The sequence below is a fragment of the Salvelinus namaycush genome, chromosome 23 (assembly GCF_016432855.1).
Source record: "Salvelinus namaycush isolate Seneca chromosome 23, SaNama_1.0, whole genome shotgun sequence".
NCBI classification, from domain to species: Eukaryota; Metazoa; Chordata; class Actinopteri; order Salmoniformes; family Salmonidae; genus Salvelinus; species Salvelinus namaycush.
This window is the reverse complement of record NC_052329.1, coordinates 25,710,150-25,782,238: the sequence shown is the minus strand read 5'-3', so window position 1 is coordinate 25,782,238 and position 72,089 is coordinate 25,710,150. Positions and strand designations below refer to the sequence as shown.

At 44.4% G+C, this 72,089-nt stretch overlaps 1 protein-coding gene across 1 annotated transcript; it reads right to left on the bottom strand.

Annotated features, from left to right (window-relative positions):
• Positions 1–40,948: 40,948 nt before the first annotated feature.
• LOC120018892 (T-box transcription factor TBX4-like) lies at positions 40,949–64,472 on the bottom strand. Its single transcript, XM_038962113.1, has 8 exons — positions 64,332–64,472; positions 63,874–63,968; positions 50,198–50,317; positions 46,274–46,421; positions 43,198–43,350; positions 42,853–42,941; positions 41,878–42,116; positions 40,949–41,628 (listed from the first exon to the last, which is right to left on the bottom strand). The coding sequence occupies exons 1-8, from the start codon at positions 64,470–64,472 to the stop codon at positions 40,949–40,951; spliced, it is 1,665 nt and encodes a 554-aa protein (XP_038818041.1).
• Between the last annotated feature and the right edge of the window lie 7,617 nt (positions 64,473–72,089).

Here is a 72,089-nt window from a genome sequence, read left to right as displayed (position 1 = left end):
AGCCGCCTCTCTCTCTCATGACCTGTGTCAGGGTCCATTCTATCATGGTCTGGCCTCCATTAGGTCTCTCTCTCCATCACTCTCTTCCCTCTGGTCTCTCATATCCGGCCTTGCCGCCCCAGCATGATCTCATGGAGGAGGATGAGAAGATGGAGGAGAGGATGAGAACATCACTACTCAGGTCAGTCCGAGCCAGTAGAGATGGAGGGAATAAAAGAGAGCAAAGGCCCCATTTGAAAGCGTCATTATTATTGTTTAGCGCCCTCCCTTTTTCTTCTCGTCATGCACTTTCACGTCTGTTTCTCCGCCTGTCTGGCTTTTGACGCAAATGTGTGAGAATAAGGACCTCCGTTCTCTTTGCGTTAATAGCTTCTCTCTCCACTCAATTTGACCTCGGCACACATATTAGATTACACTGTTATGCCTTTTTGATGCGGGAAGTGTCAGAATGGGTTTGACGCAAGGCAAGCGGACACTGCTGAAAACAAACTGAACTTGACATGGATGCCGCTCTGGGAATCTCCAACTATATTTAGGTGGGAGTTAAATCCACAATCGAAAGTTTTTGTTTACACTTATAGGCTTAAGTGACTATTGTACAACAGGAAATATCCCAGATTGTGCCTTTTTAAGGGTCCCGGATCCCAAGAGTTGACCATGCTGTCGACAGACAGGAATTCCTGGTGTTCCCAAATCCTGGAAGAGGAGAAGGACAGGGGGGGCAGGTCAGGGGGATGACCCAGATTGGCTCAGACTCGGGGCCTCTTACACACCCTGCCTCCTCTGTGTCAATGTTTGCCTTAGCGCTGTAAAACTGGAGAGGCGAAGGAAGAGACGAAGGGTGGCCACAAGAAAAGAAAACATGTTAGTAACTGCTGTGGAGTTGATTCATGAGCGCCAGAGGAGCTATACATCAGGTGTTGGGCCGTGGCAGAGGAGAGTAGAGAAGGGGAGGGGTAGAAGAGGAGAGAGAGGAGAGGGGAGCTCACAGAAGCTAAAGCCTGGGGATAATGAGATTGCAAACAGAATTATTGACAGAAACACAAAGACAGGTTTAGGAGTCTCTCTCTCTGCCCAGGTGTGTGAATGGAACATGGGTTTGCAAACACACACACACAAACAGGGAGATGGAGATATAACATGGTGTTAACCCCCTCCTGTGTAGAAAATGATACATCAATTCAGCATCCTCCCTACATACAGTACCTTGTACACACACTCACTGGTCAACTGGACTGCCCTTTCTTTATTATCAGTCCTTTATGGCCAAGAGATTTACATATCATCTACACTCCTCATTAGATGACCCACCCTCACCCAGAGTAGTAGAGACTGCTTCCTTCATTAGTATGCATGCAGATTGCATCATCATCCTTGTATTTTCTCTTGGCTTTCAGCCGTGACCCAGTTTTAGGGCACCAGACCCCATGCACCCCTGTTGTGCCCTTAACAATTATGTCTCCAATTAGTGACCATGTGTGTGTGTGTGTGTGTGTGTGTGTGTGTGTGTGTGTGTGTGTGTGTGTGTGTGTGTGTGTGTGTGTGTGTGTGTGTGTGTGTGTGTGTGTGTGTGTGTGTGTGTGTGGACCCTTTGCATGACACTGATTACTGAGCAGTCGTCTAATTGCCCTCCTCCGTTATGCACCAGACAGTATGGGGCGCTCTTGCCTCACATTCTTATTGGCCTCATCTCCTTATTCCCTCCCACCAGAGGCCTGTCTCCAATTCAGTCAGCATCTTACAGTCAACAATGGCTGTCAGTTGAATTGTTTGCCTGGGTTTTAACTTTAATATGCCTTCCTCTCCTCACAACAATAAGGAGACATCTGTTTCAGAAGCTGATGTGGTCTCTAGTACCCCACGCAAATATGTCTAAATTGAGGACCTACTCTAAGCTGTGTACAGGGGCTCAACAAGACAAACCAGAGGACTGGGTTCTGCTATTCTTCTCTTTATTAAATGTTATGTTTTACCACCTCGTTCACCCTACTCCCTCCAATCTGAATGGGGATTTTGTCCCCCCTGAAGTGGTTGAACAGAGTGTTGAAACAGCCTGTTAAGCTGGCCAGGGATATGGGGGTGCTGTAAGTACACACGGCCAGAGAGGACGGGCTGTTCGACGTCTAAGGGACCACACACACCGCAACGAATGTAGATGTGCCATTCGTCTGCTGTTCGTTTCTGCATGATTCTACAGATAGCTCCTCTGAACAGAGTGCAAACCGATTCTAAGTACTCTCAGCCGGGAAACACTGTCGGTGTGTTCGTGCCTTAAAAGAGGCCCTGAAACCACAGTATTTTCCCTGGGGATAAAGTAGCATCAACTCAGGCCAGCGAGAACACAACATCCACCTCTCAATGTCTTCTATGATAGATATTGCACTGTTACACTGTTGAAAGTGTGGAATGATCTATGAGAGGCAGCCTGGCAACATTTACCATTATGGCGCCTACTTTAGCCTGTCAGGAAAAACATGTATTGAGTGATTGAGGCCAGACTAGTCTGGTTTGCTCAGGGTACCACAGGGGTGACGAGCAGCATTTAGAGTTTATTTAGAAAAGTGCTGTGTGGTGACATCGGTAGCGCTCCTCTCTCTCGTCTCCCCCTAAGTGGTGTTTGTTGGGCTTTGATTTCCATCATCTGGCCCTCGGCTCTGTTTGTTTAGGTGACAAAAGGATTCGCTAATGATTCTGAGTCACGCTAGGGCTGGGTCGTATTCTGTAGGCAAAGCCTCTTCCCGCCTGGTGTGTGAGTGTGTGTTTTGTTTGGTCTCACTCTCTTCCACAGTAGTACTGTACTTACCTTTGCAGTTTTGTTCCCCCCTGCCTCACAGGTCAGTGATGACTCTTAGATTCACTGTCCCACCACCCTCTCCCCTCCATGTGCTATCCTACTTACCTGCGACTCTGAACCTTGAGAATCGATGGCATGATGGGTGTCAACCCCTGAAGCCTGCAGGGAAAGCACAGGGATTCCTTCAAGATACACACTGTCACTTGAACAAAGGATTTCTGCACTCTCTCATCCAGTGTTCATACACTCTCACACAAACACTGTGAAGACAAACAGAGGTAGATGATGGGAAGAACCTGCAGAGCAAACAAGGGAGTGTAGCACAAAGACCTTAAAGCCTCTACAAACACCAGTCACTGTGGGTGAAGTGTTATGGAGAGCTTTGACGAACATTCTTTAAGTGTGTATGTGTGTGTGTGTGCTTGCGTGCATGTGTTTGTGTGTGTAGTGTTTGCCCTGTCAGCCTTCTTGACAGCTGTCTCAGCTCTTAACTAACTCCATTCCAGGTTCCTCTTTTAACACCCATTTGGCCTTACAATACTAATGGAAAAATAAGCATTGGAAAGGTGAGGCTGGTTGCTTTAGTCTTTTTGGAAACCCATTAATAATCGGCAGGCTTTTATATTCAGTGACGATGAGAAATTGACAGTCATTCACCACTGTCCTAATGAATTCTGTCCACCCTACTACTATTTATCTATCTATATTTGTTTCTCACTTCAGTAACATGGGCCTGATTCCATGAAACACTTTGCCAACTTGTTATATTGATATTGGCGTGAAGATTGACTCTTCATACAGAATTACTGTGGTGTAACAGAATCATGTAAATAGTTTAGTTTCCCCTCAGGTGTATTTGTCTCCAGTCAATACAAAGCTACTAAACAAGGTTCGACTGAGGAGATCCTCTGAAAAAGACTTGACTAGTTCTTTACATTTCCATAATCAACTTCAGCATTTGTCGAGTACAAGCATTTGAAAGTTCATGTTCTTTGGTAGGATTCCAGGTGCCAGTGGATGGCCTCGGAAACAAAATCCTGTCCCCAATGGCACCCTCTTCCTTATATAGTGCACTACTTTTCACCAGGGCCCATTGGGCTATGGTCAAAAGTAGGGCCGGGACGATACCAGTATTGCAATATTTTTTCCATGGTAAATAGACAAAACTCTTTGGTACTTAAAAAACCTGCTGGATGTAAAATATTGTGTGCTCTAGCTTAGAGAATAAATACATGTGACTCAATGACAACATAATGATGTTTTTTCCAACATTAGGGCTGTTTTCCTAAAGAAGTTGCCACGATACTAACGAATATGGCGATACTGGTATCGTCCCAGTCCTAGTCAAAAGTTGTGCACCATGTAGGGAATATGGTGCCATTTGGGATGCAGACACTATCCTTTGTTCTCTACTAAAAACTCTGATATGAGACGACACAAGGTTTTTTGGTTTCACCTCAAAGTGCACCACCTGTACACCTGTTACCTTCTTAGTCTCTGATCCACTCTATCTGATCTATTGGACAGTAAGCTGACATTGATAGAAAGGCCAATACCATTAGGATTCATTGTCCAATAAGTTATATGGCATTTTGTTAACATAATCGTGTTTGCAATTGACTTAAGACTTAATAAAAGGTCACAGTCAGAGTCAACATGCAATCTTTTGTTACAGAGCCTTCAGAAAGTATTCACACACCTTGATTTGTTCCACATTTTGTTGTGTTACAAGGTGGGATTAAAATGTATTTCATTGTAATTTTTTGACAACGATCTACACAAAATACTCTGTAATGTCCTAGAATTTTTTTAATTAAAAATAAAACACTAATAGATGTTGTTTACATAAGTATTCAACACCCTGAGTCAATACATGGTAGAATCACCGTTGGCAGCGATTATAGCTGAGTCTTTCTGGCTAAGTCTCTAAGAGCTTTGCACACCTAGATTGTACAATATTTGTACATTATTCCTTTTAAAAATCTTCAAGCTCTGTCAAGTTAGTTGCTAGACAACCATTTTCAAGTCTTGCCATAGATTTTTACGCCAATATAAGTCAAAGCTGTAACTAGGCCACTCAGGAACATTGAATATCATATTGGTAAGCAACTCCAGTGAATATTTGGCCTTGTGGTTTAGGTTATTGGCTTGCTGAAGGGTGAATTTGTCTCCCCGTGTTGGAAAGCAGACTGAATCATTGAAAATATGAAGAGTGGTGCTCAGTGATGTGTTGTGTTGGATTTGCCGCAAACATAACGCTTTGTATTCAGGACATTTCATTGCCAAATATTTTGTGGTTTTAATTTAGTGCCTTATTGCAAACAGGATGCATGTTTGGAATATTCTTTTCACTCTGTCATTTAGGTTGGTATTGTGGAGTAACTACAATGTTGTTGATCCATTCTCAGTTTTCTATCACAGCTATTAAACTCTGTAACTGTTTTAAAGTCACCATGGGATATTCAAAGTCAGCTTTTTAAATTTTAAACCACCTACCAATAGCTGCCCTTCTTTGCTAGGCATTAGAAAACCTCCCTGGTCTTTGTGGTTGAATCTGTGTTTGAAATTCACTGCTCGACTGAGGGACCTTACAGATAATTGTATGTGGGGGGTACAGAGATGATGTAATAAAGAAATTATGTCAAACACTATTATTGCAACTTATTATATGACTTGTTAAGCAAATGTTTTACTCTTGAATGTATTAAGGGTTGCCATAACAAAGGGGTTAAATTACATTTCAGCTTTTCATTTTTAATTAATTTGTAAAAATGTTTCTAAAAACATAATTCCAGTTTGACGTAATGGGGTATTATGTGTAGGCCGGTGACACAAAATCTCAATTTAATCAATTTTAAATTCAGGCTATAATCTCCTCCTTTGGCTAGTGGCCAGAAAAGTGGTACCAGGATCTGTCCTGGCAAATCCGGCTTGCCCATGATGGATGGCTAGGTACGACTGAGGCGTGTTTCTGGGTGTTGCATCAGATTACAGTTGAAAGAGATCAAATATTACAGTACTGTATCAGTACACAGACATTATGTACAATTCATGTTATGTGCTACTGTACTTTTGTACCCGCCCTTGGAACTGTCATTAACAGGTTAGAGAGGTGATTGCCCATCTAGTTTATACTGTACACCTGCTAAAGCAGAGCAGAATCAAAAGGTTTGCTCTGTTTAAGTCTATAGGTACACAAATGAAGAACACTTCCTTATTGTGTTGTGGTTGTGTAGTTGCGGTGCGGTGCGTGTCTCTTGGTGGTGATTATCACTTTATCACTCACACACTCTGTCCCCATTCGCTGTCTGCTTCTGATCTGTTGAGATCTGGCCACGGCTTAATGTACGCATCACAGGGCACCACAGCGTGACCAGCCTAGGGTTGAGAGAGGTGAAAGATCTGAACTGCTATTACAAACGATTTGACATTGATATCTGATTTTGTATCATGAAAAGCAAAAAGTGGTTCAGATGGAACACACACTGCTGCGGTCACCATTTAGAGGGGAGGCATTTTCTTATTATACTGTATTGTTCTGAAAGTGTTTTTTTTACAAAAGCAGTTCGTTGTGATTGTGCGTGTTTGTGTCCTGTCTGCCGTGACTGGTTTTACCCGGAGTCATCACCTCGCCCAGGCAGACAGCTATCAGTGTGATAATACAGAAGCCGAGAGGCTGGCACCTCTGGGTACCCGCACCGCATGCCCCTGTCTGACCCCTCCTCCGGCACACACACACCCAGCCCAACACCCCACCTCCCACTCAGTGGAACAGACACAATCGGTCTTGTTAATTTCCTGATTCCTAATTATATAAGTAGGTTGTTTGTGCCATCGGTAGATTTGCAGCCATTGTCTAGACTGTGTGTGTTTGTGTGAGATGAGTGTCTCTGATACAGTCCCCGACTCCATGCCGATGGCACTCTCTCAACCATCAGGGGTAAGAGTCTTGCTGAACACACACTCACACACAAGAGGATAAACGCCCTCCCAATCACATCCACTGAAAAAACACACTGCACACTCTTAGACTGCACCCAAAGCCTTTGAATAGATCCGTCTCCTTTCACAGTTACATAGTACCTTTCCTCCTCAGAACTTTTGTGGCCCTGAATTCAGATAAGGTTCTGTTAGTGTGGTAGGCATGTTAACGTTGTTGCTTAGGTTGTTGTCTCCCGTGTAATCTGGGCGGAAGCGGTGTTATTGCGGAGCGGGCGGATGTTTTCCAAAGCCAGAGAGAAGACAGAGATGCTATCCTGCCCATTACGGTAATTGTGCTCGTTTGGGGAGGAGTGGGGTCGACAGGAAGAAGGCAGCAGAAGGGGAGGTGTCATCCTTTCACATCAGAGATGGGGGGCTGTGAAGGGAGTGGAGGAGGTGTGGCGGGAGAGTTGTGGTGAGGAGTGAATCGTCTGTAAGGAGGAAGTAGAGGGGGGTGAGTTTGGTTGGGGAAGGGGTGAGTCATTTGGGTGGGGGGGTGAGAGAGGCGAGTTGTATTGGTGCGAAGGGGTTGTGAGGGGGAGAGGGCATGGAGGCGGGCTTATGTCATATGATTGAGATGATGAGCTGCGTTACCCTGGCACACCCTTCCCTTCCTGGGCCTGCCTGCCTGACGATGGTAATCGTCTGATTTGTCCAGGGCTAAACGACAGACTCTAAACAAACACTTGACATGATAAAGGGCAGGCGACTGAGGTGACTGGGACACTCAAGTGAGGGTCAGTGAGACTTTTGGAAGGGCCCGTCACATAGTGGCTTAGAGTTGAGAGACCCCACACACATACACACACACACACAAAAGGAAAGGCACAAACACACAAGTCTACTCAAACAGACACACACATCTACAAGACACACATGCACTGACCGGTACCACAAAGACTCAGATACACAAAAGGCACACACACACACACACACACGTGCAGCCAGTCAGTGACAACTATCTCCCACAGCCTGAGAGACAACACTGAGCTTTTAAAGCCCCTTAAGCAGACACGTGTCGACATGTCAGCCTGAAGCGACAACCACTGGGAACGTCATTCATTCATTCAGAGCGTCACACAGATAAGAGACCTGTTCACCTCTGTACTACTCAGAGCTTGGGCCGGTGTGAGTTTGTATGTATACCCTTTGGCTTCTAATCTACCACTCAGATCTTTGGCCTGGATGAGTTTCTATGCATTCTCTTCAGCCTCTGGTCTGCACCAATCAGAGCTTGGGTCTATGTGAGTTTGTTTGTGTTCCCTTTTACCTCTGCACCACTCCTCTCTATGGTATGACTGACTGACTGACTGACTCTGCTTCATCTGTGGCTCATCATTCAGCATGTGCCAAAGGTGGTGACTTTCATGCATCCACCCCCAGATTAACACACTCATCTTGAACTTCATCTTGAGCGTATTAATGGATCACTCCACATGTTTTTCTCACCAGAGGATAAGCTTGTAACTAGGTAGCTAATCAGATTCTACAGCAATACTGTAACTGCTGAAAGACATGCTTCCTCAATGCACTGAATAAAATCAGCATTCCCTCACATTACATTTGATTAGATTCTGATGAGAATGCTCATCACAACGACAAAGACTGTGTTTCGACCCATACATGGACTGCCGGCCAAACCCTCCCCTAACGACGCTGGGCCAATTGTGCGCCACCCCATGGGTCTCCCGGTCGCGACCGGCTGTGACAGAGCCTGGACTCAAACCCAGAATCTCTAGTGGCACAGCTAGCAGTGCGATGCAGTGCCTTAGACCACTGCTCCACTCGGGAGGCCCAGGCCTTTTTTGTGAATGTTTTTGTCTTCAATCCTAGAAGAGTCCTCTTGTTAATTGGCACCAGGTTAGTTGTTCCTACCTGGAAATGTACATTTGTTGATTCTGCTGAACTTGAATAACAGCAGCTGTAATTCCATGAGTAGTAAACCTAGGTTGCACATGTGACTTGAGCTACCTGGTAACGCTCACAAGTGGACGTGACAGATGAACCGCTTATCCCATCTGCTTACGTTTTATTTGTCTTTGTCTGACTTAAGCATGCAAAATGACAAACAAGGTTGGCGTGTGCTTCTCAGGGTTTTTTCTCTAGGCAAGTAATCACCTTGAGTCTTGCTTTTCCTTTAGCTAACCGACCAATCACCGGCAGGCCTGGCGATCCCTGATAAGCCGTATTTGTCAAACTAAACACATGATCTGGAGCGGCGCTTCGGGATGAAGCTGAAGCTTTAAGGAGCCAGTCTAGAGGCTTCAGGCAGAGACTTTAAAGACAACAAATGTTTTAGCTGGAGATTTGCAGACACTTTTCTGGAGCTAATCCCCAGATCTCCCCCTGCCTCCGGAGATGCTCCGTGAGGCCTGGACCACTTGGCCTGGTCTGGGCTTAGTGCAGTGAAGTGGCTCCAGGGGGCAACTGTCTGCCTGCCTCCCAAATGACACCTTGTTCCCTATATAGTGCACACATTTTTACCAGGTGCACTATAAAGGGAATTAGGGTGCCATTAGGGTGCCATTTGGAATGCAGACAGAGTTGTGCAGACGAACTGTAGCCCACGGGTGCTGAGCTGAGTGAGGGGAATTAGTTAAGACCCTTTCTTGGCAATGTTTTTGTGTTGGTTTGCATAACACATTCAATGATTTCCCTGTGATTAATATACACTGAGTATACAAAACATAAAGAACACCTGCTCGATCCATTACATTGACTGACCAGGTCAACACTATGATCCCTTATTGATGTAACCTGTTAAATCCTCTTCAACCAGTGTAGATGAAAGGGAGGAGACAGATTAAAGAAGGATTTTTACGCCTTGAGACAATTGAGACATGGATTGTGTATGTGTGCCATTCAGAGGGGGAATGGGCAAGACAAAATATTTAAGTGTCTTTGAACAGGCAGCATTGCTGGGTTTTTCACACTCAACAGTTTCCTGTGTGTATCAAGAATGGTCCACCACCCACAGGACATTCAGCCAACTTGACACAACTGTGGGAAGCTTTGGAGTCAACATGGGCCAGCATCCCTGTGGAACGCTTTTAACACCTTGTAGGGTCTATGCCACAACGAATTGAGGCTGTCCTGAGGAACAAGGGGGGGGGTGGGTGCAACTCAATATCAGGAAGGTGTTCCTGATGTTTGTTATACTCAGTGTATATTTCTGCACTATGAGTTTGGAATAATACTGTTGATGATGATGATGATGATGACAATGCCCTTTTAGTGTAAGAGCTGTTTGAAAAGACTGCCTGAAATTTCAGCCTGTTTTGGTCGGATGGAGTTTTGGCCTGCCTGGTGACATCACCAAGCGGTACATTAGTTAATAGACCTATAAGAAAGAGAGTTCCAAACCTCTCTGCCAATAACAGCTAGTTTTCAGTTTCCCCCTCCCCACTCAGACCACTCCTAGCAGAATTATTGCTTGAGAAATTGCTCTTTGCTAAGAAGCTATTTTTGTTTATTTTTGACCATTTCATTCGAAAACAGTCACAGTAAGGTACTTAATTGTTACCCAGAAATTATTTGATATTGAGAAGGAAAAAATGGCTGCATTGGACCTTTAAACAAGTGGACAATCAGATATTTACTGTATCTGATGCCAGGTTAACTTGAACCAGCAGGGGGGCGCTAGAGAGCGTGCTATGGAGTAGACGTGCTTTGCTAGAGCTCCGCTCAATTCTGAAACAAATTAGTATTTATCTTAACCTCTCACAACCTATAACTTCAAACAAATATGACAAAGGGGAAAGGCGCCAGAAAAGGGGGCGCTAAACAAGATAATTGGAATGAGATAGACAACGAACCAATTTCAACGTCGCCGACCCACGAGGAGCTAGCTGAAGAGGCTAGCTTCCAAGAGTTCCCCACAGATCCTACTCAAAGTGACATACTGGCTGCCATAATCGCACTAAGCAAGAAGGTGGACACAAGGTTGGCTGATATCTCAAAGAGTATTGGGACTTTGGCCGAAACTGTGAAGGCAACTAAGAGAAGGGTGCACGAGGTTGAGCAGACGACAGTCGATCACGAGGCCAGACTACAGGACATAGAGAAACAGTGCGCAACGTTCAAAAATGACAACAAAACCCTGAAGGCCCGACTGGAAATGCTCGAGTCGCATTCAAGACGCCAGAACATCCGAATATGTGGGATCCAGGAGGACACTGAGAAAGGGAAACCCACTGAATTTGTCTCGGAGCTGATACCGGCATTGCTGGGGAGTGAACACTTCAAAACGGCCATCCTGATCGACCGCGCACACAGATCACAGGCAACGAAGCCGGCCAAGGGCGGGCCACCAAGGCCATTCATTGTAAGGCTGCACTATCCCCACACCAGGGATCTCATCCTCAAGCTGGCTAGTCAAAAGTTACCCCTTAACTACAACGGAGCCAGGGTGTCTTTCTACCCAGATCTTACCTTGGAGGTGAGGAACCAACGGAAAGAGTATGATGAGGTACGCAACAAATGCAGGGCGGCCAACATCCGATATGGATTCCTCTTCCCGGCCCGGTTTAAGGTGACAGTCGAGGGATCAACACGTACGTTTGACAACGCAAAAGAGGCCGATCTGTTCTTGACAAGCAAGCTCCCCGGCTGAGGATACAGAACGGCTAAATGGCCAAATACAGGCCAGGAATGTGTTTGAATTGAATTTCCGGCCTATGTCTTTTCGATCAGAAGATCAGAAATTGGGACTTATAGGATAGGTGAGATGTTGTGGCTAATATAGCATTGTTTGGCATGTCATGTTTTGGCGCCACTCACCCCCTAACGTGAGAGTTAAGTTAAGTGTTATTTAATATTAGTTTATATGCGGAGCATCTATAGACGACGAGTTAGTTCAAGCTGTATGTCTAGACACCCTAAGGTTTGTGTGTTAGCCAAGGAGTGCTTCGTTTGGGGAAGTCACTCAGTAAAGGGATGGGAGGGGGGATGGGGTCTGTGTTTTATGTTCACGTTTATTAATACAGGTGGCATGACAAGCTCCCGTACGGCGGGACGTTTTTCTTCTGGGTTTTGTATGACAGCAGCAATTTGCTTTAAAATAAGAAATGCCACATAGTGACCGAGCACAGAGTAGACCAGGTGGAATAAAGATAGTCAGCTGGAACTGTAATGGATTAGGGCATGTCGTGAAACGAGCTAAGGTTTTTTCTCATCTTAAATCACTGGGTGCTGACATAGTGCTTCTTCAAGAAACTCATATTAAACGCTCGGCGCAGGCCAAGCTACGAGTCAGCTGGATCGGTCAGATATACCAGTCTAACTTTGATGCAAAAGCGAGAGGGGTAGCAATCCTGATAAGGAAAAACATTCCTTTTGTTTACTCAACCTCGATTTCAGATCCTAATGGTCGGTATATTATTGTTGCTGGTACACTGAATTCAAAACCAATAACCTTGGTCAATTTATATGGACCCAATTTCGATGATCCGTTATTTTTTCAAAGGGTATTTAAGGCCATACCAAATATCTCGGATACAAGTGTTATTGTTGGAGGTGACTTTAACTGTACGTTAGATCCTCTTTTAGATAAACAGCTATCAAGGGCACTTCAACAATCAAATGCCAGTGTCTGTCTAAATACATTGATGACAAACCTTAACATGGTCGATATTTGGAGACTGACGCACCCAACAGACAGGGATTATTCTTTCTTTTCATCAGTTCATAAATCATATTCCAGAATTGACTATTTCTTGTTGGACTCCAAACTAATTTCAGCAGCTGAATCGGTTACCTATCACCCCATTCTAATTACGGACCACTCTCCTCTGTCCATGGTGCTGAAACTCGACAATATGTCGACAGGTCGGCGACCGTGGCGCTTAGACGCATACCTGTTGAAAGATGAGGCTTTTTGTCAGTATTTGAAGGAGCAGATTGCCTTTTTCCTCAGAACTAACGACACGGGGGATGTTGACGACTCCACCCTTTGGGAATCTCTAAAGGCTGTGATTAGAGGTTACATTATTTCTTATACATCAGAGAGGAAGAAACGTGCCAATACTAGGCTGAGAGAAATTGAAAGAGAGTTAGGGGAACAGGAGAACGTTTTTAGGACAAATTCCTCATATACAGTCCTTGAGAAGATCACAAAGTTAAAATATGAATACAATACCATCCTTTCGAAACGGGTGGGCTCTTTACTTGCTAGAACGCAACAAAGTTATTTTGAACTGGGGGACAAACCACATAAATTATTAGCAAGACAGCTAAGGCATGTACAGGCATCTAGAGCTATTCACAAAATAAAAGACAAGAAGGGTAAAATAGTAACAGATCCGCAGGACATTAATAAATGCTTTGCGCAGTTTTACTCAGAGCTATACCAATCAAAATGCGATGCTACTGATCCACAAACTATGGAACGCTTTCTCGCTGAATGTGAACTTCCTAAACTAGACAGGGGGGCAGCTGCTGCACTCGATGCAGGGATAACCTTAGAGGAAATTAACACAGCGATAGCACAATTTCCAAACAGCAAGGCCCCGGGGCCCGATGGATATGTAATAGAATTCTATAAGAAGTACTGCGCTAGTCTATCTCCACTTATGTTGCGAATGTTTCAACAATCAAAAGAAAATGCCAAACTCCCGCAAACACTGTATGAGGCTACAATAGCCCTGATCTTGAAAAAAGATAGAGATTCCGTGGAGATGTCGTCGTATCGCCCCGTGTCGTTACTCCCCATAGAAAACAAGGTGTTGACAAAGATATATTTCCGACATCATACACCCTGACCAGACAGGTTTTATCCCGGGCCGACATATATACTACAATTTGAGACGCCTTTTCAACGTAATGTATCATGATCATAAAGTTGAGGCAGTGGTAATAGCTCTTGATGCAGAGAAGGCGTTTGATCGGATTGAGTGGAAGTATATGATGTCGGTTCTGGAGCATTTTGGGTTTGGAAAGGAATTTATTAATTGGATAAGAATTATTTATGCACACCCAATGGCCTCCGTGGTGACCAATCAGGAAATGTCGCAGTCATTCCGCCTGTTCAAGGGGTGCCGACAGGGGTGCCCTATTTCGCCTGCTCTCTTCGCTATAGCCATGGAACCCCTTGCTACTCGCATTCGGGCATGCCCCGATATAGCTTCTGTTAAAATAAAAGACACACAGCACAAAATTTCCCTATATGCAGACGATGTTCTTTTGTTTTTGTCCAAGCCTAAAACTTCTATTCCACCCTTACTTAACTTGATAAACACATTCGGCTCCTTCTCTGGCTACAAGATAAACTGGCAAAAAAGTGAGTTGATGCCAATATCACGGCCGGTGGATATGCAATTTCTGCAATCTACCCCGTTTAGAACAGTGAGGGACAAGTTCACAAGCCTTGGCATTGTAGTGACAAGAGACCTTGATCAGCTATTGAAAGCGAATTGGGACATGAAATTATATCAGCTTAAACAAAATATAGATTTTTGGAAAACTCTGCCTATTTCCTTGGTTGGTCGTATAAACGCTATTAAAATGGTTGTCCTACCCAGGTTTCTTTACCTCTTCCAATGTCTACCCAATTTCATACCACAAAGCTATTTTAAGAAACTGGATTCAATAGTAACTCCATTTTTATGGGATAACAAGGCAGCCAGAATTGCAAAGAAGCATTTATGCAAGTACAAGATAGAGGGGGGCTTTGGCCTTCCTCACTTCAAACTGTATTATTGGGCTGCTAATCTGAACATTGTGTCTTTCTGGAGGGAAAGTTTACCAGAGATGAGACAGAAGGATATGCCTTCATGGCTTTTGATTGAGCAGGCCTCCTGTCAACGTTCCTCACTCCCTGCACTTGTTAATAGCCCATCATATGTGAAAAAAGCCACTTATGACTCCAATCCAGTCATTTGTCATACGCTTAGGATCTGGAAACAGATTAGGGATTTTCTTAACATACCCACTGTTTACATAGACAGCCCGATTAGCCTGAATCATGCTTTCCACCCTGCATTGGATGATGTGGTGTTTTCACAGTGGAGGGAGAAGGGGCTCACAACAATTGGTAATCTATACATAGATGGTCAGTTAGCTTCATTTCAACAATTACAGGCAAAGTTCAACATGCCAACAACACATTTTTTCAGATACCTCCAAATCAGGAATTTCTTAAGGACACATATCCCACAGTATGGCATGAAGCCAAATAGTCCTACATTAGATAGCTTGATCCTTGTCAAACCCCATTCAAAATGGTCGGTCTCTAGACTGTATGATGTGCTACAGGCCCACATAGAGGTATCCACAGACACCATTAAAAGGGCTTGGGAACAAGAACTTGGTTCAGAAATCTCAAATGAGGACTGGATAGAAGCTCTCAGGAATATAAACCACAGTTCAGTGAATGCCAGACACAACCTTGTACAGTTTAAGGTGATTCACAGGTTACACTACTCAAAAGTAAAACTGCATAAAATATTCCCGGACACCTCACCACTGTGTGAGAGGTGCAAGCAGGAGGAGGGGACATTGACCCACTTATTCTGGACATGCCCTAAATTACATGCTTACTGGGCTCTCATTTTTGATTACTTATCTAAGGCCTTTGATAGAGTTCTAGCCCCAGACCCATTGATCGCTCTGTTTGGTACAGTTGATGGGAATAACCAGGAGGGGAAGGCTGTCTCGCTTTGTACTCTATTAGCCAAAAGGCTCATATTGCAATTTTGGAAATTGTACCTACCTTTGAAATGTGGTTACGGGATTTAGGGAATGTAATACATATGGAAAAGATTCGATACAACACCTCCAATAGAAGTCCATTGTTTTACAAAATATGGCAGCCGATACTGGATAAATGGTCTAGTCCCGCTTCATAACTGGGCTGACGATCTGCTGCTACTCTGTGCTGTACTACACTCAATATTTATTTTTGGCTTAACTACACTGCTTGTAATGACTATATGCTGTCTTCTTATACATGTACCACCTAATAGGATTTTGTTTTATTTTGTGTATGTGTGAGTTAACTTTTGTTTTGTCCTCTAAAGTGGCCATCCCATTCAACTGTACAATGAATGTCATTGTTTGTATTGCTGTCTTTTTTTACTTTATTTTTATTGGAAAATAATAAACATATTATAAAAAATAAAAAAACTTGAACCAGCAGTCTGCTTACTTTATGACCAGTTCAAGCTAGTGCATACAGCCTACTTGTGCATCCCCTTTCACCATACTCATCTTGGGGATATTTAAGCCAAGATGACCACATTTAGAACTTGATGGTGTTTGACAATGAAACACTAAAGGCAAGCTAAGTTTTTTACTATCTGTGCATGCAATTGCTGAGCACTCCTTTGCCCTCTTCCTTAGTAAGCACACACACTAATCTTGCATATGTCTGCACAGCAAATCAAAATTGGTTCTCTGAGAATTCCCAGAACATTTGTTTAGATTGGGTGTAATGTTCTCATAGCACAAAAACTGTCATCGTGGTGATGATTATAGAATGTTTGTATATAAAACATTAATGTTGCAAGAATGTACAGTCGTGGCCAAAGTTTTGAGAATGACACATTAATTTTCACAAAGTTTGCTGCTTCAGTGTCTTTAGATATTTTTGTCAGATGTTACTATGGAATACTGAAGTATAATTACAAGCATTTCATAAGAGTCAAAGGCTTTTATTGACAATTACATGAAGTTGATGCAAAGAGTCAATATTTGCGGTGTTGACCCTTCTTTTTCAAGATCTCTGCAATCCGCCCTGGCATGCTGTCAATTAACTTCTGGGCCACATCCTGACTGATGGCAGCCCATTCTTGCATAATCAATGCTTGGAGTTTGTGGGTTTTTGTTTGTCCACCCGCCTCTTGAGGATTTACCACAAGCTCTCAATGGGATTCAGCTCTGGGTCGTTTCCTGGCCATGGACCCAAAATATCGACGTTTTGTTCCCCGAGCCACTTAGTTATCACTTTTTTCCTTATGGCAAGGTGCTCCATCATGCTGGAAAAGGCATTGTTCGTCACCAAACTCTTCCTGGATGGTTGGGAGAAGTTGCTCTCGGAGGATGTGTTGGTAACATTCTTTATTCATGGCTGTGTTCTTAGGCAAAATTGTGAGTGAGCCCACTCCCTTGGCTGAGAAGAAACCCCACACATGAATGGTCTCAGGATGCTTTACTGTTGGCATGACACAGGACTGATGGTAGCGCTCACCTTGTCTTCTCCGGACAAGCTTTTTTCCGGATGCCCCAAACAATCGGAAAGGGGATTCATCAGAGAAAAGTACTTTATCCCAGTCCTCAGGAGTCCTATCCCTGTACCTTTTGCAGAATATCAGTCTGTCCCTGATGTTTTTCCTGGAGAGAAGTGGCTTCTTTGCTGCCCTTCTTGACACCAGGCCATCCTCCAAAAGTCTTCGCCTCACTGTGCGTGCAGATGCACTCACACCTGCCTGCTGCCATTCCTGAGCAAGCTCTGTACTGGTGGTGCACCGATCCCGCAGCTGAATCAACTTTAGGAGACGGTCCTGGCGCTTGCTGGACTTTCTTGGGCACCCTGAAGCCTTCTTCACAACAATTGAACCGCTCTCCTTGAAGTTCTTGATGATCCGATAAATGGTTGATTTAGGTGCAATCTTTCTGGCAGCAATATCCTTGCCTGTGAAGCCCTTTTTGTGCAAAGCAATGATGACGGCATGTGTTTCCTTGCAGGTAACCATGATTGACAGAGGAAGAACAATGATTCCAAGCACCAGCCTCCTTTTGAAGCTTCCAGTCTGTTATTCGAACTCAATCAGAATGACAGAGTGATCTCCAGCCTTGTCCTCGTCAACACTCACACCTGTGTTAACGAGAGAATCACTGACATGATGAGAGCTGGTCCTTTTGTGGCAGGGCTGAAATGCAGTTGAAATGTTTTTTGGGGATTCAGTTAATTTGCATGGCAAAGAGGGACTTTGCAATTAATTGCAATTCATCTGATCACTCTTTATAACATTCTGGAGTATATGCAAATTGCCATCATACAACTTGAGGCAGCAGACTTTGTGAAAATTAATATTTGTGTCATTCTCAAAATTTTTGGCCACGACTGTACCTAGAACACATTTAATCTGTTCTTTAAAGGTTCCCAGTGGTTGTTACAGATGTTGTGCACAACATTTTAGTGAATGTTAGGGGAATAGGGGATATTTCATTAAAGAAAAGATATATACACTATCAGTCGAAAGTTTGTACACAGCTACTCATTCAAGGGTTTATCTTTACTTTTACTATTTTCTACGTTGTAGAATATTCGGTCTTATGTAGCAAAATTTGAAATGGTGTTTTTTTTACATTAGATAAAAGTAGAGACTCAGAGCTACAAAATGGTATATCATACACTGCATTTGAGGAACAATGGGAAAGTAATTCTGCTTTGAAAGTCGATCAACTTGTAAACTCACTTTTGAGAAAATCGCCTTTGAATGTTTTGCCATCTAGTGAAGAGCTCTTCTTTGTCTACACCCATTCAGCATCGTTCACACCCTCACCCATCTCGTTTCGCTCTCGAAGCGCACACTTGACGCTCTGGCCGATGATTTGTTTACCTCTGGATAGCATGAAAGCAGCCTAACCAGCTCTGCTGGCAACAGTTTTATTACAACCATGTTCAATGTTAGCTAGCTAACGTTAGGCTCTAACTAAAACAGCACACGGCTCTGGGAAATGAATAATAACGTCAGCTAGGGAGCCAACCAGCTAGCTAACAGTACACTTTAGCTTAAGACATATAGCTAGCTAGGTAAACAATGTACCTAGCTAGGTAAACAAAGTGTATGTTCACACACACGTCACATAACCTTAGCTAACGAGCCAGCCAGCTAACGTTAGCTAGTTAAACAATGAACAGTGCTAACAATGCCACAGTGCTGGATCTAACCAACCATGTTCAATGTTAGCTAACTAGAACAGAAAACGGCTCTGGGAAACGAATGATAACATCAGATAGAGAGCCAGCCAGCTAACGTTAGCTAGCTAACAGTACACTTTAGCTTGAAATGAAACCACTTTCGGTCAAAATTAGAAAACGTGTAATATCTGAAAATGTAGCTAGCTATCGCTAGACTATCTTACTGTATACATCATTGTGCATGGACGCATCTCCCTGTCAGGAATGCCATATCACGGTTGCCCTTAGTTTGAAGATGCAATCTGGAGAAAGGGGTTTCCTCCATCTCTTTAGCTATCATATTCTAATTCCACTGATTTCAAAACTTGATCCTCCAGAAAGTGGAGAGCCACACTTATGCAGCTCCACTACACAATACATTTTTTTTTTAAAGCCGAGTTCGACAGGATTACCAACACAGACTGATGAAATTCTATGGCAGACCAATCCAAACTCCTCTCTCGACATGTCCAGCCCACTCATTATCTCAGGCAATCATGGCTAGTTGGAAGGTTGCTACATTTTTCTGTGGCTTAATCAACAAAGGCTTGTAATTGAACAATTTTATTCGTATTTACAGATGGCATACACATTTGTTATTAAGGCACATGAAAGTTCACATGTTGAAGAAGGCATTTCTGTAAAAAAAACATTTTGATTTAAAAAAAAATTACATTCAAACAGCTCTCCTGTGAAGTCGTGACTCGCGACATACGCCTAGTTTCCTGAATCGGGTCACGTACAGTTGAAGTCGGAAGTTTACATACACTTAGTTTGGAGTCATTAAAATTCGTTTTTCAACCACTCCACAAATTATTTGTTAAAACTTCTTAGAACTAGGGGGCGACATTTTCACTTTTGGATGAATTTGTGCCCAAATTAAACGGCCTCGTACTCTGTCCTAGATCATATGATATGCATATTATTATTACTATTGGATAGAAAACACTCTCAAGTTTCTAAAACTGTTTGAATTATATCTGTGAGTAAAACAGAACTCATATGGCAGGCAAACTTCCAAACAGGAAGTGAAAATTCTGAAATGGGTCGCTGTGAAAGGCATCGCCTATTCAATTGCCTTATATTTATGGATCTGTATGCACTTCATACGCCTTCCACTAGATGTCAACAGGCAGTAGAACGTGGAATGAAGCATATAGCTTCATGTGGGACCGGATGAGATGTGGAATGTGATGTCTTTGTCTGCACTGCGTTAGATAGACATGAAGAAATGCTCCGTTTGGGACGTTATTGGATATATATGAGAAGAATATCCTGAAGATTGATTCTCAACTGAGTTTGACCAGTTTATTCGACTTTTAATATCACTTTTTGAAGTTTTCGTTCATTGCGCAAATGTGTATGGACACGTGAGCTACACATGCTAGCCAAAGTTGCTAATTCGACAGAAGTAATGGACATTATAAACCAAAACAACGATTTATTGTGGAACTAGGATTCCTGGCACTGCATTCTGATGAAAGTTCAAAGGTAAGGGAATATTTATGATGTTATTTCGTATTTCTGTTGACTCCAACATGGCGGAGAATGGCTGAGCGCTGTCTCAGATTATTGCATGCTGTGCTTTTTACTAAAGTTATTTTTTAAATCTAACACAGCGGTTGCATTAAGAACCAGTGTATCTTTAATTATATGTTAAACATGTATCTTTCATCAAAGTTTATGATGAATATATTTCTGTATTTCACGTTGCTCTCTGTAATTATTCTGGCTGTTTTGGAGCCATTTCTGAACATGGCGCCAATGTAAAACCACGATTTCTGGCTATAAATATGCACATTTTCGAACAAAACATAAATGTATTGTATAATATGATGTCATAAGACTGTCATTTGATGAAGTTGTTCAAAGGTTAGTGATTAATTTTATCTCTATTTGTGGGTTTTGTGAAAGCTATCTTTGCGGTGAAAAAATGGCTGTGTTTTTTGGGATATGGTGGTGAGCTAACATAAATATATATGTTGTGTTTTCGCTGTAAAACATTTTAAAAATCGGACATGTTGGCTGGATTCACAAGATGTTTATCTTTCATTTGCTGTATTGGACTTGTGATTTCATGAAATTATATTATATGATATCCCTGTGGCGCTAGGCTAGGCTATTCTAGTCAGCGTTTCTGATGAGAATGATCCCGGATCCGGGATGGGGGGTCCGTAGAGTTAACAAACTATAGTTTTGGCAAGTCGGTTAGAGCATCTACTTTGTGCATGACACAAGTCATTTTTCCAACAATTGTTTACAGACAGATTATTTCACTGTATCACAATTCCAGTGGGTCAGAAGTTTACATACACGAAGTTGGCTGTGCCTTTAAACAGCTTGGAAAATTCCAGAAAATTATGTCATGCTTTAGAAGCTTCTGATAGGCTAATTGACATCATTTGAGTCAATTGGGGGTGTACCTGTGGATGTATTTCAAGGCCTACCTTCAAACTCAGTGCCTCTTTGCTTGACATCATGGGAAAATCAAAAGAAATCAGCCAAGACCTCAGAAAAAAATTGTAGACCTCCACAAGTCTGGTTCATCCTTGTCTGGTTCATCCAAACACCTGAAGGTACCATGTTCATCTGTAAAAACAATAGTATGCAAGTATTAACACCATGGGACCACGCAGCCATCATACCGCTCAGGAAGGCGACGCATTCTGTCTCCTAGAGATGAACGTACTTTAGTGCGAAAAGTGCAAATCAATCCCAGAACAGCAAAGGACCTTGTGAAGATGCTGGAGGAAACCGGTACAAAAGTATCTATAACCACAGTTAAACGAGTCCTATATCGACATAACCTGAAAGGCCGCTCAGCAAGGAAGAAGCCACTGCTCCAAAACCGCCAGACTACTGTTTGCAGCTGCACATGGGGACAAAGATCGTACTTTTTGGAGAAATGTCCTCTTGTCTGATGAAACAAAAATAGAACTGTTTGGCCATAATGACCATCGTTATGTTTGGAGGAAAAAGGGGGAGGCTTGCAAGCCGAAGAACACCATCCCAACCGTGAAGCACGGAGGGACTGGTGGGACTGGTGCACTTCACAAAATTGATGGCATCATGAGGATGGAAAATGATGTGGATATATTGAAGCAACATCTCAAGACATCAGTCAGGAAGTTAAAGCTTGGTTGCAAATGGGTCTTCCAAATGGACAATGACCCCAAGCATACTTCCAAAGTTGTGGCAAAATGGCTTAAGGACAACAAAGTCAAGGTATTGGAGTGGCCATCACAAAGCCCTGACCTCAATCCTAAAGAAAATGTGTGTGCAGAACTGAAAAAGCGTGTGCGAGCAAGGAGGCCTACAAACCTGACTCCCAAACCTGACACCCAATTTATTGTGGGAAGCTTGTGGAAGGCTACCCGAAACATTTGAGTTAAACCATTTCAGGGCAATGCTACCAAATACTAATTGAGTGTATGTTAACTTCTGACCCACTGGGAATGTGATGAAAGAAATAAAAGCTGAAATAGATCATTCTCTCTACTATTATTCTGACATTTCACATTCTTAAAATAAAGTGGTGATCCTAACTGACCTAAGACATGGAATTTTTATGAGGATTAAATGTCAGGAATTGTGAAAAACTGAGTTTAAATGTATTTGCCTAAGGTGTATGTAAACTTCCGACTTCAACTGTATATGGAATCATGTAAAAACCCCAAAAGTGTTAAACAAATCAAAATACATTTTATATTCTTCAAAGTGGCCACCCTTTGCCTTGATGACAGTTTTGCACACTCTTGGCATTCTCTCAAACAGCTCCACCTGGAATGCTTTTCCAACAGTCTTGAAGGGGTTCCCACATATGCTGAGCACTTGTTGGCTGCTTTTCCTTCACTCTGCGGTCCAACTCATCCCAAACCATCTCAAATGGGTTGAGGTCGGGTGATTGTGGAGGCCAGGTCATCTGATGCAGCACTCCATCACTCTCCTTATAGCCTTGGAGGTGTGTTGGAAAACAAAGGATAGTCCCACTAAGTGCAAACCTGATGGGATCGTTGCAGAATCTCTGTGCGTGTGCTCACTGCTCAATGATTGTCTATATTGTAATTGTTTTTAATAACCTGCCCAGGGACTGCGGTTGAAAATTAGCCGGCTGGCTAAAACCTGCACTTTTACTGAAACGTTGATTAATGTGCACTGTCCCTGTAAAAATAAAATAAACTCAAACACAAACTCTGTGAAGCGTTTATTTGGGCTGCAATTTCTGAGGCTGGTAACTCTAATGAACTTATCCTCTGCAGCAGAGGTAACTCTAGGTCTTCCTTTCATGTGGCGGTCCTCATAAGAGCCAGTTTTATCATATCACTTGATGGTTTTTGCGACTGCACTTGAAGAAACGTTCAAAGTTCTTGACATTTTTCCGCATTGACTGACCTTCATGTCTTTTTTTATTTTTATAAAGAAATTTAGGGGGTGGATCAGCTTTAATATTGCAGATAGATTGTTGCTTCCATCAGTTTAATTGTCTGCATCATTTCCAATCCCCCATATATTTTGGGGGTAAATATATCTATATATATATACATACATACACATACCCACATATATATATATATATATATATATATATAAACTCAGCAAAAAAAGAAACGTCCCTTTTTCAGGACCCTGTCTTTCAAAGATAATTCGTAAAAATCCAAATAACTTCGCAGATCTTCATTGTAAAGGGTTTAAACACTGTTTCCCATGCTTGTTCAATGAAACATAAACAAATAATGAACATGCACCTATGGTCGTTAAGACACTAACAGCTTACAGACGGTAGGCAATTAAGGTCACAGTTATGAAAACTTAGGACACTAAAGAGATCTTTCTACTGACTCTGAAAATCACCAAAAGAAAGATGTCCAGGGTCCCAGCTCATCTGCGTGAACGTGCATTAGGCATGCTGCAAGGAAGCATGAGGACTGCAGATGTGGCCAGGGCAATAAATTGCAACGTCCGTACTGTGAGACGCCTAAGACAGTGCGTCAGACCACGTGTAACAACACAGGATCGGTACATCCGAATATCACACCTGCGGGACAGGTACAGGATGGCAACAACAACTGCCAAAGATACACCAGGAACGCACAATCCCTCCATCAGTGCTCAGACTGTCCGCAATAGGTTGAGAGAGGCTAGACTGAGGGCTTGTAGGCCTGTTGTAAGGCAGGTCCTCACCAGACATCACCGGCAACAACGTCGCCTATGGGCACACACCCACCGTTGCTGGACCAGACAGGACTGGCAAAAAGTGCTCTTCACTGATGAGTCACGGTTTTGTCTCACCAGGGGTTTATCATCGAAGGAATGAGCGTTACACCGAGGCCTGTACTTTGAAGCGGGATTGATTTGGAGGTGGAGGGTCCGTCATGGTCTGGGGCGGTGTGTCACTGTCACGACTTCCGCCGAAGTCGGTCCCTCTCCTTGTTCGGGCGGCGTTCGGTGGTCGGTTGTTTGTCTTGTCCTCCCACACACCTGGTTTCAATTCCATAATTACATGTTGTGTATTTAACCCTCTGTTTCCCCCATGTCTGTGTCCGGAATTGTTTTTTGCAAGTGTTTGTGCACGTTATGTCTGGTGTGCTACGGGGTTTTGTCCCATTTTATATATTGTTTTTGTTCACGGTGATTATATTATTAAACTGCGCCGTTGTAACACAGTCTTTGCTCTCCTGCGCTTGACTTCTCTGCCGCCAGTACGCACTCATTACAGAATTCCGGACCAATATATGGAGTCAGCAGGAGCAGGTACCCTGGGTATAGGGGTGGAGGAGCGCGTGCTCCACCATCTTGGCAATGCTCCACCATCTTGGCACCGCCATGGACTGCGTTGTCCAGGCAATGGACCGCAACGCTGGGAGAGACAGGGAGTTCTCCCCGCGCCTCCACCAGCACAACCGGGGTCTTCACTATGCGCCCCTCCTTCTCCTGGTTCCAGTGGAATTCGTCTCTCCCTTCCCCAGGAATATGATGGGACGGCTGCGAACTGCCAGGGGTTCCTATTGCAGGTGGACTTATACCTGGAAACTGTCCACCCGGCTCCTTCGGGCCTTAAGAGGGTGTCCGCCCTCGTCTCGCGCCTCACCGGGAAAGCCCTGGAGTGGGCTGAGAGAGGGAGAGGCTGTGTTGGACCAGTTTGAGGAGTTCACCCGCCCAAGGGTAGAGCGGCGGGTGAGCGCCTCTTCCATCTGAGGCAGGGGACGAGGAGCGCCCAGGAGTTCGCCCTGGAGTTTCAGACCCTGGATGCCGGCGCGAGATGGAACGACAGGGCCCTGATCAACCATTATCGCTGCAGTCTGTGCGAGGACATCCGTCAGGAGTTGGCCTGCAGAGACACCACCCTCACATTCGACCAGCTGGTGGACCTGTCCATCCGGCTGGATAACCTGCTGGCTACCCGCGGACGTTCAGATCGGGGTCTGTTGGTTCCATCCCCCCGCACCCCCTCTCCGATACCCATGGAGCTGGGAGGGGCGGTGCGCAGGGAGACCGGAAGGGGTTCCAGCTCGTGCACCATCTGTGGCCGCAGAGGTCACACTGCCGGTCGGTGCCGGGTTGGTTCCTCTGGGTATCGAGGCAGCAGGCAGGGCGCTCTGGCTCCACCCCAGGTGAGCCGGTACCATTCTCTCCCAGAGCCCTCTGTTTGCACATATGTTTGTGTATGTCACTTTCCCTGAGTTTTCCCCTCATTCCCAGCATAAGCGCTCGTCGATTCAGGCGCGGCTGTGAATTTTGTAGATAAATTGTTCACCCATAGTTTAGGGATCCCCATTGTTCCCGTGGCTGTGCCCTTCCCCGTTCACGTCTTAGATAGTCGACCATTAGGGTCAGGGTTGATTAGGGAGGCCAGCGGGGTCACCAGGAGAGAATTAGTCTCTTCCTTATTGACTCGTGGTGCTAGGCCTACCCTGGTTAGTTTGTCGTAACCCCACCTTCTTGGCCACAGAGGGCTCTCACGGGGTGGTTACAAGAGTGCTCGGGGAGGTGTTTAGGGGTTTCTGTTGGTGCTACTACGGTGGAAAGTCCAGACCAGGTCTCCACCGTGCGCATTCCCCCTGAATATGCCGATTTGGCTCTCGCCTTCTCCAAAAACTAGGCGACTCAATTACCACCCCATCGACGGGGCGATTGTGCGATAAATCTCCTGGTAGACGCTGCACTTCCCAGGAGTCACGTGTATCCCCTCTCACAGGCGGAGACGGAGGCTATGGAAACATATGTCTCCGAATCCCTGCGTCAGGGGTACATTCGGTCCTCCACTTCACCCGTCTCCTCGAGTTTCTTTTTTGTGAAGAAGAAGGAAGGAGGTCTGCGCCCATGTATTGACTATCGGGGTCTTAACCAGATCACTGTGAGGTATAGTTACCCGCTACCGCTCATAGGTACAGCGATTGAGTCAATGCACGGGGCGCGCTTCTGCACCAAACTAGATCTCAGGAGTGCTTACAACCTGGTGCGTATCCGGGAGGGAGACGAGTGGAAGACGGCTTTCAGTACCACCTCAGGGAACTATGAGTACCTTGTCATGCCGTACGGTTTGATGAATGCGCCATCAGTCTTCCAAACCTTTGTAGATTAGATTTTCAGGGACCTGCATGGGCAGGATGTAGTGGTGTATATTGATGACATTCTGATATACTCCGCTACACGCACCGAGCATTTGTCCCTGGTGCGCAGGGTGCTTGGTCGCCTGTTGGAGCATGACCTGTACGTCAAGGCTGAGAAATGCATTCATAGTGGAGGTGGACGCGTCCGATGCTGGGATTGGAGCTGTGCTCTCTCAGCACTCGGGTACGCCTCCGAAGCAACGCCCCTGTGCTTTCTTCTCGAAGAAGCTCAGCCCGGCAGAGTGAAACTATGACGTGGGGAACCGGGAGCTGTTAGCGGTCGTCAAGGCCTTGAAGGCGTGGAGACATTGGCTTGAGGGGGCTAAACACCCTTTTCTCATCTGGACTGACCACCGCAATCTGGAGTACATCCGGGCAGCGAGGAGACTGAACCCTCGCCAGGCAAGGTGGGCCATGTTTTTCACCCGTTTTGTGTTCACCCTTTCCTACAGACCAGGCTCCCAGAAGGTGAAGGCAGACGCATTGTCCCGGCTGTATGACACAGAGGAGCGGCCCATGGATCCCACTCCCATACTCCCCGCCTCCTGCCTGGTGGTGCCGGTAGTGTGGGAGCTGGACACGGACATTGGGCAGGCGTTACGTGCAGAGCCTGCTGCCGTCCAGTGTCACGCTGGGTGTCTGTACATCCCATCTGCTGTTCATGACCGGTTGATCTATTGGGCCCACACGTCACCTTCCTCTGGTCATCCTGGAATCGGTCGGACAGTGTGCTGTTTGAGCTGGAGGTACTGGTGGCCTACCTTGGCTAAGGACGTGAGGGTTTATGTTTCCTCCTGCTCGGTGTGCGCCCAGTGTAAGGCTCCTAGGCACCTGCCCAGAGGGAAGCTACACCCTTTACCCGTTCCACAACGGCCTTGGTCACACCTGTCGGTGGATTTTCTTACCCATCTTCCCCCTTCACAGGGTAACACCGCGATCCTGATCGTTGTGGAGCGGTTTTCTAAGTCCTGTCGTCTCCTCCCTCTGCCCGGTCTCCCTACGGCCCTACAGACTGCGGAGGCCTTGTTTACGCAAGTCTTCCGGCACTACGGAGTGCCTGAGGATATAGTATCTGATCGAGGTCCCCAGTTCACGTCTAGGGTCTGGAAGGCGTTCATGGAACGTCTGGGGGCTCGATCAGCCTTACTTCAGGGTTTCACCCCGAGAGTAATGGGCAGGTGGAGAGAGTAAACCAGGATGTGGGTAGGTTTCTGTGGTCCTATTGCCAGGACCGGCCGGGGGAGTGGACGGCGTTTGTGCCCTGGTCCGAGATGGCACAGAACTCGCTTCGCCACTCCTCCACTAACCTCTCTCCCTTCCAGTGCGTATTGGGGTACCAGCCGGTTCTGGCAGCTTGGCATCAGAGTCAGACTGAGGTTCCTGCGGTGGACGACTGGTTCAGGCGCGCGGAGGAGACATGGGAAGCTGTCCGTGTTCACCTTCAGCGTGCCATGCTGTGCCAAAAGGAGAATGCAGATCGCCACCGCACCGGGTCTGGCTCTTGACCCGAAACCTGCCCCTCCGCCTGCCCTGCCGGAAGCTGGGTCCGCGGTTTGTGGGGCCATTTAAAGTCCTGAGGAGAGTGAACGAGGTTTGTTATAGGTTACAGCTTCCACCCGATTACCGTATTAACCCCTCGTTCCATGTGTCTCTCCTCAGGCCGGTGGTGGCTGGTCCGCTCCAGGAGTCTGAGGTGCGGGAGGTTCCTCCGCCCCCTCTGGACATCGAGGCAGCCCCGGCGTACTCCGTTCGCTCCATACTGGACTCGAGGCGTCGGGCGAGGGGCCTTCAGTATCTCGTGGAGTGGGAGGGGTACGGCCCGGAAGAAAGGTGCTGGGTTCCGGTCGAGGACATGTTAGACCCTTCTATGCTGCAGAAGTTCCACCGTCTTCGTCCGGATCGCCCTGCGCCTCGCCCTCCGGGTCGTCCCCGAGGCCGTGTCAAGGGGGGGGGGGGTTACTGTCACGACATCCGCCGAAGTCGGTCCCTCTCCTTGTTCGGGCGGCGTCCGGAATTGTTTTTTGTAGGTGTTTGTGCACGTTATGTCTGGTGTGCTATGGGGTTTTGTCTCATTGTATATATTGTTTTTGTTCACTGTGATTTTATTATTACACTGCGCCGTTGTAACACAGTCTTTGCTCTCCTGCGCCTGACTTCTCTGCCGCCAGTACGCACTCATTACAGTCACAGCATCATCGGACTGAGCTTGTTGTCATTGCAGGCAATCTCAACGCTGTGCTTTACAGGAAAGACATCCTCCTCCCTCATGTGGTACCCTTCCTGCAGGCTCATCCTGACATGACCTTCCAGCATGACAATGCCACCAGCCATACTGCTCGTTCTGTGCATGATTTCCTGCAAAACAGGAATGTCAGTGTTCTGCCATGGCAGCGAAGAGCCCGAATCTCAATCCCATTGAACATGTCTGGGACCTGTTGGATCGGAGGGTGAGGGCTAGGGCCATTCCCCCCAGAAATGTCCGGGAACTTGCAGGTGCCTTGGTGGAAGATTGGGGTAACATCTCACAGCAAGACCTGGCAGATCTGGTGCAGTCCATGAGGAGGAGATGCACTGCAGTACTTAATGCAGCTGGTGGCCACACCAGATACTGACTGTTACTTTTGACCCCCCTTTGTTCAGGGACACATTATTAAATTTCTGTTCGTCACATGTCTGTGGAACTGTTAAGGCTGTGTAAGGGAGGCGAAGTCAGGTGCAGGAGAGCAGAGTAGAGTAAACAGGCGCACTTTTATTTCATTCAACAATAGGCACAAAATAATTACGTAAGTGCCCAAAAACACGGAACATAAACTATAAAAGTATCGCGCGTGAACATACACCGTTAACAATGAACAATTACACACAAAGACTTGATGGGGAACAGAGGACTAAATACATGTAGATTGATTGGGGAATGAAAACCAGGTGTGTATGGAACAAGACAAAACAAATGGACATATGAAAAATGGAGCGGCTATGGCTAGAAAGCCGGTGACGTTGATCGCCGAACGCTGCCCGAACAAGGAGAGGAGCCGACTTCGGCGGAAGTCTTGACAGGAACTTGTTCAGTTTATGTCTCAGTTGTTGAATCTTATGTTCATACTCATATTTACACATGTTAAGTTTGCTGAAAATAAATGCAGTTGACAGTGAGAGGACGTTTCTTTTTTTTGTTGAGTTTATATATGTATATTTAAACATTCATACATATACACATATACTACCGTTCAAAAGGTTGGGGTCACTTAGAAATGTCCTTGTTTTTGAAAGAAAAGCACATTTTTTGTCCATTTAAAATAACATAAAATTGATCAGAAATACAGTGTAGACATTGTTAATGTTGTAAATGACTATTGTAGCTGGAAACGGCTGATTTTTTTAATGGAATATCTACATAGGCGTATAGAGGCCCATTATCAGCAACCATCACTCCTGTGTTTCAATGGCACGTTGTGTTAGCTAATCCAAGTTTATCATTTTAAATGGCTAATTGATCATTAGAAAACCCTTTTGCAATTATGTTAGCACAGCTGTAAACTGTGGTGCCTTCTTTAGACTAGTTGAGTATCAGGAGCATCAGCATTTGTGGGTTCGATTACAGGCTCAAAATGGCCAGAAACAAAGACCTTTCTTCTGAAACTCATTCTTGTTCTGAGAAATGAAGGCTATTCCATGCGAGAAATTGCCAAGAAACTGAAGATCTTGTACAATGCTGTTTACTACTCCCTTCACAGAACAGTGCAAACTGGCTCTAACCAGAATAGAAAGAGGAGTGGGAGGCCCCGGTGCACAACTGAGCAAGAGGACAAGTACATTAGAGTGTCTAGTTTGAGAAACAGACGCCTCACAAGTCCTCAACTGGCAGCTTCGTTAAATAGTACCCGCAAAACACCAGTCTCAACGTCAACAGTGAAGAGGCGACTCCGGGATGCTGGCCTTCTAGGCAGAGTTGCAAAGAAAAAGCCATATCTCAGACTGGCCAATAAAAATAAAAGATTAAGATGGACCAAAGAACACAGACACTGGACAGAGGAAGATTGTAAAAAAGTTTTGGACAGACTAATCTAAGTTTGAGGTGTTCGGATCACAAAGAAGAACATTTGTGAAAAGATGCTGGAGGAGTGCTTGACGCCATCTGTCAAGCATGGTGGAGGCAATGTGATGGTCTGGGGGTGCTTTGGTGGTGTTAAAGTGAGAGATTTGTACAGGGTAAAAAGGATCTTGAAGAAGGAAGGCTATCACTCCATTTTGCAACACCATGCCATACCCTGTGGACAGCGCTTAATTGGAGCCAATTTCCTCCTACAACAGGACAATGACCCAAAGCACAGCTCCAAACTATGCAATAACTATTTATGGAAGAAGCAGTCAGCTGGTATTCTGTCTATAATGGAGTGGCCAGCACAGTCACCAGATCTCAACCCTATTGAGCTGTTGTGGGAGCAGCTTGACCGTATGGTATGTAAGAAGTGCCCATCAAGCCAATCCAACTTGTGGGTGGTGCTTCAGGAAGCATGGGGTGAAATCTCTTCAGATTACCTCAACAAATTGACAACTAGAATGCCAAAAGGTCTGCAAGGCTGTAATTGCTGCAAAGGGAGGATTCTTTGACGAAAGCAAAGTTTGAAGGACACAATTATTATTTAAATAAAAAAATATTATTTATAACCTTGTCAACATCTTGACTATATTTCCTATTCATTTTGCAACTAATTTCATGTATGTTTTCATGGAAAACAAGGACATTTCTAAGAGACCCCAAACTTTTGAACGGTAGTGTATGTATACATACATACCTTCATGTCTTAAAATAATGATGGACTGTCGTTTCTCTTTGCTTATTTGAGCGATTCTTGCCATAATATGGACTTGGTCTTTTACCAAATAGGGCTATCTTCTGTATACCAACCCTACCTTGTCACAACACAACTGATTGGCTCAAACGCATTAAGAAGGAAAAAGAATCCACCAAATTAATTTTTAACAAGACATTCCTGTTCATTGAAATGCGTTCCAGGTGACTACCTCATGAAGCTGGTTGAGAGAATGCCAAGAGTGTGCAAAGCTGTCCTCAAGCTAAAGGGTGGCTACTATGAAGAATCTCAAATATAAAATATATTTTGATTTGTTGAACAACTTTTTTGGTTAGTACATGATTCCATATGTGTTATTTCATAGTTTTTATGTCTTCACTATTATTCTACAATGTAAAAAATAGTAAAAATAAAGAAAAACCCTTGAATGAGTAGGTGTGTCCAAACTTTTGACTGGTACTGTATATATTTTGTTATCAAAAACAATCTCTGAATGTTTTGGGGATGTTATCATCCTGATGTTAGATAAAACGGAATATTGGCTAATGTTCTGGGAAAGTTCCTAGTTTTCTGGGTAGTCAGCTGCTCTCTGGCATTGTCTATTACTGCCTACACATGGCATGTTTTTCCCAAGGACGTCCTGAACTCCAGTCTTTATCAACAGTTTTAGAGTCATTTTAAAGAGCAAAGCATGTTTCCCACCTGTGAGAATGTCAGAGGATGGAAACTACTGTGATCGTTCAGTTACGCCCCCTGACCAGTAGAGGGGATAGGCACTCCAAGTGTGGCTGTCCAGGCTGCTCGGCTCATTGTCTCACTGCGCAAGGTTGTCATTGTTTTCTTCCGCCCCATATCTAACAGCCCATCTGTATGGGATCTGATGTCACACCTCATCACAACACAGCAGCAGGAGAGGAGAGGAGTTGGCCATTTTGAACCGAACCAGCCTTCTTCTCCCTCCAGTGTCTCTCTGTCAGCTGGTGCAGTTCATTTGTCTCTGAATTAGATAAACAGAAACCTGGCAGTATTTGAGATGGATCTGTCTCCCTGCTCGCGGGTCAGCATCAACAGAGACCCACAGGGAAACCAGAGAAGTATAATCCCTTTAAAGGGGTGGTGTTGGTGGCTGTATTGTTCCACAGGCTTTGTCCCAAAGGGCACCCTATTCCCTATATAGTGCACTACTTTTGACCAGAGCCCTATCGGCCCTTTGTGCCATTTGGGACTCAGCCACAGACTACTAGGGAGTCTGTCGGGAGGAATTTCCTCATTGGCTCCCAGTGGCTTACACACATAGCGGAGCACATAATGGAAATCCTGTCACCAAACTAACTAAGGCCCCGTGTGGCTCAGTTGGTAGAGCATGGCGCTTGCAACGCCAGGGTTGTGGGTTCGATTCCCACGGGGGGCCAGTACAAAAAAAGTATGAATGTATGTACTTGTAAGTCGCTCTGGAAAAGAGCGTCTGCTAAATGACTTAAATGTAATGTAAAAAACTACATTGAACCTGAAGAGGGGAAAGGCGGATGCGAAGGAGGGGGAAAGGAGGCCGGAGGATTGTTGGAGCCCTTTTGCTTGCCTTGGCCAGCCGGACATCACATAGGCTCTGGCTAGAGGTGGCAATGGGCTTAGCTGGTGAGGGCTGGTCGACAGTAGGAGGTATGGGGGGGTGATGCGGGTGGCTGGTTGTGGATAGTGGAGAGGCAGGGCAGGGTAAGGTGGATGGCCATGCCCTTACCAGACCTCTGTCATCAGTGACGAGAGTAACCCCCATGTTTATATGCTTGTCTAGCATGGCTTAGAACATAAATGGGCTTTGTGTGTCACTGTGAAATTAAAGCAAAAATTATTGGCATACATTGAATATATGGCACCTAGTTTGCTTATCAATCATGTTACCAATAATTGCTTCTGATACATCAGATGTATGTCCTACAACCGATTTATTTAAAAATCGCACACAGAAGAAGTTAGAAGGATAATTTAGTTGCTAATGGCAGCCTGCAGTACCCTGGTCGGCCTTCAATTTGAGATACTCAGAGGGGGCAGCACTGAGCTAGCCTGCAACATCACTTCCTGGAGTAGCACAAACTGCTACTTCTCCATGAGCAGGACCGGATTAGGGAATCATATTTCGATTGGTTCTACAGACAGATTAGTCTTCTCTTTTCAGCAGTAGGCATTTGCTTTCCAAACTGTACGTTTTTCCTGCGATTGTATTTTGAAATCTGCAAAAGACAAACTGTGAGCTGCAACCAACCATAGAAATATAATCTATATATGGCAGTCCCCATTAAAGCCAGGACTAGCATCCATTGCTAGAGTACCCATGAATTTAACAGTCATATTGCCAGGATAAAGGTTACAAAACCCTTATGTGGATTATATGTCTATGGCCACAATGCAACAAGCTGTAGCCTATATTTGGCATGCTGCCCAAACTGCGGCCTACCCGACTGTAGGCATACCGGTAACTGCCAAAATAAATGAAACACTTGAGTAAACAAGGGATACAAAGTACATGTTATGGTGTAGGGGGCATTTTCCTGGCATGGTTCAGGTCTACTTGTAGAATCTATGCCAAGGCGCATTGAAGCTGTCCCTTTTTTAGACACTTTATATTTCTTTTATTTTGGCAGATTTTTTATAAACTATTGATTTTCTGTGGCTAAATGATGCTCTCGTGTGTATTTGAACATCGAGAGTGGGCCATCCTGTGGTTGGATAAAAAAGTATAATAATACATTTATTATAATACATTTGGGCCCCCTATGGGCTTGGGCCCCTGACTCACACAATTGACCAGTCACATTTATTTATTATGCAGTTTATTTAATAAATATATGAATCAGTTACCCAATCAAGACAGGGCCCCCCCCCCAGTTACCCACGAGGGCCCCCTACCTCCTCTCCTCCCCCCATCTGATGTTTAGCAGAGTGGCAGCAGGCTGTCTACACCACAGGAGGTTGCTGGCACCTTAATTAGGGAGGACGGGCTCGTGGTAATGGCTGTGTTAGATGCCATTCCGTTTGCTCTGTTCCACCCACTTTTTTTAAATGATTTTTTTCTTTAAATTTTTTTGCTGCCTCCACAGGCATGGGCCCAGGGGCTTCAGCCCCGGTAACCCCTGCATTAATCCAGCCCTGTCCATGAGACACCATCTTAACTGACAACATCCAGCCCTGTCCATGAGACACCACCTTAACTGACAACATCCAGCCCTGTCCATGAGACACCATCTTAACTGACAACATCCAGCCCTGTCCATGAGACACCATCTTATCTGACAACATCCAGCCCTGTCCATGAGACACCATCTTAACTGACAACATCCAGCCCTGTCCATGGGACACCATCTTAACTGACAACATCCAGCCCTGTCCATGGGACACCATCTTAACTGACAACATCCAGCCCTGTCCATGAGACACCATCTTAACTGACAACATCCAGCCCTGTCCATGAGACACCATCTTAACTGACAACATCCAGCCCTGTCCATGAGACACCATCTTAACTGACAACATCCAGCCCTGTCCATGAGACACCATCTTAACTGACAACATCCAGCCCTGTCCATGAGACACCATCTTATCTGACAACATCCAGCCCTGTCCATGAGACACCATCTTAACTGACAACATCCAGCCCTGTCCATGAGACACCATCTTAACTGACAACATCCAGCCCTGTCCATGGGACACCATCTTAACTGACAACATCCAGCCCTGTCCATGAGACACCATCTTTACTGACAACATCCAGCCCTGTCCATGAGACACCATCGTAACTGACAACATTTGGCTTCAGTGAGCTATTGAGTCTTCAAATAGGAATGAATGGTGTCACGTGATCGATGGCTTTGTCCATTCATATATACAGTCAATGGCTTATCCGCATAAAACATCCTATTTTTCATCTCTATTCTAGTCATCATTGTTTTGTTACTTTTAACCTCTTCTGCACCAATTAGGAACAACCTATGTGACAGTCCTGAGGGCCTCAAGTTGGGCCTACTTGTGTATGTTTTGTTATGGGAATTATTATTGTTTTGTGTGGTGATGGGGGCAAAGATCGATACAGTTGCGTATCACAATATTATTTTGGGACGATATTATATTGATATATTGCTTTGTAAAATATTTTTTAAATAGTGAGCCAACAGGATATCTGCACTTTTATTTCCTTGACTGTCCAAAACCTCGTTCTCATGTTCTCTCTTCTCTTTGCAGCAGACATATAGTGAGCACTATGTTTGGAACATCAAATCGCAATTAATTTGCAGTATCGAATCACAATACATATAGAATTGTGAGAATCTCAATACATATCGTATCGGCACCTAAGTATAGGGATAATTTCATATCGTGAGGTCCCTGGCAATTCCCACCCCTAGTTTTGTGTGTGTGTGTGTGTGTGTGTGTGTGTGTGTGTGTGTGTGTGTGTGTGTGTGTGTGTGTGTGTGTGTGTGTGTGTGTGTGTGTGTGTGTGTGTGTGTGTGTGTGTGTGTGTGAGAAAGAGAACTATAGACTCGGACACTGTCATTGGACATGTTTGTTGTATTCCTTGTGCCCACTGCTCAGGCTAAGGGACACTGTTGTTTTCGTGGCTGGAGCAAAGAGGGAGCAGGGAGAGAGGAGGAGGGAGGAGAGGGTCGGGAGACAATAAGAGAGGTGCTGATTGGCTAAGGAGAATCAGCCTTGGCAGCAATTGGAGGAGGAGAAGAATGCTGGACACGCAAACCTCTGAAAATGAATGTCTCACCCACACAGTGTATACTCGAGCATCATCACACACATATTCCAACACATACACAATACATTCACTTCGATAAACACTGGCTTTAATCAGAGCTATGCAGAGAAAGATGAGGTAATTTTCAGACCATGCATCTGCATCATCAAAGCAGTTTAGAGCCTCCCTCCACCACAACAGTCCATAATGAGATCCTGTTCTGTTCTGTTTGCTCCCTCCAATAACATGTGCATATTTCACTGAGCTGAGGTAACTATGGATTTGGATGGCAACCCGCTTCTACCACGTTATAAGTGCTATGCATTGATTGGTTTCAGGGCCAATTAGGCTGAGACGTAATGCTAAAGCAGAGGGTTTCGATCTTAAGAGTTCTTCGAAGTTCTAGAGCCTGTTTGTTCTGTGTTCCACTGCCATCCCCATTATTTTACTCACATTGCACAGCGACGACTCCGCGATCTCAACAAGGCTCGTAGAACTCTAACTTAATCTGCTGGATAAAACACTTAATCCATCCCCCCCATTTCCTCCCTAACGGCTTAATTCTGGACGCTCTCACAATATAATAATTATTTTTTTTACTGATGCTTTTATCCAAAGCCACTTATTAAAGTGGGAGCCCAGTTTTATACAGAGGGCTTTAGTGGAGCCCACCAGATGTCGGCCCTACCTTTGATCAAGGGACACCGCCACAGTTGTGTCCCACCACCAGAGAGTTGAACCCGCCGCAGCCCCCCGATAAGCACACACACATACACATACATTCACTCCCAACACACTTACACATAGCCTTCAGAAGGAAGAATTCAGAGTTCCCAGGGTTCTCTCTGCTCCCTCTGCTGCACTTCCTGTGGCAGCTGGTGGGGAAACATCTCCCAGAAACCTTTTCAGTTTGTGCAGCAGCCTGGCATTGCGTATTAGGTTGACCTCAAGATGGGTAGCTAGATTCTCTCCTTCCTCCCTCCCCTCCTCCCCTACAGCGGATCTCTGCGCATGTGGATCAAATCAGAATCGTCCACTAATTGACTATTTACAGGGCTCCAGAAAGGCCGTAATGGACTTGATATTAAATCCCCCCTCCACTATTTAAAGCGTGTTTTCAGAGTGCCTCGGCTGGGCTGAAGGAGAGAAGGAGTCAGAGAGGGCCCGGGTTTTTTTACAAGGCAGCCCAGTTAAGCCCATCGGAGTGGGTCAGAGTCATCAGAGTGGGTACCGCCCAGCCTGGGTCCGTGTTCCAAATAGCACCCTAGTCCCTATGAGGTACCCTACCCTTGACCAGGGCCCATAGGGCTCTGGTCAAAATTAGGACACTATATAGGGAATTTGTGCCATTTGGGACGCACACCCAGGCGGCTCTCAGACGGGATTATGGGATGACAGCGGTAAGGGAAAGAAAGGGCAGCGTGGACTGGAGAGAGGCAGGGGAGAGAGGCACCGGCACAGCCAGATCTCATCACCAATGAGTTCCAGATGGAACCCTAGGACCCCAGTCAGGTTCTCACAGATAGGCTGCATCCCAAATGGCTTTTGACTTTTGAAAGGTAGTGCACTATAAAGGGAATAGGGTTCCATTTTGGACGCATATGTTGATACACTGCCATACCTCCGCAGCTCTAGAGTGGGGATACTGTGCTCTGCATGGGGCTTAAACTTGGCTTTTTTATAACAGAGATAGACTGCATTTTATGTGGAAAGTTCGCATAAATGAATGACTACTGCTACATCTGTCTTTTTATGCTCTATTCAAGCTAGCTACAGCCAGAAAAAGGTCATCATAAATTGAACGATGAGAATTAACTTTAGTTTTTTCCCCAGTAGGTTCTTAATAGTGTCCTTTGGGTGTCTCCTGTTTTACAGGCAGGTTGTTCAAACCACATGATGCTTTTATTTATCTGTCCTCACCTCTCACACCACAGCATTGTTTCTGTTAGCCATCCTTGGCCTCTCATCCATCATAGGACAATCAAATCAATAGAGATTATTTTGTAGTCAAATGACTCTTGACTGAATGGTCCAATATTCCCTCTTTTTCTCTGTTGTGTTTCCTTCCTGCTCTTAGATCTGGTTGGCCCCAGCTGCGGTCCGATTCTGCTCACTCCTCCAGACCTACAGTCCAGCCCAGTAGAACCACCTGCACTCAGTTGAACATCCTCCAAAGAAACATGGAGGCCAGTCTAACTATTCAGCCTCACAACCACCATATCCGCCACACATACACAGCCATCCTAACCATACTTCCTCCTGGTGTGCACATGTGAGAATAACACATTTGTGTATATTACAATACACATTGTTTATTACTAATATCCTGTATCTCATTATTGTCATACTTGTGATTTGTATGAAGCTCTATGTCATAAATATGTCTCTTAATGAATTTGACCAGATATTTTATTTTGTATATAACTGTAAAGATTTATGGTAAAATTATGATTTGTACCCACAATAGTTAGGCTCTCTTGTGTAGACACACTGCAAGGCCCCACATCCAATAATTTCTACATCCATTTCAGAGAGGAAATTATTTATATTTCTCGTATCTTTGGTGTATGTATTGTGGGGTGTTTGTCACACCAGTAAAGGTGTATACATAACCTAAGTTGCTCATACAGTATATGGGAAAATACATGCATTGTCACTGTCATTTTAAGTGCAAATGTTATTCATGTTCAAGATACTAACAGGATCTCTGTTGAAAATATCAGCACCCCTATCAGGCAAAGAAAGGTTTAGTCACCATTATCAGTGCACCAAGTTCTCACCCACCGTTTGACATGGTGGACATTTCATCCTGTCTGAGGACCCTAGATCTCTTGCCATTGATTAGTTGGAGTGGGAAGTTCTCCTCCTAGATAGAGAGAAAGAGAACGAGGGAGAGAGATAATGAGAGAGAGAGAAGAACAAGGAAGAGAAATAGAGAGCGAACGAGGTATAGAGAGAGAAAGGAGGTGCTGACAAGAGCCAGGGCAGAACCATCACCATAACTCAGGACCCTAATGATTGCTGTGTGTGAGAGAAAGCAGAGGGCTACAGGACCCGTATGTATGTATGCCCTGGGAGATCTGACCTCCTTTACCTCTACCATTCATCTACATATTTTACTGTACAGCCACGCTGCCCTGACACACACACTGACATATGACAGACACAAATGATTTCATTTGATAGATAACTAACCCAGTCAATGTTAATGGTATGATGTCATTTAGGTGGGTGTAGTTGTTGTTTATGTTTAATGTCTTTGATAGCTTGATTGGTTTTTAATAATAATAATTTGGTGGGTGCTTATATTTGTCCAATTTCACACAAGTGTGTATTAATACGCAGGTGTGAATTGGAAATGTGATTTTTGCATATCCAACCTCTCCCTGAGAGACCCTCTGAGAGTGAGGTCATGGCCGGGGTCTGCCATTATAATCGGCAACCTTGGAGCCTTGCTCAAGGGAAATAGAAATATAATTTATATTTCTGTGGGCCCAAAGCTCTAACCTGCTAGACTACCTGCCGCCCGTAATGATTGATGTGAGCTTATGTGTCTTAGATCACCAATGACAGGTAAGTGCTAGTGGAGGATAGACATAAATTCATTTCATACTGAATCCATTACCATTATTATTACCAATATAATACATCCGCAAAGCTACTCTGTTGACCTTTTCAACTCTATCTGACCTCTTCAACTTTTCGGAGTAAACATAACGCTAAGCAACAATGGGAGGCATACAAATATTTATTTAATCAGGTGTGCAAAAAAAGAAGTTATATCGAATATCAAAAAGAAATGAAAGGATAACGTGGGTCTGCTAGGTAATAGACCACCATATTGTTCTATTATTATCCATTCCTACTTGTCAAGGTCAGACAGGCCAGGCCTTGCCGAATGTTACACGGTTGTCCCTGCTTCAGTTCAGCTCAGCTTGACTTCACAATGTGGCTCCTCGCCCGCCCCGCTCGGGCTGTTTTACATTTGAAGTCTTGTAAGGATTTTTCCAACTCAAGTCATTTGGGGCTGGGATTTGTACGGAGCTCTGTGTTCTGCACTAGCGTTGACTTAACAGCGATTCCTTAAGCTCCCATCTGGTTGGCCAGGGACCTTCTCCGAAGTCCCACTTCAACAGGCGGGAACGCTGCTTTGGAACGGACCTCGGGTTTGTAGCCAAAGTGCTAAGCGTTTACTACCCTATTGTGGTTCAAAGACATGGGCTAATGCTAACTAAGGGCCGTTAGCCTAGCGGATGTTTGGCTTCATGCTAAGTGGTGTCACGCTAGCTTACAACATGGGTAGCAGAGGCTTATGGCTGAAGGTGAGATCTAGACCTACAAACACTTGAGTTCTGCTCAAATGGACTGCATGGGTGGGCTTGTTGTGTAGTTCACCTGCAGCCCATGTTTAAAAGTTCAACAGATTTCTAACTGGCAAAGTTTCTCAACACAAGCAGAGAAGGCAAATTAAATGAAGGCTTTACTCAAGGTCTCAACAAAACATTTGGACTGTTACTTCAATCTCTTTCCACATACACATCCATGTCCCACTCCGTCGTTTGCTGATAATAATATGATAAAGTTTTGCATTTAAATGTTTTTCTTAGAAACGTTAATCAATTCATTACTGGTACATACGTGTCCATCTTAATCCTAAACACACTACTTCAAACACATCAAAGGCATAATGTATACTCTTCACTTTGCTGAACACATCTCCTTTTGACACTGTTTGACATTGGTAATTTTTTAAAGCCATTATATGGCACGCTATAGGAGGGGTTCTTCCTCTGGAATACTCATCATCATCATCACAGTCCTGATGCTCCTCCAGTCAGGATAACATTGGTCTGAAGGTGCAGAGCTTTTGGGCAGATGTAGGCTTCTATTGGAGTTTGGCCACTCTGATTTGCTTCTCCTCATGCTAAACTACTATAGCTTCCACTGTGCAACTTGGCAAGGTCATCATGGCTGTATTTCAACATAATCTCACTTCAGATGCCTCACAGGCAGTTCAAAGTTGGCTGGCTGGCTAGGGGGAGTCTGGTTGATTCTGGACCGACCGGGTGGGTGGACATCGCTGCTGCCTCAGGAGCCACACAGCACCCCATAGCCCTAGCTATCATTCCAGTGGGCTCCTACACTGCTCTGCCCCATCTGGTACTGGTAGGACGGGTCCCGGATGGATGGGGGGGCGCTCTGTGTTGGGAAGGCCGAGAACTCCCTGTGAGGCAGGAGAGGAGACCCAGGCCCAGGCTTCCTGTGGTACAGAGGAGGATAGACCAGCGGCCTACTATCCCTGGAACCAGGAACCGGTGGAGAAGAAGACAAGGCGGAGGATGACGAGGGGATGACGGCCAGGCCTCGCTGTGCCGTGGCTGGACTGTAGACTCCTATGTCGGGCTGCGGGCGTGAGGGACCGGAGGGGGTGTGGTGGGGCACCACGGAGGTGGCGGTGGCAGTACTGGTGAAGTGAGCAGTGAAGGGCTGGTAGGGGACGGCTTCCACTGTCTGCACACTGTACCGGGGGTAAGGCTGCACCGACGCCCACACGTTGCAGTTCAGAGAGGGGGGAACCAGGTCGTCAGCACCCACAGCCCCGTGGCCGTTCTCTCCTTCCATCCCTCCATACATACAGGCCTCCCTGGAGCTTATGGCCTCACCGCAGTAGGGGTGGGACAACAGTGGAGGCTCATAGGAGGGAGGAGAACGGAAGTAGTGTTCCTCCGAGACTGCTGGAGGAGCCGTGTCCAGATACGGCCGTTTACAACCCAGTTCCAAGTGCCTGGTGTTATCTGTAAAGAAATGAAGATTGAATCATCATAACTGAATGCAAAAACTCAATGTATCACCCTGCTGTCCTATGATGCTTCTTCATACTGTTCGGAACTGTGTACCAATCCATTTATATTGTGTGATATTGATGTGTAGCACCAAAAGATGTGTTGCAAGACAACAAAGTTTTCTGAAAGCCTAATGAGGACTGCCCATTTTCTGTGATTGACAGGTGTGGAGATTTTCAGGTAGGTCTGTAGCTAACACACCTCTGTGTTTAAAGCAGTGGTAGAGCAGGCTGGGCTCTCGGCTGGGAGGGAAGGAATTGGAGATGTGTTCCTGGTGGTCTGAGTTCCCCAGGGGCACCCCACCCTCATACTGGTAGTGGGACAGGACCTGGGGGTGCCCCGACAGGTGTACCCCAGCTCCCAGCTTCCCCGTCAGGTGACCGTGTGAGGATAGGAGCCTCTGGCGAACCATGTTCTTAGAAATCACTGGGTAGTCTTTTCTACGGACAGGAAGGAGAAACAAGAACGGAAGGATTAGCGTTACAGTGTTGGGGAAGCTAGTCTGAAAATATAGTTTACCAAGCTACCAATTACTTCACACTGGAAGAAGTTAAGCTACACTAAAGCTACCCTTAAGAAAAATATAGTTTACTTAACTAAGTTACTTTGAAAAAGTAGTTCACTACATCCAAACTACTTCGTGAAAAATGATCATATCTAAATCTGAAATGTCATAGACTACAAACTGCAAGAACAGATCACTCTGGAGTCGGATGTTAACAGAATGTGTAGTTTAAACACCAAAAGTGATTATGCAAAAAAGAATTGGGCAGGTCTGATGTAAAAAAGAAGGTACATTCTTGCCTACACCCATATGTTATTTTTGCTACATGGCAACTACTGAAAACACTACCAAGATTTGAATTTAGTTCAACTACCACCAAGCTACTGCAAATGTAATTAAATTACTAAATGTAGTTCACTACTCCCCAACACTTGCGTTAATAGATTCTACTTTGCAGAGAGAGAACGATGTATTAAAGGAAGCAAGCACAGTTAATCCATTCACAGGTGGGGGAAAAATCTGCTAAAGGAAGAAAAGGAACAAGTTCCAAAAGGAAAAAATGGTTCCAATGAATGATGTACTGTGTCAAAAGAAGAATTGTTTCCATGATAAAGTAAATATTCCATATACTTTTATTGAGTGTCACATTCCCATAAACATACAGAACATACCCCTGGAGTCTGGAGACACGCAGGTCCCCTTCGTCGCTGCCCCGGAAACCCTTGGCAAACGGATTGTTCTCGATCTTTAGCTGAGTTATCTGGGAAGACAGCAACAAATATTGTCACTGCACTGACTGAAATGAAATGTGCAGCTAGGTTCAGTCAGAACTTCACTACGAAAACTTGACTTGATCTATAACTGTCCATTTTGGATTTGGAACATTTCTCCTGCAGATAGTGTTTTGAAGACACGCTCTCGTATTACTGACATTAGAAACGTGTCAGACTATGTGCAGAAGACATTGAACATCAGACAGCAGGTGGACAACTACATGGGTGGCACACATACTGTACCTTATGGTTCTGGTAGGAGGTGACGGAGATGAAGGCTGTCTCATGAAACACGTGAGTGCAGTAAGCTGTGTTCTTAGACCCAAAGGCGTTGTTCTCGTCGGCCTTGACGATGTGGAGCCGAGGCTGGTACTTGTGCATCGAGTTCAGGATGATCTATCAGTGGGAAGGAAGGAAATGTAGAAGAAAATAAAAACCAGTACAAGGTCAGACGAACAAAGTCGATCCCAGCACACAGTCCTCTTAGAGGCACCAGTGAATGACCGGCCACCACCACAGTCTTGAGACTTTTTAAGATATGTTTGTTTAAGAGGTTAGTTTTTCCCCCTTTAAATGAATGGCTGTCCCTGGCCTAGATGCTAAATGCCAAGTGATGTAATTGTATTGACTTGAATAGACTCATAGTGTGAATGGGGTGCTTAAGATGCTCATGTTTTCCATGGCTAGCCTTTTTTGGAGGTAGGCCTATTTTAATGCTCCTGGAGTCGGCGTTAGTGTGCATACAATGCCCAACTTTGTCCATACAATGTGGACATTTGTCAATGTACTGTAGTTCAATGTGTTGATACTGAAAAGTGGGCACCCCTTTGTCACACTTGAGTTGCAACTGTATAGTGCATTAATCAGCACGTGTGGAGCGTGCTCAATGTTTGGGTTGGGGGGGGCTAGGTCAGCACATCGCCACCAGTCTGCTCAGAGTAGCCCAGTAGCCTAGGAACATGCTCACTGGAGCGTCAGCAGGACTGGAGCAGGGTCATCTCCAGCGTAGCTCTGTCAGGACCGATGAGCATCAAGCTCTCCCACCTCTCCTACCTTCTAGACTCACAGCCCGCTGGTACCAGAGCCTTGACTTAAGAGGCCAGCCCCTCCAGGAGGCTACCACAGAAAGAGGTTAAGACTAATTTGGGAGGACAGGCTCATAGTAATGGCTGGAACGGAATAAATTGAATGGTATCGAACACATCAAATGCACGGTTTCCATGTGTTTGACACCATTCCATTCACTCCATTCCAGCCATTATTATGAGCCATCCTCCCCTCAGCAGCCTCCTGTGCTATCAGGGCACAGGCGGCTGGGGTCATAGTTGCACCCTGAACAGCCCAATGCTCACATGCCCCTTCCCCCCTTTTGTTGAGGCAAGGTTCAGACAGAGATAATCAATTGGTTCATTGGCTGACTACAGACTCTGTAGTGACGGAACTGATAGAAATAAGCTAGTGGTTGGTTGACTGGAGACTATGCTCACGACCTTTGTCTAGTCTGCTAGTCTGGCCGGGGTCTGTCTGGAGGCAGTGCAGGAAGGAGTCTGACTCTCTCTGTGCTGTATGGTTGCATTCTCTCTTTCATCTTTTGGGTAAAAATGCCAGCCCCAGACAGTCTGCTAACTGGTTTATAAACCAAGACACTCAGTGACAGCTGGGAAGTGACAGCATTTCAGGAGTGATTCCTTGGACCATCTCTTGGTCAACAGTAGCAGGGGTCCGTGGGAGCCCAGATCCCAGATCAGTGATAGTGTTTTTACTGCTGATGCTGACAGGTCAGCAGCAAAAGGAGGGGAAGGGCAGAATTTGTGGGGGATGGTCAGGAGGGGGAAGGGTTGTCATAGATCTGAGACCCCTGGGTTGAATCAAGCTGATGGTCATCCTGCTCTGGACTGTGGACTAGCAGCCATGCTGACCCACATACTTGCACACACAGTCATGCAGACCACATTCTCACATATACATAAACAAACAATCTTGAAAAGACACACTCTCAAATGCACAAACAACAGAGTCTGTCATTGACTGTCATTAGCTCACTTCACAAGCTGTTCTATTTCAACTGTGCGTCAGTTTATAGCAGAGGTGTCAAACTAATTTTGCCTCTCGGTCTTCAATGAGGTCCGGAGGGTTATATTTCCTAGGAGTCAAAATATGCAAAAAATTGTCCTCTATCCATCGTTTTTAGAATTTTCTGTGCTCCCTGACTGTCTAGCTTTCATTTCAGTGATTATTAGCAAGCTGGATTTTATCCCCCCCGCCCCCATGGGCCGTATGCCATATGTTTGACACCCCTGGTTTAGTGGGTCAGGTGGGTGGTGGATCCAGTGCTATGCAGGCCAGAGGGAGGGAGAGGCTCTCTGGCTCCCCTGCTGGCGTGGGCTGTTCTATCAGCAGGGCTTAGTAAGACCTGGCCCCTCTCTCTCTCTTTGTCCTCATTACTCGCCCTTATCACTATCCAGGCGGCGGACTCAACCTGACAGCAAGCCCCGCCACTGATCCCAGGGGTTATGAACCTAATGAGCTCGCCTTCTGACGGGATGGCTTTGGACAAGCCTGCTCAGAGTTCCTCTGGGCAGCACTGCTGCCGCCGTCACACTTCTCACTCCCTCTGTGGCAAGATGCTCACTTTCTCTCGTATGCTTTCTCTCTCTCCCTCTCTTCTCTCACCGTCACTCCCTCCACTTCAGTCCATCTTTCCCCCTCTCTCCTGCTCTCTTCCTTTTCCTCTCTGGCCATCCTTCCTCGAGTCCTTCCCCCTCTCTCCTCTCTCCCTCTCATTCAATGAAGACAGCTTTATGACTCTGTCTCTTGTTAAAAAACACATCTAATCGGCTATTGTTTTAACACTAGTCTATTTAAGTCTCATGTACTGTGTAGTTTTTACAAAATGAGCTGTGTCCAATCACCTTTCTTGTTTTACATGACCAGGAGAAGTGATAAGCTCTATTGTGTGAAATGACCCAGTGCCTTCCTGGGATGTGAATTCACCTACATTGTGAGGCATCAGTAAAGGGAAATAGGGATACCTAGTCAGTTGTATAACTGAATGCGTCTTCTGCATTTAACCTAACCCCTCTGAATCAGAGAGGTGCAGGGGGCTGCCTTAATCAACATCCACGTCATCGGCGCCCGGGGAACAGTGGGTTAACTGCCATGCTCATGGTCAGAACGACAGATTTTTACCTAGTCAGCTCGGGGTTTCGTTACCTGCCGCCCAGCTAATCATCTCTCTCTCTCTCTTAACCCCTTTACAGTTAATTGAGCTTAAAGATTATAAATGTTGACATTAGTTTGTAGACTGAGGGTCACTCACATGCCCAAAGGGGTCCAGGTGGTTGTTGGTGAGCTTTAGCTTCTGGAAGGACACCATCTGCCTCATCCAGTGGGCTCCTGTAGCCGGGGAGTCTGGATGGACATAGAGCCTCCCTGGCATGGCTGGCTCCGCCTTGCCTGCCACCATCCTGAGTAGAAAGAGAAGGAGAAGAGAGAGAAGAACGAGAGTGGGAAGGAAAGAGAGGGAGATGAAGAGAAAAATTAAGGTGCAACGTTGTGATCGTCATAAGGACCCCTTGGCTAGCAGCAACCAACGGCCATTACTCTGCCAAGATGTCTCAGCCATTGTGGCAATCCAGCAGCCATATGCAACCCAGCAGCCCAGTGATCTAGCAAATCCTATTGTCAACTTCTTGTCACGGCTAAATCTTCCAGCAGCCACACGACTCCATTCAGGCTCACTGATTGTCCTCTGAGACCGAAGAATCCCTTTTTTATAACAAACACATGTAGCTACAGTCAGTAATGGCAGCGGTTTCAGCCCTCACACTATGGGCTAGAGGAACCATTCCCCCAGACTGGAGGCTGCTTCAACCGTAACATCACTGCTAATTACGCTCCTCCAAGGTGTCGCTGAGAGACTCCAGAACCCCACGCTGGCAAACGCTGGGATTCCAGGCCCTCCCAGGCCATCCCACAAAGATCGGGAACAAATGGCTGTAAAACAAGAAATGGCTGGGTTTTTGCTAGAGAAAACAAAGCACAGTTGTGCATTTTATGGGGGCTTTGTTTGGGTCTCAAATGGTACCCTACATTGTGCACTACTTTTGACTACGGGCCCTGGGATTAGGGTGCCATTTAGGACGCAGACTTTTCTTTTCTTGGTGTGACGTCGGGTTCTGGTTTCAGTACACCCTACCCTGGAGACGGTTGTTTTGTCATTTGCACGGCCAGCAGTGTCAACGGTTGATGCTGCTCCGGTAGGCAGTGGCAGAAGCATGCTGTGGTGGCATCACCGGTCATGGCTAGAGGGATACAGTTTATATCAAATTGATGTCAAAAGTTGAATTTTTTTGCATTTTAGCTAAACCTAACCCTTTTCCTAACCTTAACCTAATTCTCCTAACCTGCTACGTTAATTCTCCAAGCCTGTTTTGAAAAGGCAATTCTTTCTGGTCAATTCTAACATAAGTTGTTTCCTCTCTAAGCATCACCCAAAGTAAAGGGTCACTGGAAGGCCAGTGGGTACAGCCAAGCTGTTTTTATCCCATAGGTTTTGACAGGCGGCTTGCCAGTGCCCTGCGGTAATGAACTGTGTGCTAATGACAATCCGTAGCTACAGTTAAGTTTGCGCAGCGACTGAGACATGAGGTTCTGGTCTTGGTGTGCTCTGAAAGAACAAAGGAGCATGCATGGCATGGCATACTATTGTAACATGACCTCAATAACAACAAAGTTGCCTGTGGACAGCCTTGTCACTTAAAATATTACAGTACTAGAGATTTTGATGATCATCATACTGTATTTGCGTCCTCTCTCTTTCGTTCTGAGAAGTGGTGATTTTTCTCTGTAGCCAGGATGTTTGAAAATGGTTTTTTTAGGGAAGAGGGGATTAGGGTGCAATGATTAAATTGACAGAAACCAGTTGGTTTTCCTCATTATTCAACCACAACAGACTAAATTTAGACATCCATGACTGGAGGCAGCAAGTGCCTGGACTCACGCTCCATCTCTCCATTCCATCAATGATAGAGATGAATGAATGAACAGATGAGTGGGAGATGAACATCACACATGTTGGTCTTGAACACAAAGCAAATGTTGTTAACCAATACACACAAAAAATGAGGGTTCCTCAAGGGTTATTTGTGAAGGGTGATGGTTCTATGTGGAACCATACTGACCCAAAGAACCCTTTGAGCCCTTCAATAGTTCTTTGCAGTTTGCGGAGTCAAAAAAGGGTTATTTCCAATTTCAGTGATAATTAAAATTATTAAACTCATTATAATATTTTGGGGGGTGGTTTGTGCACCGCTCTTTTTGTACAACAGTGAGTGAGTGTCATTCCAGTTTATCTAATCTTTTTTGTTATGCCATGTTAAAAATGACTATGGCCAGTGACAGTGTTTTGTGAAAGACTCACATATGGCCTTGTGTCAATTGAGAACTGTTGTGTAAGTCAGTGGTTCTCAATTCTCTCCTTAAGGACCCCCAGCTGTTTCAGAGCTAGCACACTTGATTCAACTTGTCAACGAACACTTAAGCCATAAGGCCCGAGGGGGTGTGGTATATAGCCAATATACCATGGCTAAGGGCTGTTCTTAGGCACAACGCACCCCGAGGTGCCATATTGCTATTATAAACTAGTTACCAACGTAATTAGAGCAGTAAAAATACATGTTTTGTCATACCCATCGTATACGGTCTGATATAGCACGGCTGTCAGCCAATCAGCATTCAGGGCTCGAACCACACAGTTTATAAAATAATATAACCTATGGAATTTTAACAATATAATATGGCTAACCAGAAAAAAAGAACCTTGTATGGTTCTTCAAAAAGGTTATTTGTAGAACTTTTGAGTTTGAAAAAGTTTTTTTAAAGAACCATTCTCCATAAAGGTTCTATATTACAAAGTGTTGTACTGTATAAGCACCAAAAAGGGTTGTAACCATAGCGGAACCCTTTTTGGTCCTATAGAGAACCTTTTTTTATAGTTCTTTATAGGAAAGGGTTATTTAACGCACCATAAAGGTTCCATTTAGAAACATATGAGCATAGTTCTTTATAGAACCTTCAAAAAAGGGTTCTATACAGCACCAAAAAGGGATCCGCTATGGTTACCATCCTTTTTGGTGCTGTATGGTTACACATGTAACAACGTTACATTATCCAACATGACATTTGTGAAAGGCGAGGAAGAGAGGGAGGTATAAATAAAGAATATAATGCAGAAAACATGTTAATTTGTACCCTTCCATTTATTTGGTTTGCATAATGATGTCACAGCATGTAAAGTGTTTGTTCCAGAGCCTGCCGGGAACAGTGCCCTCCGCCAGGGATGTGTGTGTGCGTGTGTACTGCTTGTCTGTGTGTATACTGAATGTGGGAGGCAGCATCACCTCAAGCATATAAAACTGTCTGAGAGTGTTAAATGTCTCTCTCATTTGCACCCACCGTTATTGTCTACTCTACAGCACTGGGGGTTGTTTTCCTAAGGTGAGAGGAAGGCCTCTACAGAGCGGTGGGGCTGAAGCTGTGGATCTGAGAAGATGAGAGCTATTTTCACCTTCCTTAAGCTCACCGCTCCCTCCCCACCCTCCCTCACCACCCCATTTCTTGACCCCCCCCTTTCTAAAGCCATGCAGCATCTGAGACAGGATAGAATGGGTAGATGTCTCATAACAACCATTAAGGATGTTACTCATCTAAACCCTGAGCTTAGAGAAGAACTTGAGCAATACTGCAAACTGGAAGAACCACCCTGACAAGGATTTTGGCAGGATTTTATAATTGTCTTTGTATATTTTGTATACTGTTGTGTTGTATGTATTGCTGTATTGTCTGTTATTAATGTGTAGATTTTTGTATTGACTGTATAGGGGCTCCCGAGTGGTGCAGCGGTCTAAGGCACTGCATCGCATCTCAGTGCTAGAGGCGTCACTACAGACCCTGGTTTGATTCCAGGCTGTATCACAACCGGTCATGATTGGGAGTCCCATAGGGCGATGCACAATTGGTCCAGCGTCGTCCGGGTTTGGATTTGGCCGAGGTAGGCTGTCATTGTAAATAAGAATTTGTTCTTAACTGACTTGCCTAGTTAAATAAAGGTTTAAATAAATACATAACAAATAGCTGCTGTGTTGGTGACCAGGTTTCCCATGTAAAGGAGATTCCTTATCAACGGTCTTCCAGGTTAAAGAAAGAATCACATTCTTTAAAAGGTGTCTCTAACTTAACTCACCACTTGTTGTCGCAGAACTTGTAGCGATGGTCGTCGGCAGGGACGATGTCTGTGAGGAGGATGTACTTGGTTTTGGGGTTCATACCCGTCACTTTCACCTTGTAGCTGGGGAACATCCTCCTGTGAAGGACACGAGAAGGGTCTTACATTAAATTAGACATTCCCTAATGACGATGATTTCACCCACCATTATACCCACTAGACATAAAGCTCGCTCCCCAACTCACTCAAACACGAATTGGGTCAGCAGGTGTTTCGTTATTGGTGACGAAGTCACCTCATCCTGATCCAATTTGGAAAGACTGCCATTAGCTTCTAAGCACCTTCAGTATCGTAAGACCCGTAAATACAGAGGTTTATATAATGCCTTTTGTCATCGTGCTGCCCTCACACCTTAGAGCTTTGAGGGATGTTGAACGGGATAAGGCGAGTTGATAAGGCGCTTTAGGCAATGATGTCACCCAAGCTTTTTGAGCACCTAAGTACCTTCCCTCACCTAGCTACCTTACACTGGAAAAGATTTAACTCTTCAGATGAGCTAATGAAAATCTGCTTTAGCCCCAAGGTGTCTCTCCGTGGGGCTGAGGGCACACGGTAAGCATGCATAAGAGGCTCTTCTCCGGCTTTGCAGAAGGGTTTTAGCCAGCCCTGAGTGTAGCATCAGCACGGAAAGTGTTCTCCCCGGCAGGTGAGCGGGCGATTAGCGTACAGAAAGCGTATCAAGCCAGGCTTAAAGACTGATTGGGACGAGCTAGAGAGGTCACAGGGGATCTCAGAGTTGAGGGACATATGTAAAGTACAATCCCACTGGGCACAAACTGGTTGAATCAACGTTATTTCCATGTAATTTGTCAATGTATTGTGACGTGGAATCTATGTGGAAAGTACACGTTGGATTCACGTCTCCACCTCAACCAAAAATAAAAGTTAAAGAATCGGACTAAATCAAAACATACTTTATTTATAGTGCATTTAAGTTTGATTAGACTAGATTTTTTAACTGAGATTTCTGGTAGAGATGGAGAAGTGAATCCAAAATATAAATGATTCATTTGTAGAAAAAATGTATATTGAATTGTCTTTGGTAGTCAATGCAACCAAATATCAACATTTAAAGAAGATGTGCACTATATATACAAAAATATGTGGACACGCCTTCAAATTAATGGATTTGGCTATTTCAGCCACACCTGTTGCTGACAGGTGTATAAAATCGAGCACACAACCATGCAATCTCCATAGACAAACATTGGCAGTAGAATGGACTTCTTGAAGAGCTCAGTGACTTTCAATGTGGCACCGTCATAGGATGCCAAGTCAGTTCGTCAAATTTCTGCCTTGTTAGAGCTGCCCCGGTCAACTTTAAGTGCTGTTATTGTGATGTGGAAATGTCTAGGAGCAACAACGGCTCAGCCACAAAGTGGTAGGCCACACAAGCTCACAAAACAGGACCTCCGAGTGCTGAATCGCTTAGTGCGTAAAAATCGTCTGTCCTCGGTTGCAACACGGTTGCAATACCGAGTTCCAAACTGCCGCTGGAAGCAACTTCAGCACAAGAACTGTTCTTCAGAAGCTTCATGAAATGGGTTTCCATGGCCGAGCAGCCGCACACACACCTAAGACCAAAGCTTGATGCCATTGGACTCTGGAGCAGTTGAAAAGTGTTCTCTGGAATGATGCTGGCACTCCAGCTGGCACTCCAACAGACTAATCTTGGTTTGGTATTTTGGTATTTTATTAGGATCCCCATTAGCTGTTGTAGAAGCAGCAGCTACTCTTCCTGGGGTCCACAGAAAAATGACAAAATACAGAACATTAATAGACAAGATCAGCTCAAGGACAGAACAACATAAACATTTTTTAAAGGCACACGTAGCCTACATATCGATACATACACACAAACTATCTAGGTCAAATAGGGGAGAGGCGTTGTGCCGTGAGGTGTTGCTTTATCTGTTTTTTTTAAACCAGGTTTGCTGTTTATTTGAGCAATATGAGATGGAATTTAGTTACATGCAATAATGGCTTTATATAATACTGTACACTTTCTTGAATTTGTTCTGGATTTGGGGACTGTGAAAAGACCCCTGTTGGCATGTCTAGTGGGGTAAGTGTGTGTGTGTGTCAGAGCTGTGTGTAAATTGACTATGCAAACAATTTGAGATTTTCAACACTACTGTTTCTTATTAAAAAAAGAAGTGATGCAGTCAGTCTCTCCTCAACTCTTTGCCAAGAGAGACTAGCATGCATAGTATTTATATCAGCACTCTGATTACAATTAAGAGCAAGTCATAGAGCCTCCCGGGTGGGGTGGAGCCCAGGCTCTGTCGCAGCTGGCTGCGACCGGGAGGCCCATGGGGCGATACACAATTGGCCAAGTGTCGTCTGGGTTAGGGAGGGTTTGGCCGGCAGGGATATCCTTGTCTCATTGCGCATTAGTGACTCCTGTTGCGGGCCGGGTGCAGTGCGCGCTGACCAGGTGTACAGTGTTTCCTCTGACACATTGGTGCGGCTGCCTTCTGTGTTGTGCATTGTGTCAAGAAGCAGTGCGGCTAGGTTGGGTTGTGTTTCGGAGGATGCATGGCTCTTGGCCTTCGCCTCTCCTGAGTCTGTACAGGAGTTGCAGTGATGAGACAAGACTGTAACTACTACCAATTGGATACCATGAAATTGGGGGGTAAAAATAAATAAATAAATGTATTTTTAAAAGCCGTTCTGTTCCGTTAAAAAGCCGTTCTGTTCTGGGCCAGCTGCAACTTAACTAGGTCTTTACTTGCAGCACTGGACCACACTGGACAATAATCAAGATTAGACTAAACCAGAGCTTTTTGGAGTGCGGTGTCTAAAAAGCAGAGCTTCTCTTTATTACGGACAGACCTCTCCCCATCTTTACAACCATTGAATCTATATGTTTTGACCATGACAGTTTACAATCTAAGGTAACGCCAAGTAATTTAGTCTCCTCAACTTGTTCAACAGCCACACCATTCATAACCAGATTCAGCTGAGGTCTAGAACTTAGGGAATTATTTGTACCAAATAAAATGCTTTAATTTTAGAGATGTTCAGGACCAGTTTATTACTCGCCACCCATTCCAAAACAGACTGCAACTCTTTGTTAAGGGTTTCAGTGACTTCATTAGCTGTGGTTGCTGATGCATATAGCGTTGAATCATCAGCATACATGGACACACATGGTTTTTTTAATGCCAGTGGTAGGTCATTGGTAAAAATAGAAAAGAGTAGAGGGCCTAGAGAGCTGCCCTGTGGTACACCACACATTACATGTTTGACATGAGAGAAGCTTCCATTAAAGAAAACTCTTTGAGTTCTATTAGATAGATAGCTATGAATCCACGATATGTCAGAGGTTGAAAAGCCATAACATAAGTTTTTTCAACAAAAGGTTATGGTCAATAATATTAAAGGCTGCACTGAAATCTAATAGTACAGCTCCCACAATCTTTGTATTATCAATTTCTTTCAACCAATCATCAGTCATTTGTGTCAGTGCAGTACATGTTGAGTGCCCTTCTCTATAAGCATGCTGAAAGTCTGTTGTTCATTTGTTTACAGAGAAATACCATTGTATTTGGTCAAACACTATTTTTTCCAACAGTTTGCTAAGAGCTGGCAGCAAGCTTATAGGTCTGCTGTTAGAACCAGTAAAGGCCGCTTTACCACTCTTGGGTATGGGAATTACTTTGGCTTCCCTCCAGGCCTGAGGACAAAGACTTTCCTCTGGGCTCAGAATAAAGATATGACAGATAGGAGTGGCCATATGTCACGATCGTCGAAGGGAGAGAGATTGGACCAAGGCGCAGCGCGTGAAAAATACATCTTCTCTTTATTTTAAGAAGAAAAATGAAACAAAACAACAAACAGACGACCGTGAAGCTATAAATCCAGATAGTGCTGACACAACCACTACACATAGACACAGACATAGAAAATGACCCACAACAGCTAAAGCCTATGGCTGCCTTAAATATGGCTCCCAATCAGAGACAACAGTAACCAGCTGTCTCTAATTGAGAACCCATTCAGGCAACCATAGACTTTCCTAGACAACTACACACAACACTAAACCATCTATTCTCCTTAACCCTCTAAACCATACAACCCCCTAGACAATACAAAAACACATACTTCACCATGTCACACCCTGACCTAACTAAAATAATAATGAACACAAAGATAACTAAGGCCAGGGTGTGACATAACCCCCCCCCCTTAAGGTGCGAACACCGGGCGCACCAGCATAAAGTCTAGGGGAGGGTCTGGGTGGGCGTCTGTCCACGGTGGCGGCTTTGGCACTGGTCGTGGTCCCCACCCCACCATAGTCACTACCCGCTTTCTTAACCCCACTGGAATAAGGGGCAGCACCGGACTAAGTGGCAGCACCGGACTAAGGGGCAGCACCGTACTAAGGGGCAGCACCAGGATAAGGGGCAGCACCAGGATAAGGGGCAGCACCAGGATAAGGGGCAGCACCAGGATAAGGGGCAGCACCAGGATAAGGGGCAGCACCAGGATAAGGGGCAGCTCCGGACTGAGGTACGGCAGCTCCGGACTGAGGGACAGCACCGGACTGAAGGGCAGCACCGTACTGAATGGCGGATCCTGGCTGGCTGGCTCTGGCGGATCCTGGCTGGCTGGCGGATCCTGGCTGGCTGGCTCTGGCGGATCCTGGCTGGACGGCTCTGGCGGATCCTGGCTGGACGGCTCTGGCGGATCCTGGCTGGACGGCTCTGGCGGATCCTGACTGGACGGCTCTGGCGGATCCTGACTGGACGGCTCATGGCTGGCTGACGGATCTGGCTGCTCATGGCTGGCTGACGGATCTGGCTGCTCATGGCTGGCTGACGGATCTGGCTGCTCATGGCTGGCTGACGGATCTGGCTGCTCATGGCTGGCTGACGGATCTGGCTGCTCATGGCTGGCTGACGGATCTGGCTGCTCATGGCTGGCTGACGGATCTGGCTGCTCATGGCTGGCTGGCGGCTCTGGCAGATCCTGTCTGGTTGGCGGCTCTGGCAGATCCTGTCTGGTTGGCGGCTCTGGTGGATCCTGTCTGGTTGGCGGCTCTGGTGGATCCTGTCTGGTTGGCGGCTCTGGCGGATCCTGTCTGGTTGGCGGCTCTGGTAGATCCTGTCTGGTTGGCGGCTCTGGCAGATCCTGTCTGGTTGGCGGTTCTGGCAGATCCTGACTGACGAATGGCTCTAGCGGCTCCTGACTGACTAACGGCTCTGACGGCTCGGGACAGACGGGCGGCTCTAATGGCTCGGGACAGACGGATGGCTCAGACGGCACTGGGCAGACGGATGGCTCAGATGGCGCTGGGGAGACGGATGGCTCAGATGGCGCTGGGGAGACGGATGGCTCAGATGGCGCTGGGGAGACGGATGGCTCAGATGGCACTGGGCAGACGGATGGCTCAGATGGCACTGGGCAGACGGATAGCTCTGGCCGGATGAGGCGCACTGTAGGCCTAGTGCGTGGTGCCGGAACTGGAGTCACCGGGCTAAGGACACGCACCTTCAGGCTAGTGCGGGGAGAAGGAACAGGGCATACTGGACCCTGGGGACGCACATTAGGCCTAGTGCGTGGTGCCGGAACTGGTGGTACCGGGCTGGGGACACGCATCTCAGGGCTAATGCGGGGAGCAGCAACAGAATGCACAGGACTCTGGAGACGCACAGGAGGCTTGGTGCGTGGTGCCGGAATTGGTGGTACCGGGCTGGAGACACGCACCATAGGACGAGTGCGTGGAGGAGGAACAGGGCTCTGGAGACACACTGGAAGCCTGGTGCGTGGTGTAGGCACTGGTGGAACTGGACTGGAGCGGGGAGGTGGCGCCGGAAATACCGGACCGTGCAGGCGTACTGGTTCCCTTGAACACCGAGCCTGCCCAACCTTACCTGGTTGAATGCTCCCCGTCGCCCGACCAGTGCGGGGAGGTGGAATAACCCGCACCGGGCTATGTAGGCGAACCTGGGACACCATGCGTAAGGCTGGTGCCATGTATGCCGGCCCGAGGAGACGCACTGGAGACCAGACGCGTTGAGCCGGCATCATGGCACCTGGCTCAATGCCCAATCTAGCCCTACCAGTGCGGGGAGGTGGAATAACCCGCACCGGGCTATGAACACGTACAGGAGACACCGTGCGCTCTATTGCGTAACACGGTGTCCGCCCGTACTCCCGCTCTCCACGGTTAGCCTGGGAAGTGGGCGCAGGTCTCCTACCTGCCCTCGGCCCACTACCTCTTAGCCCCCCCCAAGAAATTTTTGGGTAGTACTCGCGGGCTTCCAGCCTTGCCTCCGTGCTGCCTCCTCATATCGCCTCCTCTCGGCTTTCGCTGCCTCCAGCTCTTCACGAGGGAGGCGATATTCTCCCGGTTGTGCCCAAGGTCCCTTTCCATCTAATATCTCCTCCCATGTCCATGAATCCTTGATGCCTTGATCCTGTTGCCGCTTGTCATGCTGCTTGATCCGGGTTTGTTGGGTCATTCTGTCACGATCGTCGAAGGGAGAGAGATTGGACCAAGGCGCAGCGCGTGAAAAATACATCTTCTCTTTATTTTAAGAAGAAAAATGAAACAAAACAACAAACAGACGACCGTGAAGCTATAAATCCAGATAGTGCTGACACAACCACTACACATAGACACAGACATAGAAAATGACCCACAACAGCTAAAGCCTATGGCTGCCTTAAATATGGCTCCCAATCAGAGACAACAGTAACCAGCTGTCTCTAATTGAGAACCCATTCAGGCAACCATAGACTTTCCTAGACAACTACACACAACACTAAACCATCTATTCTCCTTAACCCTCTAAACCATACAACCCCCTAGACAATACAAAAACACATACTTCACCATGTCACACCCTGACCTAACTAAAATAATAATGAACACGAAGATAACTAAGGCCAGGGTGTGACACCATAGAGTCAACTACCATCTTCAGTAGCTTTCCATCTAAGTTGTCAACGCCAGGAGGTTTGTACACCTATCCCACATTAACTTTACAAAATTCTAACTTGCAATGCTTTTCTTTCATTATTTGTTTTTTTTATGCATGAATATGATGGCGCACTGTTCATTGTTGGAATTTCCTGCTTAAGTTTTCCCACGTTGCCAATGAAGTAATCATAAAATAATTGGTAACATCAAATGGTTTTGTGATGAATAAGCCATCTGCTTCGATGAAAGATCCCCATAACTTAATTTAAAGTACTCCAAAGTGTTTTTTCCATCATTCTTTATATCATTGATCTTGGCTTCATAATACAGTTTCTTCTTCTTTTGTTAAGTTTAGTCACATAATTTCTCAATTTGCAGTAAGTCAGCCAGTCAGATGTGCAGCCAGACGTTTTAGCCACTCCTTTTGCCCCATCTCTTTCAACCATACAGTTTTTCAATTCCTCATCAATCCATGGAGCCTTAACAGTTCTAACAGTCAGTTTCTTAACAGGTGCATGTTTATCAATAATTGGAAGATGCAATTTTATAAATTCATCAAGTGCAGCATCTGGATGCTCCTTATTAATCACATCAGACCAACAAATATTTTTAACATCATCCACATGAGAGTCACAGCAAAATATTTTGTATGATCTCTAATACCCTATTTTAGGCCCAGCTGATGACAGGAGAACGCTACCTGCCTGAATGCATAGTGGCAACTGTAAAGTTTGGTGGAGGAGGAATAATGGTCTGGGGCTGTTTTTCATGGTTCGGGCTAGATCCAGTGAAGGGAAATCTTAACGCTACAGCATACAATTACATTGTAGACAATTATGTGCTTCCAACTTTGCGGCAACAGTTTTGGGAAGGCCCTTTCCTCTTTCAGCATGACAATGCCCCCGTGCACAAAGCGAGGTCCATACAGAAATGGTTTGTCGAGATCGGTGTGGAAGGACTTGACTGGCCTGCACAGAGCCCTGACATTAACACCATTGAACACCTTTGGGATGAGTTAGAACACCGACTGTGAGCCAGGCCTAATCAACCAACATCAGTGCCCGACCTCACTAATGCTCTTGTGGCTGAGTGGAATCAAGTCCCCGCTGCAATGTTCCAAAATCTAGTGGAAAGCCTTCCCAGAATAGTGGCCTTCCCAGAATAGTGGAGGCTTTTTTAGCAGCAAAGGGGGACCAATTCCATATTAATGCCCATGATTTTGGAATGAAATGTTCGACGAGCAGGTGTCCACATACTTTTGCTTGGATAGTTCCATCCGTGCCACTGACTTAGTCTGGCTTTAATTCCAGTTTGTCTACAAATGAATCATTGATATGTTGGATTCACGTCTCCATCTCAACCAAAAATCTAAATGAAAGACTAGGACTAAATCAGACTTTAAATGCACTTTACATAAAGTTTGATATGATTTAGTCCTATTCTTTAACTTTGATTCTTGGTTGAGATGGAGACGTGAATTCTACATCAATTATTAATTTGTAGACAAACTGGAATTAAAGTCAGTGGCACAAAAGATACATATCCTTCAAATGTTGATATTTGGTTGCATTGACAACCAAACACAATTCAATATGGAGCCGATTCCAATGACGTGCATACTGACCTTGAACTTAAGCATGAGAATAGCAAGCTTTTCACCTGCTATTCCTTTTGGGTGGAGATCGAGTAAATTAAAGTGTGGCTGAGGTGTGTCTACAGATACGCTGTATTCTGACCTTTACTTAATTCCCTCATAACTCCACCACCTTTACGCGCAAGGAAACCATTAAAAAAAGTCTGGTGAACATCCTGGTTCCAAGAGAAAAAAAGCATCAACATAATTTTTTCCCTATATAAATAACACCATTCTCCATGGACTGTAATTTACAACTTGACAAGAGCTATTGATAAGAGCTAGGTAAATTATTAATCTGTTTGGATAAGGGAATTGACAAATATAATAATAATATAATGTTTTAGATATATTTTACCTTATAATCTCTGGAGAAAAATGTGAAACCAGTCTTATGGCAGCAAACTGAGGCATATCAACATAACGTTCCCACAGTAAAGTTTATGAAACGCTGTGCAGTTATGCAGAATTTGAATTGTACGGCCTTTTAACTTGCAGGGATAGCCACTCTTGAATGTCTTAATTATAGACTACCTCAACTTTCTCTGTCTATCATGTTAAATATTAGCCCCTATCAGTATCGACCATCAGTAGGCCTAATAACAACAAATATTTAACTGCCAATTTACTGTTAGTTCCCTTCAGTTGGTATATCCTACATTATCATTCCATTTAATTCCATTTTTTCATTTACCTTCCTTTGCTTCTTCTGTAAACGTCGTCACCGCCATGTGGTTGTTACTGAGGATCATTAGTAACAGTTGATAATATTTTTTATTAAATCGTTATGGAGCTGAGTGCAGACCAAGCCGTAACAGTTTGAACCCGATGCATAGAGCAATACTTGGCTGTGTCATCACACAGTTCCATGGTTAGTGCAGGCAATAGACGAGGGTATAGCCTACTCTTGTACACTATTCTCCCTGTTATAATTCTACGTACACTAATCTTCCAACATTACCATGGGTTAAAGAACTGAATGAGGCAATTTTCAGAATGAATCAAACTACAGTTTTCTATCTTTCATGCATAAAGGCTCTCCTAACCTGTTTTTTATGATTCCTACATACTTTTCAAACCCAAAATAATCTACGAGATCAGAGTATTTTTAAATCTACCAATTGGTGCTGACACAGAAAAATATGCATATATTTAGATGGCTTTTCTTTCTTTCCTAATATTCTGAACCCGTTATTTATTCAAACTTAAAATGACTAACACATCTATGGCCACATGTTGAGGTTAGCCTACTGTAATTATAAATGTCTTCTTGTGTCATCATAGAAGCGTGCATGTTCAAGACAGCACGCAAAGATCGCAGGTCGGTCGAGATCTTCACAATTGCTATAATAATCTGTGCAGAATCTCAAACAGCATTGATCCCCTACACTATGTACTTTTAATGTAATCTCAACTACAATCCATGTAATTTGGTTGTGCTATTAGATGAAGCACAGTGATAACACATTAAGTTGGTGTATGAATACAACATATCCGATATTGTTTTCCCATTTGAACTTTACTGTGCTTTAAAATGTTTGAAAGCGCAGTGATAACACATTTCGATGACAACTGGAATTTGGTTGTGCTTTTAAATGGTTGAAAGCGCCGTGATAACACATCAGTTATTCAACAGACTTCTGGCTGTCTTTTTGAGTGGGGGGATAAAGGTTGAAATCTCATTGATCAACATTTCAATCAAATTTCCAGGTTAAAATGACATGGTGTTCCCAGTGGGATGTTCTTAGAACTCACATGATGGTTTTTGAGAGTGCAGCGGCAGCAGCGCCATAAAAAGACAAGTGTAGGAACGCTGTGAGTGTATCTCTCTGCTCTCATCCGTCTCAGAGAGAGAGGGAGACTTAGGAATGATAGACAGAATATGCTAATATAGCAGACAAGGCCATAAAACACATGAATGGCGCTGCCTTCCGTGACCTCTTCCCTGAGAAACGGCTCTCTTTTTCATCACATCTGCGTCAAAGCAAAAAGTTGCAAAGGGATCTGCAGCACCCCTTATAAACCCCTAAGTGCTTTTTAATGGCGGTTCGGATCAGACAGCAGTTTTTACATCTGACTTGTCATCGTACCGCATCACCCCCTGAGAGTATGGTCGGTCAAAGGGTCTGTACTCCAGTACAGTTGATCTGCTGCTTCCCCTTCTCCTGGCAACAGGTTTAAATAGAAGAGTGTGAGACACACTTGTGAAAGGCTGACGGTGACATGCTCTCTGAACAGATGAGTGTAAGAGCGAGCAGATAGCTGGGGCCGCCAGGCAGACCAAGCAAAAGGCTCTGGGTGCATCAAAAGTAGTGCACCATATAAGGAACAGGGTGACATTTGGGACCCAGCCTCTATCTGCTGCTAACGCACAATGCTTCAAAGGACCCAGATCTTTCTGGCCGGACAGGAGCCCTTGCTAAAGCCTTGTTCATGGATCACAAATACTCAACCCATCCTGTACGGTAGAGGGCATTCAAGGCAGGTATTCTCCCTTTGTCTCTCTCTCAGGCTCCAAATCCAATCAGTGTGGAGATCAGTCCTGGTGTCATGCTCACAGAAAGACATTTTAATCTGAGGGGAACATCCAAAACGGACCTGCAGCTCATCCCAGCCCCACTCACACCATCCAACCAGGCCCATATTGAGGCCTGTGTCAACAGATCAGGAGGTCTCTAGAAGGATATAAGGCTATTTCTATGTAACCCAGCCTGACATTATTGCTGATGGCTTTTCAACACATCCATAAGAATGATTCCATTTTCTGACAAAGACATGACTCATGAGTTGAAATAGTGGTGTATAGTTACGGTGGAAACCGTGTTCGATTGGGCCCCAGAATTACCCTCTCCCTATCTGAGTCCATTACCAAAAGACTCATCTCCACGACGGGGTCCACAGCATAGCTCAGCGTGGGGGCCCACACTGAATCACTTAGCATTGCTAATGGCTAATCGAGGACCTCGATGGCTCAGCCACCTCAGTCCTACCTGATGACAGATACTGTGGTTTCCATGGCAAAGCTGCCAAACAGCCATGATGAAATATCTAAGCTTTACTGCCCATCCCCTTGAGGTGCAGGACTTTACTCTAAAGCACGCCTTTGTGTCATCAAAAACGGAATATGACAATGATGAACAATGGAAAGGGACGCGTTTGTTAGAGCGAGTGCCTGTCAAAACAAGGTCAAACAAGTCAGGACAAGCTGATTGCCACATTTTCCCAAGGTATGTGTTTTCTGTGAACATGCGTGCCTGAGAGACTGTTTGTGTGTGTAGAGGACTGGAGAGAATGAGAAATGGAGATGGAGAATGTGTATGATATCAGTGTCAGTGTGTGGGTGTGTGTTTGTGTGGTGTGTGCCAGCTGTTTCTTTCCTAGCAGCCCAGCACTATGAGCCTTCCTGCCTCCTAGGCCCTCCAGTCAAGGGATCTATCCAGGCTGTTCCCAAATAGAACCCTATTCCATTTATAATGTGCTACTTTTGACCAAGGCCCATAGAGCTCTGGTCAAATCTAGTGCACTGTAAGAGGCTGAAGGGCTGAACTGGCAGTATGTTCCCAAGCCACGGTCTAGTCTAAAGACACAGCCATAACTTCTTCCTAGCCCTGCCCCCTCACTCTGCCCCTTCCAAGGAGTGCTGACCGGACACTGCACAACCTCTATAGCATGTTGACCTCTCACTGTCATCCCTTACAAGAGAAAATGTTCCTGAGAACCTTCATTCATTCATTTATTAATTTATTCATACATTCTTCAAGTACTGAGAGGTATTAAAACCTGCTAGCTCGTCAGATCCTTTAGCATCTAGCAGCACCTAGCACTACTGCTTGATGCTCCTTCCAGATTCTTCTCTGAAAAAGTTGGTGTTGGAATAGATTGGCATTGAATTGTTTTGGCAGTCTCAGTTGCAAATTGAACAACAATATTTCTGTTAGAGCATGCAGTGCAAAATGTCTAGCTCGAGCTGGTGTAGCAGTGAAGCAGCCTTGCTATGTTTACTCATCATTTTTACATAGAAATATACCTACAAAAAATTCAGATTACGATTTTGGCCCCTACAGTTTTTCGTTATCCTACCTACAACATTCTCGACAAAGCCAACTCTCGCCCACAGTGTTGTGGCCTACAACTGGTTTCATTTACAATCCATTTTTTTGTTCAATAACATTTTATCTTCACATCAGTTCAGACAGAGTTCATTCTTAGAATTGTTGAATTACGTACTGTAGCTGCTCCTGCTCCATTACCGAGCAACATAAACCTGGCATGCGTCCCATATAGCACCCTATTCATGCTCACCATCGGCTCAGGTCAAAAGTAGTGCACTATAAAGGGAACAGGGTGCCATTTTGGACGCCGCCCTGCTCTTCTCTGGCTTCTCAGGCTGACTGACTGTATAAGCCTATTCAGTCAGTCAGGTTTTTCAGCTGAGTGCAGCTGGTGGAGATGCGTAGCTAAGCATCACTCTGAGGCCGGGCCCTTCAAAGGTTTTAAAGGATTCTCAGCGCACTTTATCAGCTGGACAAGGTAAAGCCCATCTTTCACAGTGATGCGGCATGAAAGAAAAATTGTGGTGACCTTTTACATTTTGGACTGGGAAAAAGCCCCTGTGAGGAATGAGGGGTGGGCGGAGGTTGGTTAGAAAGCATCTAGTCATCTTCTGGTTAAAGTCCAGGTTAAGGGCCAGACTGTCTAATCCACGGGGCAGCATTAAATCTAACACAGAGCAGAGCTGTGGGTTTGTGTTTTCAATTAGATGTTCACTGGGGCAGAAATGATGTCTCTTCATTTTCTCTACCTGAGACCCAGCGTGACATAACTGTAGCATGGTGTAATTGGTTGCCTTAGCTCCAACAGATGGCCATAGCTACTCAAAATGGAGGTGCCATAATGACTACATTTTAACACTAATGAAAGCAGCTACTCAATTTGCAGAAGTAACACCTATTTTTGGGGAATCTGAGATGAGTCTAGAACAGTTTAGTATAGTATAGAATGTGTAGTGCTAGTCTACTAATATGGTATAGCCCATGTATTTGCTGTGATATATGAACTGTAGGTACTCACCTGCCTGCTTTCGTTATGATCATCTCTGTTCCCGCCTCATGGAACTTCTTCCACAGCTCCCTCTCATGAAGAAGAACCTTGATGTTCTCAATATTCTAAATAGAGAAAGGTAGAGACAGCCATGAGGGTTGGCAACCTGTTGTGGGTTTATAGACAACTCACATTATGCCATCTGCATTTTTAAGTTAAACCAGTTCATTCTCAATAAATCAGTCACAATTGATAGGGTGTCCACCTACTCTGCCCCGACAAGAAATAAAAACACCCACGATTTAATATGGCCAAAAATGTTGTTAACAAGTCAACAACTTCCTTAATAATAGCTAAAATCCTTGACATTGAGAGCAAGGAAACATACCCATTTCGTCATTTCCAAGAATAGGAAACTTCTGAACATATAATAACTTTGCAGTTGCGGTTCTGGCTCTGTGTTGAGAGCCTACAATACCCATGATTACCTGGTCTGGCTCATTGCCCTGGGGGATGCTGGGAGTTGTAGGCAGGCCCAGGTGAGCGGAGTCAGGGCTGAGGTCTGGGGGCCCAGGCTGGACCCCAGTCACACTGTCATCCGTCACAGCTGAGGCCTTCTCCTGGAGCATCTCTATGAGACGAACAACGGCTTCAGTTCAATACACAGACTTACAATACACAGACTTACAATACATAGAGCATAGAATTACATATAGAACTTATATAGAACTTATATAGTAATGTAATAGGATATCTGTGACATAGAATTACTATAATACTCAAATAAAACAGAGCATCTCTACAGATAATAACAGACTTACAATACACAGACTGACTCCAAACCAATACTAAACTGTCTCGTAAAATACTTAAATAACACATTCCCATGAAATGGACTGGACAAAATACGAAATACACCATGCCCAAACAAAATACAAAGATGAACCCCGCCCCTAAAAACATAGCCTAATATTTAATTTAGCTATTATTTATTTTTTCAACTACTAATTGACATGAAGTGCATTTACATAATGTACTTGTACAGTAATTGCTGTTCATTTTGTATTTCTACAATAATTATGTCTATTAATACTGTAACACATCTTACTGGAAAGCTGATAATTAATTCAATATTTTCTAATGAACATCTGGAGAATGACCAATGGGAGAAGAAAACGGAACTAAAGGGGACTCCGTAAAAAATGTTTTATCAGATCATTAATTGTTGTCATCCCACACCTTGAATGATGTTCTTCAATGGAATTCCTGTCTGTTTTAGAAAGAAAATCTGGTCTGCGTAAAAGACACGTCTACTTCAATTTGTGTCGGTTATTTACACAAGAAAAGTATATATTTTTTATGAATTACTATTTATATTGAACGATGAATCAAAAGAAAATTGTTTAAATGTTTTAACATTTCTGGTAGATACAATTATTTAATATCAAAACTTACAAGGAAATTTCAAGGATACAGAAGTCAATGCCTCATTCTTGCACTGCAATAATACACACTTGAAGGTGTGTATTCAACAACAAATATTTGCAACGAGAGAATAAAAATAAATAAAAAACTCAACTGCATATTAATTCATTCAGGCATGCTCTCTCATCATGGGACATTTCTTGGAATTCATTTTTCCGTTCTTGGAAACCAGGTCACTGTTTTGTCCCCAAGCTACTAACCATTGTTAATAGAAATATCTGTTGAATTGTGTAGGCAAAGACATTTCAAGGTGGATCACTGCAGCAAGGGCCATGTGCCATTGGGGGAATTTGGTCACAATGACCCAAATACTGTATGATGATGGGCCTTCATTCATGCAAAATAGAGCCGATCTATGTTTGCAGTGAGGTCCCATGTGAGTTTAAAGGAGGAATTGTCTACTGTATACTTGTAACGGCAGTCGTAATCCTCTTCCTCGGACGAGGAGGGGCGAGAAGGATCGGACCAATACGCAGAGTGGCTAGTTTCCATAGTGATTTAATAATTAACAACAACAACATGCGATACAAAATAACTACCGTGACAGTCCTGTGTGGCGGAACACTGACACAAGAACAAACACCCACAAAACACACGTGAAACCCAGGCTGCCTAAGTATGATTCTCAATCAGGGACAACGATTGACAGCTGCCTCTGATTGAGAATCATACCAGGCCGAACACAAAACCCCAACATAGAAAACAACACATAGACAACCCACCCCAACTCACGCCCTGACCAACTAAATAAATACAAGAAAAAGGAAAAACAGGTCAGGAACGTGACAATACTGCACCCTCTGCTCTGCTCTCCCCTCATATGAAAAGATTGAATAGTAGCTAGCAAACTTGATTGTTCCACACATAGAATTTGAATTACCGGACCCATTCAAGTGACGTTATTCCCACATATGACTACACTGTTGTGCTTATTAGGTCATCGTAAATACACAACTACTAAGTAATCATAAATATTCAAGCAACATTCTGGCCATAGAATTACAATTACTAGAATGGACAATCCCATTCAAGTCTGCGCTCTGTGATGGGTGGACCAGCGGCCATATTGAATACTTCTATTTCTGTTATAGCATCTCCATTTTGAATCTCTGACGTTTAGTTTGATGAATGAAATTACAATATTCCCAATATATATTTGCAAATTAACACCGTAAATCATAAGAAACTCTAGACATAAGCTAATTACTCAGCCTGCATGCTTGTAGACCACGATATTAAGCACATGGGGTCAAGATGAATTTGTTCTTCAGAAGAGTTGGATTAAATATTTACTCTTCTAGCATACGGCGGGATAGTTTTATGTAACGGCTCCTAAACACTGTTCATTCCATTAGTCCAGATCACCAGCTAAGCTTCGCGCTCTCACAGCTCTAAACCCAGCTCAAAGACAAACATATTTTCATGAGAGACACAGCCACACAGACAGCCTGGTATAGCCTCGTCTGCTCCATACAGTTCAGTTTCACAAGACTCTCTCCTCTCCCATAGCAACCATTCCCCCAGCCATTTTACCATACAGACTCAAACTGTAGGTCTACATCCCAAATAGCACCCAATTCCCTATATAGTGCACTACTTTTGAACAGAGTCCTATGGGCCCTTGTCAAAAGTACTACACTATATGAGGAATAGGGTGCCATTTGGGACGCAGATATAAAGGTATACAGTGTACATTTCGGATAGTTTTTACACTCACCCCGGCCCTCCCTTAATCTCAGGCATGTAAACAATGTGAGTGCTCTCTCTCAGGATGAAAGAGAAGGGGCTCCAACTGTAAACCAACGCAGACATTTGCTAAAGCGAATAAAGATAAGGCGCGCTGCAAATCAGCCGTGGTACTTTGTTACCCTCCTGAACAGGGCCCTTTCACTTACCCTGTTTAACTAAACACACTGAGCTAGCCCTCTGTTTATATCTGCGTCACTCCCAGACATATAATCCACTAAACTATTCATGGCAGATTGTCCTGTGTGTGTGTGTGTGTGTGTGTGTGTGTGTGTGTGTGTGTGTGTGTGTGTGTGTGTGTGTGTGTGTGTGTGTGTGTGTGTGTGTGTGTGTGTGTGTGTGTGTGTGTGTGCGTGCGTGCGTGCGTGCGTGCGTGTCTTTGCCTGTATCTGTCAGTGTATCTGTGTCTGTGTTTTCGCCTCCCAGTTTGAAATGCATAGCCATGATGCATGATGCATGTTATTGAGACAGCTACCATAAATTCAAACCTGACCTACCATTTTGTGCAGCAGCCAGTCTCATGCATCTGGTGATGTGTTGCAGAGAGAGAGAGAGAGAGAGAGAGAGAGACAGAGAGACAGAGAGACAGAGAGACAGAGAGACAGAGAGACAGAGAGAGAGAGAGAGAGAGAGAGAGAGACAGAGAGACAGAGAGACAGAGAGACAGAGAGAGAGAGACAGAGAGAGAGAGAGACAGAGAGAGAGAGACAGAGAGAGAGAGACAGAGAGAGAGAGAGAGAGAGAGAGAGAGAGAGAGAGAGAGAGAGAGAGAGAGAGAGAGAGAGAGAGAGAGAGAGAGAGAGAGAGAGAGAGAGAGAGAGAGAGCACCTTTATTGTTGTTGTATGTACGTCTCTGGCAGCTACAACTCAGCGATGTCAGTAGAATCACATCACGTAGCCTTGAGCTTGTTAGCACGCCATTTGTGCAAAATTATTTTGGAAGTGAAACTGACCGATCACAACAAAAATGTAATGGTACCAAAGTAGTAAGTGAGTATGGTGCTGTAAAATCTCTCACCTGGAAAGCAGTTCTCTAATGTTCGATTCCCTCCACAAACGTGAATTAGGCCTATGTTTTAATCAGTTGTTTAGTTGATTGATTGGCTTCAAATGTCAGTATACTACTTAACAGAACATCTCAGGATGTAATGTTTAGAGTCAAATTAAAAATAAAATATGATTTTATTTATTGTAAATTTGTGGAATTGTTTATAGTCCACATTGTAGAGACATCCAACATAATTGTTTGAGTTATGTATTTAGGTATTTCTTGAATGAAAAGGATATTATTTAGACTCTCATTTGTAGATGAAATTATTTGGTTGCAATTTGTGATGATATAATTCTAAAAGCATGTTCTAAAATCATTATCTGGCAGTCAGTCTGTATAAACTAATTAAATATATTATTATGAATATTAATGATAGTTTTATCATTATCATTATCATTATTCATCGTTAACTATTATAATAATGATACTAATAATAATATTTGTAACATTATTTAAGGATAATAACTATTTTTCATCTTAAACAGAACAGATAGATTTGTTGTTTGTTTAACTTTTTATATTACCTTAAAGCTTGAATTGAAAGTTGCTACACCAATTTTGGACTTATAAATGAATACACCCATTGATTCTTGAAGAATATGACTTATAAATGCCTCATGAGCTTAGTTCAACTGTCTTACCCCCATCAGAACCCAAAATAAAAGATTGTTTTAAGTCCAATGTGTGTAAACAACGTAATGTAAACAAACACTGTATAGCGTCAAAACATGGTTAAAACTATCATTTTACTATAATGGATGGTCAGTCCTTGCATCCATAGTTCTCATAGCTTTAATGTCAATAAGCTTTGAAAACCATCACAGGGCCCTGAAACATGTATCAGACTGGTATTTTGGTTTTTTATATGACATTTAATGTAATTTCTACACAGCATCTAGGCTACTACCCATAAAGAAACGTACAATCTCAGACAAGGGCTCTTGAATTTTTTTAGAAATTTAGTAAATTATGTAACAACTGTTTTCATCATATTTATAGTAACCTCAAAATGATATTGTGAAAATAAGAAGCATATAGCCTATAACTTCTTTGAGCATATGTGAAATGTAAAGAAATTGTGACTTTCAAATTGAACTATAGGCTACATGTTCATATCAGTTATAATGAAATGTTTTATAGACCGTGTGACCATAGACTGTTATACATCTCCATAATATCACCGCATCATATAACAACGGTTAAGGACACTGCTTTAGCTGTTATTGTTGGGCTACAGATAGCGTTGTCACGTTCACCATCACTATCAAGGCAGTCAAATAACGCTGAAAAAAAGAAAGTAGAAAGTACATCCTAACACTAATCGCATTAAAGAAGCTGAGCCTATTCAACTATGGCGTTTTCAGATTGACTCCATGTCTGAGCTTGTTTACAAAGCACAAAGCACCTAGATAGGCAGGTTACAATGAAGATAGGAAATAATATTATTATATTACCTCATGAAATATTATGAGCTTGAATCCATTTATTTTCCAAATGGTACTTTTCTGTCTTCACCAAGGAAATAGCAGGAAGTTACGTTCCATTGGGACGTAGTTAGGGAACGTCGTTCAGCATCTCATCTTAATAGACTTGCTTATCTTTCTCCAGCATAACGGTTCTCGAGTAAACTCCCGGACACGCGTGAGCGCCCGTGTTAACCCTGACTTGGTGTGATTCAACTCTCGTGAACTGACTGTTGCCTACACTGCGCGTGTGCAGTGCGCGTTGAGCTAGAGAGAACGAACTTGGTGTGTGATGTTTTCTTGGAAACAAAAAAAAGAATTGGCTCAATCCCTTGAATTGTTAAAACACCGGGATGAGTGAATGATTTGACTCGTTCCCCCCTCTCCCTTCCAGGCAGACCTGACGTCGCTCCTCTAACGAAGATAATACCTTACAGCGCGATGCACTGCTCCTCTGGAGCCAGAATCTCTCCTCCAACGACTATTGGACTAATAAATGTTGTGTATGACATGAATACAACCTCATCTCCTCCCCCATCCCACAGGCTATTGGTTACATCATTAAAAATACTAATCCAATGATATAGGCTATATAGCCTATAACTAGATATAGCTGAAGAGTTTGATAGGGCCTATGGGATATTATTATACATAATATAGTATAGGTTTCATTAATAAACAATTCAGAGAATAATTAATAGTTTGCCTGATAGGCCTTTTCTACTAGATATAATTTTTTCAACCAACTCAGAAGAGCACAAATTGATAATTGAAGCATCCGCTCTGGGTCTTTGTCAATCAGGTGTCACTATGCAAACAGACATCTGAGGAACTGAGTTACCTGTGAGGTGAACCATGTCCAAATCAGGATTGTTGGGGTAACAGAGTCTCTCTGTTCCAGTGTGAGGTCAAATGACCTCTGAGGGCCACAGTGAAGACGATTGGACTAGCCTATAACCAACCCATCCTCTGGTTCAGTTAGGCTCTAGATTTGATTTTTTTACCGTTATTTCGCACGCCATGTTTTCCTTTCAAAACAGCAAATGACCTCTGAGGGCAACAGTGATGACGAGTGGACTAGCCTATAGCCTACCCACCGTCGGGTTTAGTTATAGATGGTATTTCTGGACAGTTATTTCGCACGCTATGTTTTCCTTTCAAAACAGGGATAGGCGTCGAAGAATGACGCTAAAAGGATCATACATTTTCAGGTGAAATATGGTTGTGGTTTTGGAATAAATGGGTCGAAGCATAAGGCCGAAAGACCAATAAATCAACAATAGAAGTTGGCGGGTCGGGTTGGTCGGTGAGAGTTTGACTTATATCTACTGGTGACATGACCAAATGAACGAGAACAGCCTAAATGTCCTTCCAGCGACAGTTTGTCATTTTCAGCCCTTTCAATATTTGTCTGCCAAAATATGACTGGTGAGGAGGCATCGAATGATCAGACAGTGGTCATTTCTTGAGTCTGTTGAATGTTTGGACGTGGGTGATGTATTGTATCGGTTAATGTCAGGTTTTAGAGACCTATTGATGATTTTGTCGGCTCAGAATATAGATTTCCATATACATTATAATTAACAAATGGCTTGATTTTGGTATCATTTTGAGAACAATAAATTGCATCTAGGCTGATTATATTTGTCAGTTTATTGAAATCTTGTTTTTTAAAGTGAAAATCGGCTGAAATGTAACACACTAGTTGCCTTTAATTTCTTTACTTTGTAGATGGGGTGATTTTCTTTTTATGTTCGTCCATTTAATTTATGATTTTTTTAATTTTTACTAATAATAGTTGTAATATTTCTTTATTGTAAACATAGCCTACTACAACTACTAATAGCCTAATAATAGGGTAATAATCATAGGCTAATCTAATTGAATGCACACTTGCATTTTTTCGATAGGCCTGTCATCTTTATTATATGATACAATAAATATTGACGTTTTTTGTCAGGGAACAATCAAGCAGAATAGTCCGTTTTCTATGGTTTTCCATCTCATATTGCTATATCAACCCCTTCGCTAAATGGGACTCTAATCTGTTTTTAGTAATCTGTCTTTAGTCATGTGGCGCCAAAAGGCCAAAGCCTCTTGAGTTCGGGTGAAGGCCTTTTGTTCCATATCGAACATACAGTACATCCAAGATCTAAGGCAGTCTTCCAAACATCAGTCATTTGCGCGGGAAGAACATATTTAGCGATACATGTAAATATTGACCCTAAATTCATTGCATCATATAAATACAATGCCAGGCTGTGTTTACACAAATACCTCGTACATGTTGGACAGAAAGGAGTATTTAGAGGACGTTTCTGTCATATTGCTAATGTGCGCCACTAATAAAGGATATAGTGAAGGCTTGAGGAAATGCAGATGTGCCATTCTATCTCTTAAATCATATATATTAGCCTACCTCAAGAAAGACAAAAAAAATGGTATGACCATTGACCAACAATAAATATACCAAATTTAAAACGCCCAAAGGCTAATACTAA

Coding starts and splice junctions, on each gene's coding strand:
- LOC120018892 (XM_038962113.1), bottom strand. CDS start 64,472: ATGCTCCAGGAGAAGGCCTCAGCTGTGACGGATGACAGTGTGACTGGG. Junction 43,351..46,273: donor ACCTGGACCCCTTTGGGCAT/GTGAGTGACCCT, acceptor TCCCACTGATAG/ATCATCCTGAACTCGATGCA. Junction 42,942..43,197: donor CCTCCTACCAGAACCATAAG/GTACAGTATGTG, acceptor CTGTCTTCCCAG/ATAACTCAGCTAAAGATCGA.